Source organism: Muntiacus reevesi, chromosome 2 (assembly GCF_963930625.1).
Source record: "Muntiacus reevesi chromosome 2, mMunRee1.1, whole genome shotgun sequence".
NCBI lineage: Eukaryota > Metazoa > Chordata > Mammalia > Artiodactyla > Cervidae > Muntiacus > Muntiacus reevesi.
The window spans coordinates 107234623-107306153 of NC_089250.1; the positions used below are offsets into that span (position 1 = coordinate 107234623).

Consider the following 71531-nt stretch of genomic DNA (forward strand, 5'->3'; position numbering starts at 1 on the left):
GGGAAGTCCATAGAGACACACACAGACATTTAAATATTAATGTAGAAAGCAAGAAATCTTGTTACTTGCAACTACATGGATGCATCTAGAGGGTATTATGCTTCATGAAGTAACCTGACAGAGAAAGATAAAAACACTCTGATTTTACTCATGTGTGGAATTTTTTTAAAAAGTGAACATAACAAAATGGAAAAAAGGCTCAGTGATACAGAGAGAAACTAGTGGTGGTCTGACAGGGGCAATGAGGGGAATACATTAAGTGAGACTAAAAAATATAAACTTCCACTTATAATTATGTCACAGAATGTCATGTACAACACAGAAAATATATTCAAAACATTGTAATGACTTTGAGTGGTGACAGAGGGCAAAGAGTCTTATCCTGGTGATTGCATTGCAATATATGAAATCACTGAATTATACATCTGAAAACTCATATAAAGTAGATTGCACTTCATTTTTAAAAAAAGAATTACAATTCAACGCTTTGTTTTTTTTAATCGACTTTTATGAAGCCGGGATTCCACAGGGGAACCTTAGCCAGATGCCCAGTGTGGAGAAGCCTGCCCTCTGCCCTCTGGTGGCCAATTCTAGCATAGCACTCAAGAGTCAAGGAAACCGACACTTGCTCTCCTGGAAATGACCGCCAGGCGGCAGCACACGGCAGCTTTTACTGCACTCAAGCCCGGGAAACGTCCCAGCGTTCTGAAGCCCCACGTCCTGACAGATTCACAGGGGCTGGAACAGGTGATGACGGAGAGCTTTATACAACCGCCCACAGAAATGATGTCCAAACCGCCCTCATTAACAGCCTAACCATCTCCTCTGGCTTCCACTGAAGCCCTAGGAAGGGCACCCCAGAGCCCCAAAACTCACATAGAGCTGAGGACGAGGCAGAATTGGGCACCAGTAACTCAAGTTACTGGATCACCACTGCACCTGCCTCTCAGAGAATGTAATGCATATAAACTTCTCCTTCCTGCGTGCGTGCTAAGTTGCTTCAGTTGCGTCCGACTCTTTGCGACCCCATGGACTGTAGCCCAGCAGGCTCCTCTGTCCATGGGATTCTCTAGACAAGAATACTGGCGTGGGTTGCCACTTCCTTCTCCAGCGGATCTTCCCAACCCAGGGATCGAACCCACATCTCATGTCTCCTGCATTGGCAGGTGGGTTATTTATCACTAGCGCCACCTGGAAGGCCCCTTTCCTTCCTAGTCATTCCTAAATAAAATAAAACAAAAGACACTAAAAATTGTATATACTGGACTTAAAATATCTCAAGTATTTTTTTTAATATCAGACACCTAAGATTGGACAAAAGCAAAATAACCCAGCATTATAATTTTCAATTCTGTTTCTTACCAAGATAATGTGTGAATAAGTGACAGTCAGCTGGTGGCGCCGATGTGACCATCAGCTGCTGTAGGGCTGGGTAACAGAGGCCACCCTGGGGGCAGGCCCTCTGGCACAGACTCGGGGCAAAGGAGTGGCTTCCTGGCAGCCTATGGGGCTGCAAAGCTACGTGCAGAAGGGATCGTGGCCCTTCCACCAGTGTCCTGAGAGGCCACGACTGTTGTTGCCCCAGTTCTCCAAGGGGGAGATCCCACCCCTCACCTCCTGCCTTCGACCATAGATTATTTTTATCCGTCCCAATTACCAGTTAGCCTGGCAGCCCTGTCATTTGGGAGCCTGGCCACCTCTGTACTATAATTTCCCAGAAGACAACTTAGACCTTAAAATGGCCCCTCGACACACACTCTGGTGATGCTCTGTGACCAGAGCCTCTTCTGCAAATTAGGGTCGGGACTTGGTGCTGTGGTGTCAACACTGGGGCAGGAGGAGGTTGGGCCTCTGGGGTTTCTGCATCCGCCTCTTCTCTACCCTTAATCTGGGCTTGGCCATCTTGAGTGTGACATCTCTTCTCATAGGGGAAGGACTGGTGCTGAGTGAGGGGCTGGCAGAAGCAGCCCCATACCCAGTCCAGATGTAGGGTAACCTCTGACTCCCCACTGACCTGGCCTGGCATTCGTGACGTGGCTGCTCTTCTGCCTCAAAGATGATGCCAGGAACCCTTGGTGCGCTTGTCACGTTATTTCACCACAACTCAACTTCCACCGTGCGCCTCCTCTAACTGCTCATAAGGAGGAATCCAGATGCTACTGAGGACTTACAGAGCGCCTAAAATGGTTGAGGTTGCTTCATTTGGTGTTTTTCAGGGGCAGATTTCCATTTATTTAATGAATATTAATACATCAACATACACAGAAACCTTAATGAATAAGAAAGAAAGGAAATAAAATCAGAAAATGGATGAATTCATTTGCTAGTGACACTGTCTTTCCCTGACACATGTCACTGGAAGTGAGTCTTTGGCTTAAAAATGCACTATTTTTTTTTTTTCTGGCATCATTTACTCTGGATGGCAAAGGTTTTTGTGATGATATTTGACCCTCGGGAGGTGGGCATGCTTCATTCCAGGCCACAGATGAGGAAACGGAGGCTCAGATTTGGGCCAGGAGCTTTACCAGGGCCAGAGCTCCTTCTCTGAGCACATTACCTGAAGTAACCTCCCCTGGGAGAATCCTTCTCTTGTGCTTTGCCCTGAGTTATATTTCTTCATAGCACTCACCTCTAGTGGCACATCACACCACACTCTACTTTGTCCCATTACATTGTTTGATTGTTTGTGGCCGGCATACTGTAAGCCTCTTGATAACAGGGATCTGGGTAGCTTTGATCACAGCTGAATCCCCGAACCTAGAACAGGAAGGGCCCACTCGGGAAAATCAACAAGCTTTGTTGAATAAACTCTAGGGTGAAGTCTACATTCAGACCCAGATCTGCCTGATTCCAAAACAGGTGCTTTTTGCATCCTGCCAGCCTGCCAAAGAAACAGGCTCAGCGAGGTTACGTGACAGATGAAGCCAGCTAGAGGCTGAGCTCAGGACCTGCACCCAGGTCCTCCAGTCCCGGGATTCCCAGGTGACACAGTGGTAAAGAATCTGCCTGCCAATGCGGGACGGCAAAGACGCAGGTTCGATCCCTGGATCAGGAAAATCCCCTGGAGGAGGAAGTGGCAAATTGCTCCAGTATTCTTGCCTGAAAAACCCCATGGACAGAGGAGACTGGTGGGCTACAGTCCATGGGCTACAGACAATGAGGTCGCAGAGTCAGACATGATAGAGAGATGGAGCATGTCTCCAGTCCCAGGCTTCCCTGGCAGAGTCCCTAGAAGGAGGGGCTACCAAAGAGTCTGCCAGCCGCCCCTGCTCCTCCCTCTCACCTCCTACCTGGGAAGTTTCAAGCAAAGGGATCTGAGTGGATGGCGGGAAACCAGTATTTCTGAATATGGCAGCAGAGCCCATTCAAAATGCTCCCGCAGGGTGGGAGTTACTAAGCTGGCCGATCCTTGTATAAACCCTCCTCCCACCACAGCTAAGGAGGCATACACTTGGCCAGCCTGGACCCAAGGTGGGTATCCCACCGCCAGGCCTATAATAAGAGTCACACAGTCCTTTGGGCTCTTCAACTGACTCCCCACCCCATGGGCATTCTCATCACCAGGGAAACTGGCCTCTTGGCTTCCCTTCTGAAGGCATCTCTGAACAGCATCCCACCGGCCCACAAGCCCTCACTGCCTAAGCCAGCCCTGGAGAGAGACTCCAAGGTGGTTGAGGCCTCCAGGGCTTCAGGGCTGATCTGCTGACCTAGCTTCTGATCAAGATCACAAAAAAGAGAGAATGCCAGGCATCAGATTGTTTGCAAGGGCGGTCGGGTAGCTGGAACACTGTGCTCAAGGCTGGGAAAAGGAGGATACGGGAGCTGCTGATCTGGAACACAAGGGGCCTGACGATAAAGGGATGTTCCCTCAGCATCTCCCACATAATGACGGCAGTAACAAGCACTACCACACTCTGTGTCAGCCACCATGCTAAGCACCTATGCTGCAGAGTTTGCTACTGGCCCATTTTAAAGATGAGGAAACTGAGGCTCAAAAAGGTCTCATGGCCAGCAGGTAGCAGAACTGATTTCCTTGCTGTGGAATGCTTAATGCATGTCTGTCTGATCACCAGTATGCAAGCTCCCCAGCAGAGAGTGTATTGGTTTTACCTCTGCCTCCCCAGCATTGAGCATAGGGCTGGACATGTAATGGTAAATACCTGCTAAATAAACTAGTGGTTAATTATAAACTGCAAAGCTATTTTCCAATATATGATTATATTTCTTTGCTCATCTTTTCCCCTTACTCTTGACTTCTCATTTTTTTTTAATTAAAAAAATTTTTTTGACCATGTAGTGCAGCTTGTAGGATTTTAGTTCCCTGAGCAGGGTTTGAACCCAGGCCCTCGGCAGTAAGAGCATGGAGTCCTAACCACTGGATCCCTAGAAAATTCCCCCCAATCACTTTAACATTTTTTTTCTTCTGGTTTTATTGAGATGTAGTTGACACACAACACTATATAAATTTAGTGTGTACAGCATAATGATTTGATTTACCAGCATCATGAAGTGATTACCACAAGTTTGGTGAACATCCATCACCTCACATAGATACAAAATTAAAGAAAAAAATGTTTTCTTATGCTGGAACTCAGGATTTACTCTTTTAACAATGTTCATATATCATATCCAGCAGTGTTAATTATATTTATCACATTACAGCCCTTCTTCCCCAATAATTAAGTCTATCTTAGTGGCTCTGTTTCCCTTCACATCCCCAGAAGGCTTTGGAATCCATAGGCCCACTAAAACTGGAGGTGTGGGGCCACTGCCTCTGAGATTCAGCTTAGTATAATGGATAAGAATGCAATCTTTAGGGACTTCCCCGGTGGTCCAGTGGTTAAGAATCCGCCTTGCAATGCAGAGGACTCGGGTTTGATGGATCCCTGGTCAGGGAACTAACATCTCACGTGCCTCAGAGCAACTAAGCCCCCACACGACAACTACTGAAGCCCACACACTCTGGAGCCCGTGTGACCCAACTGCTGAGCTTGCACACTACAACTGTGAGCCATAAAGAAAAGATCTTACGCAATGCAGGGACGCTTCCTCATGCCACAGCTGAGACCTGACACAGAGCGCCCCGCCCCCCCAAAAAGGCGTGCAATCTTTAGAGCCGAACCATGGGCGCTGAATCCTGGCTGTGCTATTGACTAGTTGGGTGACCTCAGTGAGCATCAGTTTTCTCACCTTTAAAATGGGGACAATGATGGTGTGTGCTGTGAATGATGATGGGGAGACAGCTGGGAGGCTCCCGGCCTCTATTGTTACTCCAACCACTGAGGTGGCAATGAGCTCTGCACGCACTGTGACCAGCTTCGCCGGGGTGGAATCTGACGGTGCCTGGCCTCATGACCATGCTGCATGCCTCTGGCCTCTTGTCCTGGGGCTTCTCTGAGGCCATCAAAGCGTGGGATGCCTATGGCTCTGCGTGTGTGTGTGTGTGTGTGTGTGTGTGTGTGTGTGTCTCAGCTTTGTGCTATGTGGGGGCATATGTGTGTGTGTGTGTGTGTGTGTGTACAGCCCTTTGAGGTGGACACTGACCAATAAGAAACATGAGCTGGTGGATAAATTCTTCCTCCTATGCCTCCTGGTCCAACTGTCCTGAGTTGCCTTTTATATGCCGTCTCAAAGGATACCCCCGGGGGACAGAGCAATCATTCGGGTGCACCCAGAGGCAGCCAGGTGGATCACACACCTTGGCTTCAACTCTGCCTCCTTCCCTGCTTCACTTCCATCCCTTCCTCCCTCCTGCTCCCTGGGGTCACTCTTCCTAACACAGCAAGGGGCATCAGCTCTTGGCCTCAGGCTTTGCTTTCTACGAACCCAGACATGACAACAATCATCTTCCTCAAAGGGTGTTGGAGGATAGAGGGAACAGAAATGGCCACTGAACTGAGAAGGAAGGCGTCTTGAGACAGAAAAACGAGGCAGGCAGCTCCATCTCATCACTGGATCCATCATCACAGGGTAACTTACTCCAAGGGTGGGGTCGGGCAGACAATGGCCTGGGAGCAGGCACAGCTGTACTCTGCACCGCCACGGGGCCATTCAGACAGTTTCACGGTTAACCGAGGGTGTGAGGGAAAATGTTTGGAAACAGGACATGCATTCCTACGTCAAGATTCACGAATGGGTAACTTGTCTCGTGGGGGCAGGGAATCCAGCAGCAAAGGGGACTTTATCACTGTTTGGGGACTAAGAGGGCAGGGCGGTCACCTGGTCCTGATGACCATTAAACAGCCTTCATTAACTACCAAGCCCTTGCCGGCAGAGAAGTGATTTCCCGCGCAGTACAGGCTCGGGTAGGGTCAGTGGAAGGACAGGAGGAACTGAACAGGCCCAAGACGGCGTCAGTTATGCTAACAGCCTTAAAAGCGGCCTGTGTGAAGGTGAAATGAGCTGATTAAAGTTGGGTGCTTAGACCAGGGTCCGGCACCAGTGGGCTTCTGTCTCATCACCACCCTCCTTCTCCCTCTTCCTCCACATCCGATCAGGCAGGAGGCCCTCTCACTCCATCTCCTCATCCCCCAGCCCCAGCCCCAGCCCCACTGCCACTAGCGGTCCAGGCCACTGCCTGCTCCGTGCCTGGATGCCGAGTGGCTCTCCCCTGCCTAACTCTTGTTACTGCAGCCATGGGACCTTCCCAAGGAACAAATCTGGTTGTGCCCCTGTTCTACTTGCCATTTCCCCCCATTACTCCTTAAAGAAGACGCAAGCTCCAAACTCTGATTCAAAAGGAGAACGTGCACTCCTCCGCTCACAGCAGCACCATTCACGACAGCCAAGACACAGGAACAACCTAAATGTCCATCAACAGGGGGATGGGTAAAGAAGGTGTGGTCATATACTGGAGAAGGAAATGGCAACCCACTCCAGTGTTCTCGCCTGGAGAATCCCGGGACGGGGGAGCCTGGTGGGCTGCCGACTGTGGGGTCGCACAGAGTCGGACACAACTGAAGCGACTTCGCAGCAGAACATATATACAATGCGATACTATTCGGCCATACAAAACAATGAAATAATGCCATTCACAGCAACACGGATGGACCTAGAGATGCTCATACTAAGGAGTAAATCAGACAGAGAAAGACAAATACCACGTGATGTCACTTCTCTGTAGAATCCAAGATATGATACAAGTGAACTTATTTACAAAGCAGAAACAGACTCACAGACATAGAAAACAAACTTATGGTTTCCAAAGGGGAAAGCAAGGGTTGGCGGGAGGGATAAGATAATAGGTCTGGAATAAACAGATACTACTATAAACAAAACAGATAAGTTCTAAGGATTTACTGGCAGAGGGAACTATATTCAATATCTTGTAGTGAACTATAATGGAAAAGGATATGAAAAAGAATATGTGTGTGTATATATGTGTATATATATATATATATATCACCGAATCACTTGGCCGTACACCAGACTCTAACACAACATTGTAAATCAACTATACTTCAATTAAAAAAAAAAGAAGGTGCAAACCCCGTAGTGTGGGGAGACTCGAGACTCTCCAGGCTCCCCCACTGACCATGCCCACGCCATCTGGACTCCTGGCCACTCTCCCTTCCCCTCTCAGCTCTTCCCTCGCTTGGTCTCTTTGCCTGGAAGACTGTGTGTCCCGTTCCCCTCCTCATCTGCCTGATATCAAGTACCAGCAGACACAGGGAGACTTCTGTTGAACTTTTTATTGAAGAAATTTCAAACACATATAAAATAAAGCGACTATTGTAAGGAAGCAGCTTCAACAGTTATCAATACATGGCCAATTATGTTTCATCTCTGCTCCCGCCCACTCCTTCCTCCTCTTCAGGTATTTGGGAGGAAGGAAATGGCACCCCACTCCAGTACTCTTGCCTGGAAAATCCCATGGACGGAGGAGCCTGGTAAGCTACAGTCCACGAGGTCGCAAGAGACAGTCATGACTAAATGACTTCACTTTCACTTTCACTATTTCACTATGTAACTCTATAAGAGCTCTTTTTTTACAAAAATAGTACCACAATACTACTACCCCACCTTAATAATAGTTCCTCAAACCATCAAAGATGCCATCAGATTTTACATTTCACCAATTATTTTATACATTTCTTAGGAAGACTGTTTGAATCAGGATCTAAATGAATTCCATATACCATGTTTGATTCATATGGATTTAGGTTGCTTTTTTTCCTTCAATTTATTTTAATTTATAAGTTTCCTATCCATCTCTTATTTTTCTCTTTGCAATTTCCACTTAGTTGTTCGAAAACTAATGTCTTTTATCTGCAGAATATTCCACCGTCTGGATTGTGTCAGTCTTGAGGGTATCATTTTAACCCTGTTCCTCTGTCACTGTATTTCCTTAAATTGGTAGTTAGATTATAGACTTGATCAGATCCAAGTTCATTTCTCCTTCCCCTCCCTCTCCTCTTGCTCCCTCTTCTGCTTCTTTTTCTGGACAATTCTATTTAATATTTGATATTTCATTCTTCCACCAGGGCAGGCACAATGTCTGATGATATGTCTTTTTGCGTCATTACCAGTCACAGATGATCAATGCCTGGATCCATTAACTCACTGAAAGTTGCTCAGACATGTCCGACTCTTTGCAACCCCATGGACTAGCCCGCCAGGCTCCTCTGTCCATGGGGATTCTCCAGGCAAGAATACTAGAGTGGGTAGCCATTCCCTTCTCCACGGGATCTTCCCAACCCAGGGACTGAACCCAGGTCTCCCACACTGCAGGCAGATTCTGTACGGTCTGAGCCACCAGGGAAGCCCAGGAATACTGGAGTGGGTGGCCCATCAATTCTCAAGGGGATCTTCCCGACCCAGGGATCAAAATGGGGTCTCCTGCATTGCAGACGACCAGGCGAGCAACCAAGGAAACCCATTAACTCATTAGGGATGCAAAATGGTGATATTTAACTCCATGTTTTCTTATTTGATTATTAACTGGCAAGACAATATCAATGATTCACCAGTATTTTTAGTTTTTTGAAGCCTGGATTATCCAGAAAGAACTCAAGGGAACAAAATTTTTTGGGTTCTTCCATGTTCATAACAGTTCAGCTTTTATACTGAAGGTCAATTTCACTCAGTATAAAAATCTTTTGTTCACATTTCCTGAAACACGTCATTATATTGCCCTGTAACATAAAGCATTGCTATTAAGAAGTCAGATGACAATTTGTTTTTCTTTCCTTTATAAATGATTTGGTCTTTTTGCTTGTATTCTATTTTTTTTTTCTCCTTTAAAGCCCTAGACATAAGTCTCAGGGTTGATTTGCCCAGGTATGTGGTATGCTTCTTCTGTATGAAATTTCGGGCCAGGCTCTCTGTAAGGAACATTTCCTTGAGTTATAGTTTTCTGTATTTGTTCTGTCCCATTGCTTTGCTTTATTTCAGGGTTCTTCATGAATTCCTATTACATGAATGCTGACTCTTCCTTTTCTGTATTCTCTCTGCTTTATCACTCTCAAATCTTTTTTTATCTCTTTATCTCTCTTTTAAAACGCCCTGCTTCTATCTTAGTTTTCTTTGAAAAATATTCTCTATTATGGTTATTTTCTCTTCTATTCCTTTTCTTTTCATCTTCATTTATGAAAGGGATTCTTGTTCTTTTATATTTTCTGACTTTATCATCATCCTTTTCAAAACATTTTCCCCTAATCACCTGACTTCTGAGCTCATCTGTTTTTATTTTATGTTTTAATTTCATAATTTTTATCATTTAAATTTTTTCTTTAATTTTTTGGAAATACTAAGTTTTCCCCTCCTTTGTGGACATATTTTTCTGACATGTGCCTTTACTATTTGTAGAATATGTTATTTTACAGCTCACTCTTTTTTTTCTCATAATTTTACACAGGATCCAACCTTGATGCCTTCCTGGTGTTTCTTTTTAAAGTAAAAGGAATTTTCTAGTACTTTTAGGAGACATCAGGGGAGTAAGGCTATTTTTCTAGCTTCATGGATCTTTAGCTCCTTTAACTCAACTCCTTCTGTTGAGTTTACAAAGTGACTGTTCTCATTACTACTGAGGCAAAACAAATCGCCCAAAATTTAGTGTATAAAACAACCACTTTACTGTGCTCGGGGCTTCTCTGATGGCTCAGAGGGTAAAGCACCTGCCTGCAATGCTGGAGACCTGGGTTCAATCCCTGGGTGGGGAAGATCCCCTGGAGAAGGAAATGGCAACCCACTCCAGTATTCTTGCCTGGAAAACCCCATGGACAGAGAAGCTTGGTAGGCTATAGTCCATGGGGTCACAAAGAGTCGGACACAACTGAGTGACTTCATTTTTTTATTACTGTTTTCATGGATTCTGTGGATCAGACATTCAGAAAGAGCACAGTGAAAATGGCATGTCTCCACATCATGATGCCTGGGGTCCGGCTGGAAGACCGGCTGGAGGTGACTTGAGAGCGCTGGGCCACCCGACATCTCTTCCATTCACCTACCTGGTGCTGGATGCCCGCTGTCTGCTAGAATACCTACCTGCGATCTCTTCATGTGGCTCATTGGGCTTCCTCACAGCATGGTGGCTGATTTCCAAGAGTGAACATTTTAAGAAAGAAGAGGACATGTGTAACATTTAAGTAGTCTTGGAAGCCACATGGCCTCTACTTTCTCAATACTCTACTGGTCAAGTCCGTCACAAAGTTCCAGTCAGGTACATGGGTCCCACCTTTTAAAGGGACAAAAGTCAAGGCCACGTTGTAAGAAGGGCATGTGGGATGAGGTGATGAGTTTTGCAGTCATCTTTGGAAAATAAAATCTGCCTCGGTAATTATATATATATATATGTGTGTGTGTGTATTATATAACACATATGAATGCACACACACGTACACACACATTTGTACTTCTTCAGATCCCCTGATCCTCCATCCTCCAACCCCACTTTTGTCTGGAGTTTTTCTTTCTTTGTCATTAGCGTTGCCGTCCTGATTAGTTTGGATTCTACTCTCCAAGTCCCAGTGCGGGACTTTATCATTAAAGAGGGCTTCAGCCTATTAGTTTTAAGAGTGTATAGGGGAAGCAAAAATGAGCTTATGGGACCCAGATGGTTCTCAGCATCATCAGACATCACTGCACAGCAGTCCCCTGGCACTCATATGCAAACTGGATCCCGCAGAAGTATTTTCTAGTTTCAGCTGCTTTTGAATTGGCCTGCGATTGAGTACAAGTTGGTGATGTAAGAATTCAACTGTTCTCAGAACCATCAGAAGCCCAGGTGTCTTTCTTCTGCTTTCTCCTTCACAGAAACCAGTATCACATAAGTGAAATAACAGTGGTTTGTCCCCACCCAATCAGTATTTTGGGCTTATGGGTTATGTCACCTAGCTTTGCTACAGAAGTTGTCTGTGACTCTTCTGATTTCTTTATTCTAGTGGTTTTTCTGGAGGTGGGGGACAGGAAGGGTGGCAGATGAGTCTGTTAGGTCTGTCATAACAAAATACCACAGGCTGGATGGTTCAAACAACAGAAATGTATTTTCTCAGTTTTGGAGGCTAGAAGTCCAAGATCCAGGTGCTGTCAGGGTTGGTTTCTGTGAGACCTTTCCTCCTGGCTTACAGACAGCCACCTTCTCTCTGTCTTCACATGGCCTCTCCTCTGTGGTCACATGGAGAGACAGAAAGTGATCTCTCGTGTCTCCTCCTCTTCTAAAGACACCAGTCCTGCTGGATTAGGCCCCTTATAAACTCATTGAACATTAATTATATACTTTAAGGCCCTATCTCCAAGTACAGTCGCTTTGGGGGTGAGAGCTTCAACATGTGCATTTCAGGGGGACAGGGTTCAGTTGGTGACAGGGAGAACGTGGGGAGAGGATAGCACCACATTCTGCTGTCTTCCCAGAATGAGAGAGGTTCTGGATTCAGTCTGTACAGGCCAGTGACCCAGGGCAGGGAGCGCAGCGGAGGAGGGTGGGGAGTGCTCTGGGGGTGAAGGGAAGATGCCATCAAGCACTTGACAAAGGCCCCCCATGGCTGGGCTCCTGCCTACCTCGAGCTGCTCCTTGGTTTCCTTACACACACCGACCTGCTCCTGGGTCTCTTTTGTGGGCCTTTGGACCCACAGTCGTGACTGCCTGCAATGCCTTTCCTTGCTTCCCTGTCACTTATCTCCACTTCAACCAAGAGCTCCTATTTTATTTTATCCTTTAGAATTTATCTTGAGCATCTCCTTCTCCAGAAAGTCTTCCCAGATGTCTAGCTGGCTGCAGGGACCCACCATCTCCATGCTCCCAGACTGTGCCTGCATGCACACACACACGTGCACACACACACACCCCTCCTCATTGCACTTCCCTCACTGCAGTGTAATTGTGTCTTTATGAGCACCTCCACCACTAGACTGTTAAGACTCCTGAGAGCAAGGCCTGTGTCTTGTCACCTGCAGCAGACTGGATCCCTGCTCTCAATTCATTCCCCTCATCACAGAATTCACTCTCTATGCCATCACCGTGGCTTCATGTTGGATAAACAGACTTCTCTACTTTTATACTTTTGGGTTGGGCATGTGATTTGTTCTGGCTAGTGATGTTGGCAGAAGCTTTAAATGTGCTCAGGCAGTTTGTCTCCTGTGTTCCTGTGATCCCCCTTGAGAAAAACGTGCCCCAGGCTATCCACTGGTCCATGTGGAATATGGGGATATGAAGAGTAGACCTGAACCCAACCCAGAGGATGGACCCAAGCCCAGCCAACCTGTGGTCTGAAACAGAAATCCCTGCTGACTCCCCCTACCCCAGCGCACCTAGGAAAGAGAAAGATAAATACCTGTTGTTGGGATCTGGAGGAGGTTTGTTCTGCAGCGTTACTGCAGCAATAGCTGATAAAAACAATATTCATCCTAGTGTTCCAAGCCTGGCACAATCCTGGACCAAAAAATGCTTGCTGAGTAAAGAAGTAAATACATCCTTTGACCCGGTACCTTTGTAGTACGAGTCAGTTCTAGTCACCTCCCCTGCTGAGACCTCTCTCTTCTTTGCAAAGAGGATAATGACAGTTTCCTTGTAGGATTGCTGTGAGGATTCAACAAAAGAACCTAGGTACAGCTCCTGGCACTTTTCTTCTTCTTCCTTCACTCCTTGACATCTTTAAATGAGCTCTTAAGGTAAAATGATGGGGGCCCAGGGAGCTGAATGGGGAAAGGGAAAAGCTTACTCTAGCCTCATGGGTCTTGGGCCCTTTAACTCCAGTGGGGGAAGCCTCTTCTTATCCTTCCCCTTCCTCTCTTCCTTTGCCTGCAGGGTTCTCCCCTGAGTCACTGCCAATCAGCTGCTCCTGGCCCACAGAAGAGGAGATGCCCCAGATCCCAAGAGTGGCTTGGCAATTCCTTGGCAGCATGCGGCTGGGCTCCCTTAAGAGCTTGGGAAGCTTACACTTCCTCTCTCCTGGACAGCAGCTGCTACCTAAGAGGCCTGACTACTCTGAAAGCACCATGCTGGGAGGATGCCAGGCCAGCCACGTGGGGACAGAAAGGCCACACCAAGGAGCACTAAGATGCCACATGTAGGACTGAAGCCTCTTGGACTTTCCAGCCAACCCGGCTCAACTGTCAGTTGAACACAGCAGAATGAGTGGCCTCGGCCGATGCCAGGTGAAGCAGAGGAGCCCAGCTTCCCACAAGATGGGGAGAACGTTTCTGTTGTTTTAAGTCATTAAGTTTTGAGGTGGTTTGTTACACAACAGATAAATTAATAAATAAATGAAACTCTCTATATATAATATATATGCTATATATAATTATATATAATGCACATTTTCATTATTATTCCTGAACCTTTGAGAGGAAGTGGCAGAATGACCTTAAATGTTTCTGTGTGTATCTCTAATGAATCAAGTATCATTTTACAAAACAGTACAGTTATCAAATATTGACACAATATTATTATTAATTCAGTCCCTATTCATATTGGGTCAATGATCAAAATAATGTCTTTCATGTTGATTTTTTTTTCAGTTCCAGAATCCAGTTCAGGATTAGACATTACATTTCGTATCTGTATTACCTGTAAGAAGGTGCATAACAAGTCACCCCAAAACTTAACATCTCACCATGTCTGTGGGTCAAGAATCTGGATGTGGCCTCACTGGGCTATTTAGGTCAAGGCTTCAACTGAAGTGTCATCCAAGGCTGCAGTGATGCTAAGATACAACTGGGACAGGATCTGCTTCCAGGCTCACTCAGGGATTGCTGGCAGGATTCAGTCTACTGGCCCAAGGGCCTCAGTTTCTTAAAACACTGGCCTCTCCATTGGGTAATCTCACAATTTGGCAATTTGTTTCATCAGACCAAGGAAGCTGAGAAGAATGAGAGAAAGAATCCTAGCAAGAGAGAAGCCACAGTCTTTTGTAATCTAAACACATTCTTCCGGATTCTCAGAAGTGACATTCCATCACCTTTGCTGTACTCTATTCATTAGAAGCAAGTCATCAACATGTAAGCAACCTAAGTGTCCATCACCAGATGAATGGATAGGATTTCCATGGTCCAGAGGTTAAGAATCCACCTGCCAATGCAGGGAAGATGGGTCCCACCCCTGGTCTGGGGAGATTCCACGTGCCATGGGGCAACCAAGCCTGTGTGCCACAACCACTGAGCCCCAACTATTGAAGCCCGTGCACCCTAGAGCCCATCCGCTACAAGAAGAAAAGCCACCGCAATGAGAAGCCTGCATACTAGAGTGTAGCTCCAGCCTGTCACAACTAGAGAAAGCCTGCATTCAGCAACAAAGACCCAGCACAGCCAAAAATAAATAATTAAAAAAAATAAAACAGATGAGCGGATAAAGACGACATGATGTATTTATACAAAATAATATTAGCCATAAAAAGAATGATATGTTGCCATTTGCAGTAACATGGATGAACCTAAAGAGTATCACACTAAGTGAAGTGAGTCAGAAAGACAAATATTATATGATATCATTTATATGTGGAATCTAAAAAAAGTACATCTAAAAAATGAAATTATTGACAAGCATGAAATGAAATTATTGAAACAAACTCACAGGCACAGAAAACAAATTTATGGTTACCAAAGGGGAAAGACAGTGGGGGGCCAAGGATGGATAACAGGAACATGGGATTAACAGATACACCCCACTATATATAAAAGAGATAAACAACACGGATTTACTGTATAGTTCAGGGAACTATATTCAGTGTCTTATAACAATCTATAATGGAAAAGAATCTGGGGGGGAAAAAAACGAATCCCTTTACTGTATAGCTGAAACTAACACAATATTGTAAATCAATTATATTTCAATAAAAAAAAGAAAAAAGCAAGTCACCAGACCCCAGCACATTTGAGATAAGGTGATGATACATGAGACACAAAAGAGGGGCTATAATCAGAGACCGTCTTAGAAGCCTGCCTGCTGCAGCGCTCACGCCTGTTTATCCTCTTCCAACCTGGAGAGGTTTCCCAGCCTTATCCTTTATCTTTCATGTCATTGACATTTTAAATATTACAGGCTAATTGTTTTGCAAATGTCTCTCAGTCTGGACTTGTTTGATGTTTCCTCACAAGGAGACTCAAGTGATGTGTGTGGTTCTTGGGGCAGGAACACTTTACACGCTGTGTCCTTCCCTCCTGTCCATCATATCAGGAGACACATGATGTTGGTGTGTCCCATTATTAGTGGCCTCAGCCCGTGTCAATGTTGATGAAAAAAATTAATCAGTAGTCAATCTAAGAAAGAAATGGAAAATTTTATTTGAGCCAACCTGAGAATTATAATCTGGGAGACAGTCTTTCTAAGAACTCTGAGAACTGTTTGCAACTCTTTGGGACTCTCTGGGGAGGCCAGTATATATGTGAGTTTGGCAAGGGGGTACAGAGCAACCAAGTACACGTTGTGGTAGAAGGTTACGATTATTCCGAGGAACTGAGATCTTAGTTAATGGCTTTAGTGCTTTTCTAAGTATGGGAAGATGCAAGAATCTGAGTTTATAAAATTTTTCCTGAATATATCCAGTTATCTGAGGACCAGTTCTATTAATTTCCCTAGAGGCACAAAGTGCCTCATCCAGATTCCTGAACCCATTTCAACACGTACTGTTGGTCAGCAACTGCAGTCAATAACAACTTGATTCCTGTAGAACTGGGTGGTGGATAACATTCTTTATAACATTCTTAGTCCCCTCTCTCAGTCTTAATTTCGACCAAAGTTTGGGAGGCATTTCATGACCAATGTGTCCCATAGCCTTAGGAATGCTCATTCTCAGGTCAGACTAAGAGTTCACTGATAAGCCACTCACTGTGCTATTACCCTGTTAAGAGTAACCAAAAGCCTCTGGACTGCCTTTCTTACTAGTCTGCCATGGTTCAGGAAACGGTTCCCTTTTATTGCTTCCTCCCATATCTAGAGTCAACACTATTACCATCATGATCTTACAGGACTATATATTTGGTCAACTGTTTCAAATTGCCTAGTCATCATTATCTTTATCAGAGGCTCAGTCACACATTTGGAAATGCAAGAAACAATAATCGTATAAAGAAATCTTGTAAAATAGGCAGAATATAAGTAATACAGCTAGTAATATTAATAAGGTCATAAGTAAGTATTTTAGCTAAGAACTTCCCTTAGATGTGGCTGGTATCCCCCCAGGTCATCTGACCAGTCTGTTCTGCACCAGTCAACATCTTTAAAGGAAATGATACACTGACATTTAAATAACAAGTTCACCAAAGATGTCTGCACAGTACAAAGCAAGTGGAGGGTCACGGTGACCCTTTACAGCGTTGAGAAAAGAAAGGAGTTACGTGACTGGTGTCACAAGGAGAAAAATGGATCTTTCTGGTTGAGCAGGTATTTCTGCCACTGTCAAGGTCTAGTTAACATGCAATGCAGTTGTACAAAGTGTGATAGAGAGAAGAGAGGAAGCCAAAGAGCAGAGAAAACTTTGTTTAAATTTTTCTTGTCTTGCTTTTAAAGCATGAACTTTTAGAATTTATTTTACTTGTTTTTCAAGTGTGAATTTTCATTTTACCCGTCAGATCGCTTGGTTAAAATGGTGCTCAGGCTCCCACAATCTTAACTACCCTGCAATTCTGCCTCTGGGCTGGAAAGTTCTTTCAATTTTTCAAACATCATTAAAAAGAGAGAGAGGGACTAACTCTCTTAGCAGAGCAACTGTGGGGAGACATTAAGCCTGGAAACTATTTTAGGATGAAAATTCTCAATGTCCTGGATCAGACCCTCATTCTCTACCTCTGCTTTTTTCATTCAAGATACCCTCACTGAAGGCCCAAGTGGTGGCTGGCGTGCTTGAGGAGTGAATACTCCTTCACACCTATATTTCTTTCAATTGCTGGTCCCTTTACCTAGGAAGCCCTAGCTCATGGCTACCTTCTTTCCGACCTGCAGAACTTGCGCTCATCTCTTAAGTCACTCTTGAGACTGCAGGGTCCCAGGGGCCAAAGGTCACATCACGTTCCATGGCAAGCCTGGTGCCCCCCTGGAGCTGTGCAAGCCGGCGCTCTTGTTCTGGAGACACCTATCCCCACCCCCACCTCGGCTCACACAGCACGCGGACTGACCAGTGCTTGTTCAGCTGTAGCTCTGTCTTCTCCAATCAGAAGGCGAGCCCAGGCTTGCTCACCTCTCAGGGCCCCACATCCAGTGTGTGCTCAACGGGAATTCCTCGGTGACCACTGGGGCGCACCCTCTTCCCCCCTGAGCAACATCAGCAGCACAGAATCTCACTCTTTATATTCTGGTGGGGACGAGGTCTCTGTTTCCTCCTTTGTATTCCTTGGGGGCATCACAAAGTTCCGGCAATAAAATTCCAGAGTCTGCAGGTCCCACAGGAAGGCCTTTCTTTATAAGAGCAGCAGGTGCAGTTAAACGTAGCTTTTTGACAGATTTGTGAGGTTGAAATGGAGGCTCTCACCTCTGAGAAAAGGGATAGGGTCTAGAAAAATCTATATGCCAAGATACCTACTCCGAAACAAGCTGGGGAGCCTACAGACTGACTTAGGGGCAGAGGCCCAGCCTGGGATGTGAGGCGAGCGCCACGGAGGGAGCTGCAGAGGGAGGGGTTCCAGGAGCTAAACCAGGAAGTGAGCTGGGGTCTGATCCCCTCTCCGCAGGTCACTGTTAATAACACAGGGCTTCCCGGGTGACTCAGTGGTAAAGAATCCACCTGCCAATGCAGGAGTTTTAATCCCTGGGTGGGGAAGAGCCCCTGGAGGAGGAAATAGCAGAGGAGCCCAGCAGCCTACAGTCCACAGGGTCACAAAGGGTCAGATAGAACCGAGCGACTGAGCACGCACGCAGGTTAACAACATAAGGGAAGCACCCAGTCGGATTTTTCTGCTGTAAGAGATACCCAGATCTCCTCCCACAGCCGGGAACACTGCCCAGGCCCCCTCCAGCTGCCAGCTGGTTGCAACTTTGGATGGTCTGGACCCAGGTAGAACAGGGACCTCTGACTTCCTGCACCTGTGAGGGCCTGTTCCCAGGTCATTCTCAATCCTCTTTGGGCTTCTCATCTACACATATTGAGAATGACAGATGCCAAGTGCAAATTGAGGTTTTCGTTTTTTTGTTTGTGTTCCAACTCCAAGCCCATTACCACACTAGCCTTGGACCCCAGCGGGCACTGCACCACGCTCAGGAGGTACCACACTTGGTTAAATAGGATTACAGATCACTATGAAATAATAATCATTTAACCAAAGCGACAATAAAAGATTTCAAAAGCAGATAAAAAAAATTTTAATAACTTAAAAGCTTGAAAAGAAACTTACAATCTGTTATCAACAGCAGCTGAGCAGTCAAAAAAAAAAAAACTGTTCTCTTAATAGAGAAACCAAACTCAGGCTTTGCACCATCTTACCTTTAATATTAAAATTCATTGACTCAATTAACCTAATTCTAATCTTAGTTAGTCTTGACTACACATAGAATTTCTTTTCAAGAACTTTTCCCTCTTGCAAAGCTTCCACAACTTTCTATACCCATATTAGTCTGTCCCTTATTTTCTTCCCCATTTTGAAATAACCAGCTTTAGGACTAAATTTCCTTCTTTCTCTTAAGAAAATGCATTTTCATTTCTTATTCCTTCTTTTCCTTGCATACAAAGATGTTTTCCTTAATAAATTTTAGTTTTAATTTCATATATTAGAATTTTCAACTCTTAAAAAACTTAATTTCTAGTGAAAACTAAAGAAATAAGCAATTATGAACTGTCTTTTACATTAGCACTCTGTAGACTGGTAAACTTGTAAATTAGTCAATAAACATGTTTAACTTAACAAAATTCTAAAGTTTCAAGGTACCAAATATCTGAAGAAACTGTTTTCAAGTAGAGAGCCATAAAACATAACTATTCCTAAAGAGTTGTCCTTAAAAAAAACTCATCTCATTTACATTTAATTTACTTTTTAAAAATTTCATCATATCAAGTTATTTTTCTTGCTGACAAATTTTGCAGATCTTATTTGACTTCCAGTAAGCCTAGGTACTATAAAAAATTTATGTCGATGGCTCCAAGGACATGTCTGATTAAACCAGCAAAAATTAACCTAAATGCCAAAGTTAATTTAATACTGAATATTTCCCAGCTCACATAAACCTGAAATTTCTTTGGTTTCTTTTCTATTTCTGAGAATTTATGTAATGCTTAATTCCTTTAAAGCCAATTAAATAGAGCTCATTAATTTTGTTAATAAGGTCTGTAAATAGAGATACATCATATGTATAAGGTACACACAAACATATAGACAGACACAACTAGAGATCTCATAGCTTCATTTTAACTTAGTTGTGAATCAGGTATTACAATATAAAACTCACTAGTTTATAACTAACAGTTTAGTTTATAGCTAACAGTCGGGAGTAAGTTAAGTTTAAAAAGGCCTCCCCCAACCCCATTTTTCCTGTCAGTTTCAGGAATTGGAGATGTCTAGATAAGACAGGAGTTTCTGAGGGCCCTGGTAGAATATTCACATCTCAAGGCACAGGGAGAGAAAAGCAAGCTCCTCCTAGAACTTGTTCCCTTAGGGTCAGAATTCCAAAAAGATGTTTTATCAAGCTGGCACAATTAGTTTTGAATTGTCAAATGAGCCCAACCTCGGACACTTTTCTCCAGAGTCTAAAGAATATTGTGGTCACACATTGTTACCAATTATAATAATAATTTTGGCTTTAGTCATGGAATCAGAACAAAAAGCTGGTCCAGTTTTGCAGGATGCATCCTAAAGGACAGTTTTTAAGTACTGAATTTATGTTCACCATGTCCATCAATTAAAATAGTGCACCTTCTCTAACACAAATACACACACACACACACACACACACACACACACACACACACGAAGATAAACAACAAACCAATTCCAAAAGGCTCAAAGCCCAATCAGTTCCAAAAGGCTCACTTTGATACAACAGCATAAAAGCCTATACACAAAGAAATTCAAGCCATTTTCCTTCCCTTTTACAAAACAGTTCCAGTTGGTGGTCCCTTCCTGGTGGTCAAAAACTGTTACTGAATCAAACTCAGGCCTGCTCACTCAACAAGCAGCAAGGCCAATATACCTATGCCAGGCTGTGGTGAAAGAAAGTGCAGGGTTTGTCTGCAGGGCACTCAGCAAGGGAGAGGCGGACAAGGTCAATTCCACTTAGTCTTTGAGGGGGGGCAAGGGGGTTATAAAGCAGAACAACAAAGAGGCTGGGATTAATCATCATCTTGGGACTTTTTTCTGTGACATTTTTTAACCTTTCTTTAAGTTGAAGTGTAGTCAATTTACAATGTGTTAGTTTCAGGTATAAAGATGATTCAGTTATACAAATATGTGTATATGTATGTGATACATACATACATATATATATATATATTCTTTTTCAGATTCTTTTCCATTATAGGTTATTACAAGATATTGAATATAGTTCCCTGTACTTTCCGTGACATTCAGGTTCTGAGAGTCAGGATGTCTCTGAGAGGCAGGACCACCTCTGGCCAGGTGGTCCAGGACTCAGGGGTCTGTTAACTTATCTTGCCCTGGAGAAACCACCCGAGTGTGTACATTAACGATATCAATAATAGCAATTCCAGTACATTAACAATGTTATTCACAACAGCAACCGCAGTACATTAACAATGTTCTCAACAGCAGCAATTTTAGTCATCTGATCCTGGCTGATGAGTGTTCGGTTAGCACTGGGCTGAATTCAGAGGGGAAAAGAAAGGGAATAAAGTTTGGGATAGACACATTAATCATAAACTCAGAAGGGAACTTAGGTTTAGAAAGCCTCTGATTCAATAGGATGGGAGGCCGGAAGGGCTTGAGGGGCTCTGGCAGGGTGAAGCCACGAGGAACTCCAGGCCCCCTCCCCCCCCCCTCCCCACCCCGAGGGGAGCTCTTCCCAGCCTCTCCGGGAGCGAGGAGGGCTCCCAGCGTCTTTGAAGAGTCCCAGGGGAGAGGCGGGCTGAGGCGCAGCACTGGGAACAAAGACCCACGGAAGGGTCCGGCGGAGCGCAGATCCCCGGGGGCTGGGGCGAGGGCCGCCCACCCCCTCAGCTCCTCCCTCTCCTCCCTCGCTTCCACCCAGAGGCCCGTCGCGTAGCCAGAGCTGCGCCAACTTCGCCAACGTTTCCCAAGTTGCTGGGGCGCAGGGGTGGGAGCTGGGTGGGGTGAGGAAGAAGAGGAGGAGGAGGAGGAGGAGGAGGGCTCCCCGGGCGCCTTGGACGCGGTTCAGGAATCTGCCGCCGCTGCCGGCCGCTCGCCGACTCCGGCCGAGCGGGGAGGGAGCCAGGCAGGACCGCTTGCTCGCTGCGCAGGACGGCGCCCGCCTGGCGCCGCTTTCCGCCGGGCGTGCGAACCGGCGGGGCCGCGCCTCCTTTCCTCCCCGCTGCTGTCCCCTCGGGGGCGGCGCGCCGAGCCGGGGCCACGAGGGCACTGGAGGCCCAGAGCCGCTTCTGCCTGGTCCTGCCGGGAGGAGGGCAAAGTTGCGGGCGGATGCTGCCGGCGCCGGACCCTAGCCTCGGAGAGTCGGATCCGCCCCCGCTGGAGGAGGCTCCGTGGTGGGGTAAGTAGGGCGACCGCCGGGGCTCGGGAGAGGTGCCCCAGTGGTGCACACCCCCACCATCCCTGGTCGGGCGCGCGCGCCAAACTTTGGAAGAAGAGGGGAAGAAAGCGAAGGTGGGAGAGGGAGTTCTTGGCTCGGGGCAAGTTCCACGCAGGCACCCACACCTCCAGACCCACTGCACCCAGATTCACAACTGCCCGATACGCACAGTTCATCACCCACCGAGTCACAGGCAACGCACGCACGCCACACCGACCGCTTCAGCCCGACTGTACAATTCTGGGAGTGTGAACGTTTGGATCTTTTATACCAAGCATGTCCTCCAGCCCTCAAGTAAATTCACTGTCTTTGTCTGCTGCCCCACAGTGAGGCGTCCCCAAAGCAAGACTGGCCAGGAGAGGGGCTGCCGTGGCTTTGAAAAGTCGTGGCCCGGACCTCAAGGCTGACTGCGGAGTGGGGAGGGGAAATCAGACAGTGCAGTCGGCTCTCCGGGTTCGTCAGGAGTGAGTTTGGTGTGGAAACTCGGTGTCTGGGTGATGTGTCTGGGTGTGCGCCGTCCTTCCGGAGGCGAGGCCGGGAGAAAGGAGGGAGTGATTCATAAACTCAGACCCGCCAGCGTTAGGGTCTGTGGGCAGAAAAGACTGGCAGGCGGTGATGCCCTCAACAGCTGGCTGGTGGCAGTGACAGGGCCTGAGAGGGAAGCACAGACCCTTCCCCCCAGCGGATGTGCTTCCTCATAGCGACTTCCAGGCGATGGGCTGAGGAGATTCCAGCCCTGTGTGTGTAAAACGTGGTAGGGGATGTTTAAGACTCAGTTCACGGAGAAAGCATGGCGCTCCTGAAGTCTTATGTATTTTCACGGCACCTGAAGTTGTATCTGATTTTGGATGCCCTGGTGTCCTGGGACTCCAGGATGTTTCAAAGGTTGTCCTGGATCTAGTACAGTGCCAAGCACATCACTTGTACTCAATAAACAGTTGTCTGTCGAACAATGACACCCATAATTTATATGTGTTAGGACATTCTATGAGCCAAACCAGGTGGCCTCAGCTGGGTTGGAAGTGGTTTTTCTGCAGAGGACGGGGCCCTGAGTGGTTCCAGGGAGCCCTGCTTGATCCGTTTAGCCCAAGCAGCCATTCCATTGTGCCTTGTGGGCTGGCACTAGGGACTTGAGTTTCAACACTGGCCTCTGCTTCCCTAAGAGGGGCAGTAAGAAAGGCTCCATGTCTGCATCTGGCTAAGCTGGGAGTGTCGTGGGATCTTCTTCCTGGCTCCTACTGGCCTAGAAGGAGATGAGTTCTCATGAAGGGTCCAGGAGCTGGATCCTGCAGCAATGGCCTGGTTCTGTGGTGGCAGCAGGTGGAGGGGTGTTCACGGTCCCTGTACTGGTGGGTTCCTCTGCACCAGCTGGCATGAGCTTCCCAGAGGAGTGGAAACATCTCATGTTCCCGGAACTGGAATTGCAAGCAGTCTTGGGACTGATTCCCTACTGGCATGGAATTGGGAACATGCAAGGATGTGGTGGCGACTTGGCCATGTAATCACAAGGAAATGTGTCATTCCCCACCCCCACCCTCACCCCTTTGCCCCTAGGTTTGGTGTACATTTCAAGCATCTAAATGGTCTTAATGCTGAAATTAGCAAAGTTTGTAGGCAGCACCCAGGAATGTGGTCCCAGACGAGCGAGTGATCTGGGCTTGGCCACCCCCAATTTCAGGTGGAACACTGCAGCCAGTCCCGTCCCAGTATCACCTTTCCACCTTAATTATGTCTTCTGTGAATCACAAGCTCTACATTACCTCAGTAAGATTTTACATCCCGATAAATAGCATTTTATCACCATTTTCAGATTACGAAACTGAGGTTCAGAAAAGTTAAGTAACATTTTGGGGGTCACACAGCTGGTGAGGGAACAAAGCCAGGATTTGAAACTGGACAGTCTGACTCAGGAACCCATGCTGTTTCCACCACGCCCAGCTGCCTCTAAGGTCCCTAACTGGTTCTCCATAGCAACAGGGAAGCAACACTGATGCACTTACTGGGTCCTGGGGCCCCTGACTAGAGTCTTCTTTTTATATACACTCTGCCCAACCTGGCTTATACCGTGGGTCATGGAAATCAAAGGCTAGGTGGCACCAGGCTGCCAGAGCCTTCCATATGCATCTGGAGTCAGGAAACAGTGGGGGCCTGGGAGTGATTGTGGGGGAGATATGGGGGTAATTCCAGTGAGAGATGATTCATTGCTTATCTGAGAAGTGGGGACAAAGCTACCACTGTGACCATACAAGTCACAAGTTTGGGAGAAATTGTCAGGTAAACATCATCCAATGGATTACTATGTTCTTTCCCCCTCTGGTCTTTTCCTATTACACAGGAAAATTGGCCCTCACCTGAATATCCAGGGGCAGGTCCTTCTCCCCTCCCCTACACACCCCCAAGAGAGCTACACTCCATGGCACTGTCTGGTCCTCAGGAGAGATGGATAGGCGGAGCTGAGACAGCCGGGGCTGTGATAACCACATGGCTCATCTGGTCCCCAGCTTATGCTTTCTCACACAAGCCCCACAGAGAGACAGTAGTTATCGTTCCACTTTGCAGATGAGGCTCAGAGAGGTGCAGTGGCTGCCCAAGGTTACAAAGCTAAGAAGGAAGTGCAAGTTGAGAGTCCCTTGGACAGCAAGGAAATCAAACCAACCCATCTTAAAGGAAATCAGTCCTGAATCTGAAGCTCCAATACTTTGGCCACCTGATGCGAAGAACCAACGCATTGGAAAAGACCCTACTGCCGGGAAAGATTGAAGGCAAAAGGAGAAGAGGGCAGCAGGGGATGAGGTGGTTAGATAGCATCACCAACTCAATGAACATGAATCTGAACAAACTCCAGGAGATAGTGAAGGACAGGCAAGCCTGGCATGCTGCAGTTCATGGGGTCACAAAGAGTTGGACATGACTTAGTGACTAAACAACAACAGATGTGAGTTATGCTGCCTTCAGGACTCCCTTCCAGGCACTTAGCGACAGTTGTGTTCTCTGCCTGGTTGGTACTCTATCTCCCTAGCCCCAGGGCTGAGAGGGGGGTACTCCTGCTGGAGCAGAGTCGCCACAGCTCTGCCCACCCCCATCTCTACCCCCAGTGCCTCTGATAACAGGTGTTCATGGTATGGGGAAAGCTGGCAACCTTAAACAAGAAGCAGAGGATAAGCACAGCCCAGCCGGCCTTGCCCACCTTCCACAGTAAACCCACCTGGGTGAGTGCCAGAGCCTTTGCACTGCTGAGCTGCATAGATATTGGAGCCTTCTCCCTTTCACTGCGGCGTGGTCTCACTGTCCAGGATGGAAGCTGGGAGACTGGGCGTGGGGAGACGCTGCCCCATCCAAAGGGTGGGGCTATTCATCTTTGTCCCCTGGCTCCATCCCAGTGTGTGACACACGGAGGTACTTAGGAACTTTGTCAGAGGATGGGTGAAGACCAGGGAGCGGCTGTGAGCGCCTCTGCTGGAAAGTGATAAAGCAGGGAGCCAAGGTATCAGTTGTGGGGAAATGCTCAGACGGGCCTCTGCCTTTCACACAGGAGGTCACGCAGAAGGAAAGGAAAACAGCTCTCCTTTTCATTCTTCAAACAGAAATACCTGTCCCCTTTTCTTGTCTGATGCTTAAACAGGTGGTAGTACGCTTCCTGCCCTGCTGCTCTGAGCTTGCAGACTCCATGGCTTGTGGCCCCTGGCAGGCTGGACAGTCCGTTCTGTGCTTGAAGGTCTCCACCTTCGTCTTCATCGACCTAAATACGGCAGTTGCTCCTGCACACCCCAGCACATCTCTGCTTCTGCAAGCTCAGAAGGAGGGGCATGCGGGCCATGGGAGCCCCTGAGCACCAGGAACTTCAGGTCTCTACGGTCCATCGCTCCTTCTCTGTGCCTCTCCCCACCTCCGTGCCTCCCCTTAGCCTCCTGCCCCACAAAGATGGCTGTGTGCTGAGGGACCGTGGTTGTTTGCACTCTGGGAAATTTATCAGTGGAATTCCAGAAGGCTCTCTGAAAAGGATTTGAAGGGAAAAGTGTAGAAAATAAATAAGCCAGTTAGTCCCCAGCTCAGCCTCTCCTGAACGCTGCAAGTAAACAGCTGGCCTGGGAAGCTCTGTCTTGGCCTCTGTGCTTACACCTGGCTCCCTGGCTGCCTCACCAGGTCCCTCCTTCCTGCCTCTGCCCTGTCCAGCCCCTCCTCCTTGCCTTTGGAAGCCTCAAAAGTCAGGGAACACCCCCACCTCTGCCTGTCCTTGTGCTGCGAGACACTGGGACGCTGGTGGCTGGGGACAACAGGAGCTTGTGGGAGAGGAGACCGCCCGAGGCTCCGGCACAGCCCTGCTCCGTCTGAGCAAGTCCCCCGGCCTCCGCCCTGCTCAGGGAGGCAGGATGGTCTCTCTTGGTGAGTTTGACTTTGATGATGAAGAATGGTGGGGCTTTTTCCAATTTTGTGGCATCTAAGGAAGCTTTGCATCTTAATCGTCAGCTGAGAGTGGATGGAGCAAAGCTGATTTTCTCCAAGGTGGGCTCACATGTGAAGAAACCCTCAAAACCCCGTTTACATTGTGGGGCTTCCTGGACTAACCAGCATGTCAGAGGTCTTTGCTTGTGAGCAGAGTTCTATCAGCTTAGGCCCTGTTTAGGGTGCTGGTGGTGTGAGTTCACAACAGTGTTTTCAAGAGGCTCAAGCGCTCTTGTAAGTTTCTCTGTCTAGGGGGTAGGAAGTAAACTCGTGATACGTTAATACTTTCCTTTGATCCAGCTGACCTACTCTAAACCCAGCGCCCAGTAAGAAGGGAAGAACCAGGGTGCTAGGATGGGGGTAGCTCCCTGGTGGGACTGCCAGTTCAGGGCTCCACTTCAGTCACAGGGAGTAGCCGGAGGAGGGGGTGCTTCCCACTGTTGTTGCTGTGCCTGCCAGGTCAGCAAACTGAACGCCCTGGGATCTGGGGAATGGGTACCACCCCTAGACTCTGGTCCTGTCCCTACACCGGAGCCCTTTGTCCTGTTGTTGCCAGGCTTCTGAGAGGGAAGTTAAGGGGTAAGCCCTGTGGCTTGCAGTCTTGGAAAAGAGACTGCACACCCACATACTCACAGATTAACACAGATCACCATGGGCCAGAGTACACTCACACATACAGAGAGAGAGAGAGAGAGATGAGCACAGGGATGCACTCATCCCAAAAGACAAATTATGAGATAGTGAAGAGTACATCTTCTAAAGCCAGAATGCCCTCTGTATGGCTTAGTAGCTGTGTGACCTTGGATAAGTTACTTAACCTCTCTGGGCCTTAGTTTCCTAGAAAAGTGGGGATGGTAATAGGTGGTAAGTAATAGGGCTATAAATGAATTTGTATCTGTGAGGAGTTTAGAAATGTGCCCTAACTATTGCTCACCACATACTCTCTGCCCCAGACACTCAGGCCCAAGGGCACAAGAGGTGCTCACAAACTTGTCAGTGAATGGGATCAATCACTTTGCACTTTCTGAGTCCTGGTTCTCAGGATGCGTGGCATTCTCTGTGCTAGGCCTGAATTAGAATTTATTAGAAAGATCATTTCACTTTCCCTTAGGAAGATCTTTATTTTAGAACAATGTGGGCACTAACTCCCCCAGAGAAGGGTATGATTCCTTTCGCAGCATCACTTTTCAAACTGGGTTCCTTGGGGCCCCGGAGTTCAATAAGGACCCCTCAGAAGCCTGACGGAGGGGGGTTCCAGGCTCTCCCCCACTTATCTGTTCTATATATTGGGTTTCCTAGGAAAGTTCTGGTTCATAAGAAGGCTACACAGCTTAGACAGTTGAAAGCCCACCGCTATAGGCTGGCCCGATCCCATCCTGTGTGCGCCTGTCCGAGCATGCCGCGTGACACCCGTGCCCAGGCGGGCCCCTGCAGCTACCTGAGCTCTGGCCCGGGGCCTCTCCCACTCTCTTCCCTGCTTCCCTCCTCCCCTCCGCTCCAGCTGCCTTGCCAGCTGCAGGATTCTGCAAAGTGCTAACATGTCTAAGCCAAAATAGTGCTATCAGAAGAAATATTTTGAAAACAAACTGGGCCACTCCCATGACTGAGATTGCACCAATTTTCAGCGAAGAATTTCACAACTTCTGAGGTGGAGGCCAGAGCCCTGAATCTGCAGGGTTAGGATAGACAGGCCTGAAGAGGCCCAAGATTATTGCAAACCTAGAACCAGGAAGGGGGAGTTATCATCACAGGATGAAGAAATAAAAGCCTCTGTGACCACAGAGGTCAGGACCCTGTCCTCTTCTTCCTTTGACAGATACCACTTTCCTTTCACTTTTCCACCTCCTGCATCTGGTCCAGGTGCCTTGGGGCTGAGGACACAGGAGATAACTGGTGCTAACAGCTAACTGCACACCCTCTGCTTAATTAGTACTGTCTGGGCCCACACTCAGAGTTCTCACTGGAAGCTCTGGCGGTAGGTCCCATGTGATCACCGCTGTACAGACTGGCAGACGGAACCAGACAGAGCAGACGGAGCAGTTGCAGGGGCCCCGCTGCTGCCGAGTGTAGAGCTGGGTCTGAGCCCTGTTGCCTCGCTCCAGAGTCAGTGCTCCTGACCCCGGGTGCATCCGTCCTGCTGGGGCCTCGACTGGAGGGGCGGAAGGGCTCAGCAGGACAGTCCTCTCATTACTGTGCCCAGGGTACACGCTAGTCACAACGCTGTCTCCTTCCTTCTTTTCTCAAGGCCAGCTCCCTTCGCCCTCAGGCCTCGGCTTAGATGTCTCCTTCTAGAAGCCTCGGTCAGCGGCCCTCTCTGTGGCTGCCTGCACGTCCCCATCCTCACACTCTGCCTTGCTCTGTTGCCCCAGCTGCTTTCATGGTCTGTGGGCTCCACCGGGCAGTGAGCTCTGTGAGCAGGACAGAGTCTGCCTTGTTCTGTGTCTCCAGTGTTTAGTGCAGCCCCGGCAAGCACTGAGGACCCATGCCTGACTGGGGAACACAAATGGTGGGTGTGACACTGGGCCCCACGAGGAAGGAGGCATGGGGCAGTGCCCAGGCTCCCAGGAGAGGACGCTGCTGAGAGGGAGTGATCTGAGTCTAGCCAGAGGTGGTGGGAGTCATGGTGAGTGGGAGAGGGCAGCTAATGTGAACCAGAGGCCCTGTATGGGACCAAGAGGGGATGGGAGAGTGGGACCCTGGGTAGATGGCCTCTTGTGGTCACTACCCTGTGGGCACTGAGCTGGGATCCCAAGGATGGGCCTGAAACCCTCCAAGAGACCCTTTTGAGTTAGGCGGACTGTGCACTGTGGGCCCCACTACTCAACCCCACCAGCACGAGGTTCTCAGTCCTTTCCCTTCTCTGGACGGACATCCATTCATCCTCTTCTGGGTCTCAAACCCAACCCTCCCGGCAGCAGAGGCCCCCATGAGTGAGCCCTTTTCCCTGAGCAGAGTGACAGAAGCCCAGCTGGCAGGCTGCCTCCTGGGGGTGGTTCCAGTTGCAGCCTTTGAGCTGTCCTTGCAGAAGAAGTAGGGCTCTTAGTGCTGGGCTCCCCTCCACGCCACCCAGGGAGCACACGTGTGGTGCCCTGGCCAGGGCATCACCTGTCTTGGGTGCCTGCTCATGCCTGACACCATGACGGGTGGAAGGAGCCTCCAGGCTAGAAGAGGACAGGACGCCTGGGCATAAATAACCACCTTGGAGTCCAACAGCAATGAGCCCACAAAGGTGGACATGAGGGAGGACTTGGGGATGGCTTCATGGAACAGGTGGGCTCCCAGCGCCAAGAAGGGAACCTGGACAAAAAGCACAGGTATGGGAACGTTCAGATCGAGTGCAGAGGTGAGTGAGGAACCTAGCTGGGCTGAACTGCAACTTGTAGGGTGGACGAAGAAGAGAGAGAGAGAGCAAGAGAGAGAAAAGAGGCAGGGAGGAGCTGGTTACACGTGCAAGGTCTGGAGCCGGGCTGTCTGCATGAGGAACCTCAATCCCCACTTACTGCTGTGTGACCATGGCCAAGCTGCTTAGCCTCTCTGTGCCTCACTTTTCTCATCTGTAAAATGGAGATACTAAAAGTATCCACTACATGGGGGTGATAGGAGAATAAAATGAAGAGTGATCTATTATCCTTTTTTTTTTTTAAGCAACTAGCAAAGTAAATTGAGGTCAGATCATAGAGGCCTTTGGAGGTCAAGCTTTCTGTTTGCTAAACACCTGCTGTATGCCAATCACTTTACAAACCTTCTTACTAAGCAACCTACAACTAATACAATCTAGCAAAATTATTAGCACTGCCTCCATTTTATAGATGAGGCAACTAAGACTCAGGTAGGGTAACCTGCCCAAGGTCACTTGGCCAGGTAGAAGCAGAGGCAGTAATGAAATGCAGGTCTGTCTGGCACTTAGGTCTTTCTTCAACATGGAGATTAGAGAGACATGACTGAGGCAGCATGGGGACATCCCCTGGGCTGGGGGGGTCACAGCCAGAAGCAGAGCATGGGTGGTATAGCCATGGGTCCCTACGCTGGGAGAGGGTGGTAACAGGGAAGGAAAGATTCAGGCAAGCCTGGAAGGCAAGGAGATGAGGATGCCCCGAGGCCACAGCACAGAGCTCACCATTCAGAGACCAGGGACAAGTTGTTGAGTCATTCTGGGAAAATATGACATCACAGTTTTGCTGTCTGCTGCCCACCTGCCCATTCTTGTCCCCAGAGCCCTGCAAGGGGACCCTCACACCCAGGTAGCAGGGCCAGGTCAGCTCCCCGGCTTCCTGCCCTGAGTTCTCCCCAACCTCTGTCTCCCATCTTCCCACCGCCCCCCTCCCACCCCACCCCCACTCATAAACCTGGATGAGGCAGGAGCTTCTGGAAGTGATGATGGGCATGAAGAGCTTCGAAAAGGGCCTCCATGCCAAGCCTCCGACTGGAATCTTGGGTGGGAAGAGACTGCTGGGTTGAAGTTTTAGAGCTGCTTTTCCCTTAAGAATGGTGCCTGCTATTCCACTGGAATCACTTTTTAAAAGTAAAGCCTGGTTGAGCTGTGTGCCCAGCACTATGCCAGGTGCCAGCAGCCTCTGCCTTCTTGGAAGGTACAGCTGAGTATCTGAGAGCTCTTTATGTACTAGGCATCCTCAGGTTAAGTGATTTATTTGTGTCAATCTGATTGCATGAAGCAGCCCCATTTTATAGATGCCATCCCTGAGACCCAGAAGGCTAGGTGACTTGTCCAAGGTCACACAGCCAGACTTCAAACCCTTGGTTCTCCTATTTCAGATGTACTTAGCCACTCCAGACTCAAGTAAAGCCACTGGAGAATCATAGAAGGTGGGGTGTACCGAACCTATGTCTGCCAAATGATGCAGTACAGACAGGAAATTCCAGGAGAATTTTCATCTCAAGAGTGTGGGTCACTCCCCAGAGCTTGTTGGAGGTTGTGGATATATTTAAGAGGTAACAGAGAGCTCCCAGGTTCCTTGGCCAAGCAAACCCTGCTGACGTGGCCATTTGGGGTGAGACTCTCCCCACTGGAAGGGGCTCGGGGCGGGGGGGTGGGTGTCTGTCCTGGTTTTGGTGGGCCTGACCTGGAAAAGGAGTATGAGTCAGGCGAGGGGCGAGTGCCAGCTTCCTGAACCCAGTCCACGGTGCAGGATGCCAGGCCGCCACAGCAGCTGCTGCCACTCCCCACACCCTCCCGGCCAGCAGGAGGGACTGGTGGCCGGCCCTGTGTTGAGTGGCACCCTCTCACCCACACCACGACCTAGCTAGGGGGGCACAGTTCTCCCCACTTCACAGGTTAGGACGCTGAGGCTTAGAGAAGTTTTCTGGTGCACTGGAACTCCTTTGGCCGGAAAAGGGAGGAACTGAGACTCGTAAGTCTCCCTTTTGCTAAGAAACGGACGGGAGGAGGGAGGGGCTAGCCTGCCCTCTGACACTAAGCCGCACAGGCTGGCTGTTCTCAGACTAGTATTTCTGATTCATCTGTCATCACCAGATCCCGGTGTTGTAGGACAAATTACCTCTAGAGTGAGAAAAGCTCTGATTTCCCTTGGGCCGTGAGTCACTATTTCTCTGGGAGCACTGTTGAAGCCATAGAGCTTCTCCCCAGGCTTTGGAGGGGAGCAGGTTCCTTCTCTGCTTGAGTGCCAGCCCCACCCTGGCCCTGACACTGCCTGCTTGTGGAAGGGCCAGGCAACAAGAGACCGCCCCAGAGGCCTGGCCTCGGTGATTTCCCAGCATGTGACCCCCTGCCTTGCTCTCAGCAGACAGGTGCCACATTCCCAGAGGTCTACGGGGTCTGCAAACTTGAGGGGTTGCAATCTAAAGGGGTTGTCCCCTTTAATGCCCGAGGCCCACGTGGTGAGCACAAGTCTACTTGCCCTCCCCAGGGTGTCTGGGAATCCCCCAGGACTCCACCTCTGCAGGGCGGCTCCTCCTGACACTCCCTCCCCGCTCAGGAGGGAGGGGACCCGAGCCAGTCCCTCCCATCTTGTCAGTCTTGGGCCCAGTCACTACAGTAATAACTACTGGAAAGTTGTCACTTTTCTCACAGAGAAAGCAGACTGTTAAGTTCGGCTGTAGGGGTAGTTCTGCTTCTCACCGCCCCCAAGTTTTCCTTCTGGGATGGGATTTTGGCTTTGCCTCTGCTTAAATTCAAAAGCCTGTTCAGATGACTCTTCCAAAATGAGAGTCTCACCTCAAAGGAACTTTGCCTCTCCCTCAACAGGTAGAAAACTGGCACCTGCTTTTATTTTTAGTTTTATTAAATTTTATCAAAATATGTAATCCAGGCCCATGGTATAAAATTGGAAAGGTACAAAAGGATACGTTGTGGTGAAATCTCTTTCCCGGGCCTGACTCAGACGCCCAGGTCTTTCCACGAAAGCAACCAGCATTATCAGTTTCTTGTGTATAAGCTGCTTTTAAATTGTCCAGTTTTAGAACTTATGGTTTGCCTGGGCGGGGGAAGAGATAGTTGGGGAGCTTGCGATCGACGTGTACACACTGCTGTATTTAAACTGGTAAACCACAGGGAGCTCGGCCTAGTGCTCTGTGATGACCTGTCGGGGTGGCACGGGGGAGGGGATACACGTATATTTATGGCTGATTCATGTCGTCGTATGGCAGAAACCAACACAGCACTGTAACCAACACGGAGCTCCGTATAGCACAGGGGTCTCTGCTCAATATTATGTGGCCGCGCAGATGGGAGAGGAGTTTGAGAGAGAGTGGATACATGTGTGTATATATGGCTGAGTCCCTTTGCGGTCCACCTGAAACTTATCACGACACTGTTAATCAGCTACACACCAATATAAAACAAGCTGTCCCTTACAAGCTGCGCTGGCTGCCCACATCCTAGCCCCTCCTCCTCAGCGGTCACCCTGGATTCACCCACGCGGCACAGACGGAGGCCCTCACATCCCTCATCCCCGGCAGTCGCAGGGAGCCAGCCCGAGGTCGTCCCTGTCTTCCATGAGTGGCTCCTCCAGGCTCCAGGTTAACTCTCTGCTCTTGGCTGCCCCTTGTCCGTTCTCCCCTCTGGTCTGGCTGGGCAGGGGCCTGCAGCTGGGGCCTGTGGGGTCAGGGCTTGGCGATGGGGATCTGACCAGACCATGCTGCCTCTTGGCCAGACTGAGTGCTCTGAGTGCCCTAGGCGCTCACACAGATAGGGCGCATCTGTCACTCCCATCCTGAGTGTGACCAGAGACCCGGTGCTCCTCTCCCCGCCCCCCTTTCCTCTGCCCGACTCTACTCCTTCCCTTCCTCCCTGCTCCTCCCCTCCTTTCTTCTTTCCCTACGCATTCAGTCCCTGCTATACCGCAAACTGTAAAATGAATCTGAAAGCGCTAAGAATGGCGCAGGGCAGAGATGAGTGCTTCCAGGAGAGCCTAGCCCTTGAGAATGGCCTTCAGCAGCCTTGCCCTTCACATCCCTTCACAGCCTTGTACCTCCTGCTGGGTGACCTCGGGCAAGTCACTTGGCTTCTTGGAACCTCCTTTTCTCAGATGATTAAGGAAAGAGAGGGCGGCAACCTGGGTCCAAAGGGCTTCGGGGAGAACCTGGAGCTGCCAAAGGGCCTTCTAAGAGGGTGACAGGCTTGAAACGTGGGAGACGGACAGTGCTCCTCTTCTAAGAGAATGGTTGTGTGGGGCAGGGCGCTGGGCACCTGTGAGGTCTGGGCTCAGCCCTAGGGCATGGATGGGCGAGGGGTGGCCCTCTGGGCAGCACCATCCTGCCTTGGGCAGTGGCTTTCCTTTTCTGTATTTCCACACAGAGATGGACTCTTGGCTTTATATTTTTTAAGTAATAGCTTAATTTTTGTAATAATGAAAGATGTTCAACTTGCAGAATTCAAGTAAAATGGGCAAATACTGAGAAGAAAGCAACAAATCACCCCTCAATCTACTACCCAGATGTAACTGATTACCTATGGTCCACATATGTCTCTAGGCATACATACATATATATACATATAAAGAAAGGGGAGCAGTGGGGGGAGAGAAAGTTTTATAAACATGGGGGAAACACGCAGTTTAACTTAGCTTTAGGCCAGTGTTGTAAAGAGGCTGCCTGCCCCCAAAGCAGCCCCTCTCATCTGTTCAGTAATCTACTTGAGGGTCTGGTGTGGGGCAAGGGAACTCTCATGCCAGAATCTTTAAAACCTCCCAGTTCATACAAATTAGACAAAAAAGGGAGTCGGCTGAATTACAGATCCTCCTTGATTTATGGTGAGGTTGCATCCTGATAAATCCATCATAAATTGAAAATGCATTTAATACACCTAATCTACCAAACATCATAGCTTAACTTAGCCTACCTTAAACATGCTCAGAACACTGACATTAGTATGGTTCTAATGGCTACAATTGGGCAACATCATCTAGCACAAAGCCTATTTTATAATAAAGCGTTGAACCTCTCATGTAATTTACTGAACTCTACTGAAAGTTTAAAACAGAATGGTTGTGTGGGTGTAAATGGTTGTTAAGTGTATCGGTTGTTTACCCTCCTGACCATGTGGCTGACTGGAAGCCCCAGCTGACTGTACAGCCTAGCCCCAGTTCAATTATGGTTTCTACTGAATGTGTATCACTTTCACACCATCTTAAAAGTCAACCATCTTTAGTCCGGGACTATCTGTAGTACATTCTGGCTTGAGAACAATAGCTTTCGATCTTTTTGGACCAAAACCTCAGACAGAGACACATACACATCACTGAAACAAAAGTCTTATGAAACCCATGCATATCCTTATTACAGATCCTTAATACACTCCGATATTTTCTGTCTCTATGGTTCTGTTCTTTAAAAAAAAAAAAACAACCTTGTCCAACCTACCAAACTGACTTCACAACCTGAACTTTGAAATGTATGGCTCTATAACTGTGATTTTCAAATTTGAGTGTGCATCAGAATCACCTGCAGAGCTTGTTTAAAAAGAGTGCCCTGCCCACCCCTGAGAGATTCTGATTGAGATGGTTTGGGCTGGGAATGGGGGTGGCAAGAATGTGCATTTCTGTCAAGTTCTCAGGTGCTGGTGCTGATCCAGGCCCCCTCTTTGAGATCCCACCTTCCTAGAATATGTTTTAAAGCAATGTACTCCCTAGGCAGAAACTATCAGAGAATTTGCTATATTCAGCAGATGAGAATTGCTGGAGCCTAGCCCAAGAACTGTAGGTCTCTGGCATTTTTGAGGATACTGATCAGGCACTATCTTGGGGATCTTAAACACCATCCTCCTGAAATCCACCCTCCTGAATATAGAAAAGGTCTGCTAAGCAAAAGGACGTTTATACCCAACCCTGGTTGAATTGCCTACCTCTTAATCCCAAGCCCACAGAACATAAAACCCTCCCAGCCCTTTTGAAAACACTGTTCTATAGGCAATGAAAGGCACCATTTACCGTGTGGATTTCACTTTTCTGTTTTTGGAAAGGGAAAGAGGTAGGTCAAGTGTGACCACCCCACAGAGAAAGCTGTCCCCCGGCTCTCATTGGGGTCTGGTGGGTTTCATTGTCCCTGCACCCCCAGCTTTAATGGAAAACTCTTCCTGGCCTGAGTGGCTGCATCAGCGCCCAGACTTTCCAGCCTGCTGACTTACGAGGCTGGCCTGTGTTCCAAGCTGCCTCTGCTCCTCCAACCAGGGGGCTCAGCCCCCACCCAGAATCCTCCCCCATTCCCTTCGTAGCCTTGGGGCCCCTCCCCAGCCCCACAGTCCTCCAGAAGCCAGCCCTCAGCTGGGAGCAGCTTCGTGAGGGAGAGAAGTGTTAAATGGGCACAGAGCCCCCTCTGTTCCATTAACAATGGCCCGTTGATGACTGAATTCTGCCTGGTTGGGCCCCTTGACTGGACTTCGGAGAGGAGGAGAGACTCCAGCCCCCCAGGCAGCTACTTCTGGGTGTGAGGTTGATTCAGAGGCCTCGGCCTCTGTCTGCCCACAGAACCTCATTCTTCAGGCCCTGTGGTGCAGCAGTGAGAAACCCTCTCACCCCTCCCATGCCATCCCAGGGATAGCTCGGGGCCCCGGGAGTGATTCACTTCAGTCTAATTCAACAAACGTCTATTGAACAGCTCCTGGGCACTGAGGCTCGGAGCTAAGTAGCTGTGGGAATAAGAATAACTGCTGACATGAATTCAGTGCTTACTATAATCAGCCCCACTCCGGCTGCCCAACAGAATGACTAGGAGCTTATAAAAATTCCAATGCATAGACACTTCCCCCAACCCCAAGTTTTCAGGAGTGAACCCCGGCACTACTTTGTGAAAGCTAAGTGCTTCTCGTGCCCAGCTGACATTAAACATCACCAGTCTTCTATTGGCTAATCACCGTGCTGAGCATTTACCTTGGCACGTCCTGTTTCACGTAGCACATGCTTGTGGGAAGCTGAATAATGTGCCCCCCACTCAAGATCGCCACATATGAATCCCCACATCTGTGGACATGTTATTCCACGTAGTAAAAGGAACTTTACAGTGTGATTAAGGATTTTGAGATAAGAAGATTATCCTGGATTATCCAAGTGGACCCAGTAGAATCAGCAGGGTCTTTATAAGAGGGAGATTTGACTATAGAAGAGGAGGCCTGAGTAATGCATTAAGAAAAGCTCAACCAGTCACTGCTGGCTTTGAAGATAGAAGAAGGGGCCCACAAGCCATAGAAAACAGGCAGCCACGAGAAGTGGGAAAAGGCAAGGAAGAAGGTCTCCCCAAGACTCCAGAAGAAACACAGGCCTATTGATTTTAGGCCAGTGAAACTGATCTTAGACTTGACATTCAGAACTGCAAGATAATAAATATGTGCTGTTTTAAGCTACGAAGTTTGTGATAAGGTGTTAATACAGGAATATTACTAACCATATTTTATAGACAAGGCACAGAAATGTGAGGCACTCACTTGGGGTCACCCAGGCAGAGCTAGAAGAACTCAGGTGCATCTGACCCCTTAATCCATGCTCTTTCCATCTCACCACACTGCCCCTACTTTGCAGCCAACCAGACTTGGATTCAGATCTCAGTTCTGCCACGTTCTGTCTCTGTGTCCTTTGCTGGTCGTGGGTACGTTTGGCCAGGGTGGAGGCTGCAGGGAGGCAGGTGTGGAGACCAACCGGAAAGCTAGCGTGGGCCAGATTATCTCCAGGTGGAACCGTGTGAAGAGCTTGAACTTGATTCTGAAGGAATGGTGCCCACAAGGTGCCATCCTCTTCTTCCTTCTGCATTGCATGATGCTGCCTCAGACTTTCAAGCCCACTCAGTCTCCGGAATCTGGCCCTCCTGTAGCAGCCCAGCTGCAGAACTACAGGGCTGGGGCCAGGAGCAGCAGTCTACTCATTGTCACCTGCAGCCAGTGACAGTTGCTTGTCTGGGGTGGCCACTAAGCTCCCATTTCATGGGAGGCCAACAATGGCCAAGTGCCTCCAAAGCACATTTCTTCCAAGACCCTCCAGCAGCCTTGTGTGGGCCTTGTGTTTAGGGCCATGCGCGTCTTAGAGAAGGAGTGTGAGACATAAAGAGGTCCAGGAGTTGTTCAGAGTTGCACAAGTTGGTATAGATCCTGGAAGACCAGTTCCTGGCCAGGACTCTGATCTGCCCACTGCCATACACCTCCTGCCTTTTGGCTAAATCTGCCCGCTCAGTGCTAAAGCACAGTGGTTGAGTCCATGGACTGTGGAGACAGACTTCCTGGGTTCAAATCCCAGCTTTACCTTACAACTGAGTGCAAGCTGAGTGCTTTAATGGAGGGGGCAGGGCTGTGACTGTTATCTATGAAGGCACTGGGGTACCTCCTTCACAGGATGGTTCTGAGGACTAAATTTATACATGTGTGTGAAGTGCTTGGGACGGGAGCTGGTTCATTAGCAGTATTAACTTCTGTTATGATTCAGCTCCCCTAGGGCAGAGACTGTCTTCCTCCCCTCTATTCCCAGTGCCTCTTGCCACTCTTAGCCCAAAGCAAGTACTCAGGAGATGAATTTACTGGTTGACTATCAGCATTTATCAGCCAGAGGCTCCCTAGGGACTTTCCAAATGTATTCACTTTTCAAACATTTCACCTTAGTTACTCAAACCCTTCTCCTCCTCCTTCTTGCTTTCGAGCTGCAGAATTGCCACGCTTCCTGAAGCTTGCCCTGCCCCGTGGTAGGCCCCCGTGAACAGTTCAGAGATAACCCAGGAGTTGCCAGGTATCACCAACCCTTGAGTGACAGTGTTGCACAGTTCACGTACTGCCTAGACCTTCTCACTTCAGGACGGTGCCTGACCCTCCTACTCAGGCCTCCCTGGGACCTCTGAGCCCTCAGCAGCCCTGTTTGAGCACCTCATCCACACCAGCTCTTCCAACTGATGGGGGCTCAGATGTCCTGTCCCCCTCTTTCTTTTTTCCCTACTTTGAGGATGGGCTTCCTCATTGTTTTACTGCCTCGAAGAGCCCCCAAGGTTGTCCCTGCACATGAACAGACCCCAGGAGAGTAGCCAGTTCCTGGTATTCAAAAAAGCCAAACTTGGAGTTTCAGATTGGACTCAACTCCTATGCTGCTGCTGCCCCAGGAAATGCATTTCTGCTCATTCTTATCTCTCACCTCTTGCTGCATTTTACAAACATCTCTTCAAAATCTGCTTACTGTCATGGAGGCTAGTTTTCTTTTTTTTCTATTTAATTACACTTTTGTTTCAAGATAGTTACAGACACTCATGCAGTTTTAAGAAATAATACAGAGATCCCTTGAACCCATTACCTGGTTTCCCCCAATGATGAAAAACTACTGCAATGTCACAACCAGGATATTGATACAGCCAAAGTTCAGAACATTTCCATCACCACAAGGACCCCTCATGTTGCTGTATTATAGTTATGCCCACTTCCTTTCCACCCCACCCCTTCTTTAACTCCTAACAATAGCAATCTGATCTTCTCTCTTATAATGTTGTCGTTTCAAGAATGTTATATAAATGAAATCATGCAGTATGTCACCTCTTAAAACTGGCTTTGTTCACTCAATACTCCCCAAATTCATTTAAGTTGTTGTGCCATTTTACAGCTGAGCAGTATGCCGTGGTACTGGGTGGCTGATTTTAAACAGAACACTCAAACACTAACCTAGAAGCTTCCCAAGCACTGTATCCTGAGTAAAACAAGAATACTGGCATGCTCACCCAGTGTCGAGCCCCGGGCAGCAACTCCCCTGCCAGTCTGGCCTTGCAGCTGAGCTAGTGTGCACACAGGCAGTGGCTCCGCTGAGATGCCCTGAGATGGTGCTCTCTAAGAGGAAGCTGGGTGCTCTAAGGCATGGCTCTCAATCTTCTACCACCTAGGGAGCTTTAAACAACTGATGCCCAGACGAATTCAATTGTAATCTCTAGAGGTGGGACCCAGGCCTCAGTAATTTCTGAAACTCCAGGTAACTCTCACTTGCTGTCAGGGCCAAAATGCAGTGCTCAAGCAGATTCAGCAAATGCATAGCAGCATGCTACCCCTTTAGACACGGCAGATATCACCAAGCAGTCACCGCACTCTCTTCCTGCAGAGATTGACCTTTTCAAACACGGCGCTCCAGGCAGTGACTTCCAGTTGATCAACTTGGCCCAGGAATTGCAACTGACTTGCCCTCCCAGCTGAGAAGCCTGAAACTGGCAACTGTCCTGTCCAGGTGTGTCTAGGCCTGGGGCCTGATGCATTAGGTAAGCGTCCCTCCAAATCATGCTGCAAAGGAGGGGCTTGGCCAGTAGTAACAGCAGCCACAAAGCCAGAGCTGGCTAGGGTTTTCTGGGCTGGTTCTGTAGGGAAAGGCGAAGCGAATCAGCCAGTGTCCATCCCCTGCAGCAGCCTACAGCCCAGCTGGGGGAGAGATGTACATGCAGAGGGTGAACCAGCAGTGCAGTCAGCACAGACAGGCTCAGGCTCACACTGGTGCAAGCCTGTAGTAACAACCAGCCTGTGTGCCGTCCTCTCTATTTTCAGAGCCTCACATCGGCTTAGCTGATGTTCATGACAACCCTGTGGGGATGGCCCAGGCTCAGAGTGATTAAATACCTTGCCTAAAATTACCAGAGAATAAATGGGAGAGCTTAAATAAATGGAGAAGGAAATGGCAACCCACTGCAATATTCTTGCCTGGAGAATCCCATGGACAGAGGAGCCTGGCAGGCTGCAGTCCATGGGGTCGCAAGAGTTGGATACGACGTAGCGAATAAATCATCGTCAAATGGGAGAGCTGGCACTCAACCCAAGTCTGATTGCAAGTATGGGGCCTGTGTTTAGTCCTAGGAGCAGTTGACTATCAATAGCCTGGACCTCTCTCCCCACCCTCAGACTCCGTCTCTCCTTTCCAAGAGGGGCTGGACACAGATGGGCTCCTTGGCAGCCATGGAGCAGCCCAGACAATAGCAGTAGTCAATGTGGGCTAAGACCCCAGGGCTGCCCTCTCTCCTGCCCCTTCCTCCCTAAAGAGCTGCTGCTGGGAGGCAGGCAGAACTCCCTGGTGAAAAAGAGAAGAGGCTGGGTTTCTGGGGTTTTTGTTGTTTTTGCTAGAAATAAAATCCCTTCCTGCTGTTAACACCAAGGGGCTTGGAGGAAACTGTGGGACTGAGGACTACCCTGGAGGATCCAAATTCTGTGTCCTCTGCATCAAAGACAGTAGGATTTGGGGGAAAAACCGGGGAGGAAAAGAAATTCTCCTCTCCACCTGTCCCTTCTCCAGGTGCAGAAAGGTTCGAAGTCTCCTTAGAGAGGTCAGTCAGTGGGAGAAAGCAGGAAGGGGATCCTGGGCCTAGGTACTGAGAGTTTCTTCTCTTCAAGTCATCTCAGAAATCCTGTCATGGTGGCTCGGCAGTACAAAAAAGCTAATTTTATACTTGCATCACTTCTGATGCAGGCAAGCAGCAGCTCAGGATCTGGGCTGCTTCCACCTTGCAGTAAGCCAGTTGGAACATGTGGCCTCCAGTCTTGCCATAGCAAGAGAAGACAGGACCCGGGGGGTGTCTGGGATCATTTTAAGGACCAGGACTTCAAGTGACTGACATCACTTTAACCTATCTGCATCCCCACAGGACAAAACCTGGTCACTGGCCCAACCTAAATGCAAGAGGGGCTGGGGAAGGTGAAGAGCATGTGGGTACCTGGTGAGTACCAAGTCTCTGCCAGTTGTTTGCCCAGAATTTCACCCACACAGAGTATTAAAGAACATTTTGTTCTTCTATCGAATATGGGGGGAAAACCGGGACCACGCCCCATTTTGCTTTGCCCTTATATGCTTTCTATAGGCAACTGGCCACAACCTTTTGCTGCTGTAATAGCCATGGCAGATTATGTTCACACTCAAGGCACACTCCAATGGACTTGCCCAAGTTTTCCCAAAACCCAAGAAACATTTTGTAGGAAAGCCCTAAGACTTTTAAAGTTTTGGCTCTTATTCATAAAAACATATAAAGGTATGTGAGTAAGAATATAAAATTAGCCGTGTGAAGATCTCTGCCAGCCGTGGTGTGGGATGGATTGGCAGCAGTTCTGTGCAGTGTCCTAGGCTCTCTGTAACTCTGCCTTCACTCTCCTTCATTTAAGCACAAGCCAAGCTAGGGAGGAAGGTGGAATTATAAGAACCTTGTATCCACTGCAGTTCTTTTCAAAAGTACTTCCCCCCCCTCCCCCAGATTTGATGTTTTAACTATTCTTAGTGACCTCACCATTAATTGTAATATGTGCTGTTTTGTTCGGTAAAGGGTTTTATTGTTACTGTTGTTTAGTTGCTGTGTCATCTCTCACTCTTTGCGACCCCATCGACTGTTGCCCACCAGGCTCCTCTGTCCATTGGATTTCCCAGGCAAGAATACTGCAGTGGGTTGCCACTTCCTTCTCCAGGGGATCTTCCCAACCCAGGGATCTAACCTGCGTCTCCTGCATTGGTGGGTGGATTCTTTACCACTGAGCCACCAGGGAAGCCCGAAAGGGTTTTATGTGCTAAATCAAAGGTTTGGAGGATAGATCTACAAGGCATGTTTAGATGGAGGAGACTTGCAATTTGGCTGGCATTGGGGGGAGTGATGCCAGATGGCAGAATGGCAAACCAGAGGGTGGTGAGGAACTGTGTTTGGTAGCCAGGAAGGATCCAATTAAGCTGGAAAGGCAAGCTGATTTTATCTCACATGCCAGCTCTAATGGATTGGCACTGCACTGAGAAGGCGTATGAGGCTGCATCTAGTTTCAGCTGAAAAGACGACAATGATTAATCAGTGATGTCTGCCCCAGGCATAGGACTGCTGAGTGGAATGTGCACTGTTTATTTGACAACCCTGTGCTGGAGGTTCTTGACGGGCTAAGCTATGAGAGTCAAGGTGATAAAGTTGGGCAGGGAGACAGGAGACTTTGTAGTGGTTCAAGTATCATCAGTATCCAGTTATGCCTTCGTGAAGCACTTCCCTTCTCTGAGCCTGAGTGGCTACAGATGAAAAATGAGGAAGGATAGATAAGGAAATCTCCAAGCCCTTTCCAGTTCTGACATTCTGCACTTTTAGGGCAAGAGCCATGTTTCTCATGATTGGTGGGGTAGTGTACAGGACAGATTTCCCTTGGACCTTTCCAAAAGAAATACCCCCTCAGACTTGCACGGCTGAAGGCAAGTACAACGAGAGCTGCAAAGCCAAGCTGCTTTGTATAAGGCTCTGGCCTGAGTCGCTGCGAACAGCATGATTTGTCCTGGGGGCAGAATCCACTGGCATTCACCTTGACCCCAGCCTAATGGCTCTGAGGCCTGCCGCCTCTGCTCACTGCAGCCAGAGTGGAGCCGGCTCCTCCCCGGGGGTCCCAGGGACCCCTGAGCCACACTCTCATCAGCACACTCAGAGTTTCCTGGCCAGGCGGGTGTGTGGAATTTGTGAGCAGCGCTGACCTACAGGGAAGCTGGGGAGGGAGCATCCTTCAGGGTTCTGCCTGCTGTCTTTCTGGGTCTCTTTCCAGCCTCTCTGCTGCCTCAGGGCTGACCACAATACCTGGGACAGGGAGAGTCAGCACGTTTATCCCCAGATGAGACTGGCAGTGAGGATAAGATGCCCAGGGCCAAATGCTGTCCATAGATGAGCGGATATTGGCTCTGCCTGAGGGACACTTCCAGCTGTGGTCAGGTCATCACTTTCCTTCACCCTGGTGTTTGTAGGGGACTGAGACGCCACCCCACTGCAACCAATCCAGTACTCATCACCAATCACAAGCCACAGAATCTGCTGCATCTGTAAAGACAGGGTGAGTGGTTCCTAAGTAGGACCATTTATCGTGACTTGGACTTGGGTTAGGCAGTGCACTAGCATCTTCTCATTGGATTCCTCATGACCACTGAGTGTACAATAGATGCTATAAGTGTCCCATTGACAAATAATGAAACCGTTCGAGTTTAAGTTCCTTTCCTAAGGTCACAGGGCATCAAGGTCAACAAGTAAAAGCAGAGATGTCAAAAGAAGCCACAGTTGTGGAGAGAGTCCCTGTATGATTTGTTCAGGCTTTTCCAGACTGTCTTGTCTGTTTGTGTCTCTCTTTCTATATATGTGCGTGTGTGTGTGTGTGTGCGCGCGTGCACACGCGCGCTAAATTGCTTCAGTCATGTCCAACTCTGTGCAACCCTATGGACTATAGCCCACCAGGCTACTCTGTCCATGGGATTCTCCAGGCAAGAATATTGGAGTGGGTTGCCATGCCCTCTTCCAGGGGATCTTCCCAACCCAGCAATCGAACTTGAGTCTTACATCTCCTGCATTGACATGTAGGTTCTTTACCACTAACGCCACCTGGGAAGCTGTGTGTGTGTGTGTATAAAATCAATAGCATATTAATCATCTCCTATGTATCCAATATTCCACTAGCATGGGGGAAGAAAAACCACAAGAAACCACAGCCAACTCTTAGAGACAGTTATGAATCCATTCATTCACCTCACGAACATTAATTGTGTCCTGCCACATGCCAGGTGCTGTGGGCACAGCAAAATACAGGACTGCTGTCCAAGGAATGAACAGGGGATCCTCCTGGAGTCCTCTGTTGCCCTCCTTCCCCTGCCTGTTGTACTCCCAGGGTCAGGCAACCACCTTTCTACCTTCTGTCTCTCTGATTTGGCTCCTCTAGGTACCTCAAGTGCATGCGTGCGTTGCTTCAGTTGTGTCTGACTCTTTGTGACCCTATGGACCATAGCCTGCCAGGCTCCTCTGTCCATGAGATTAGGCATAAATACTGGAGTGGGTTGCCATGCTCTTCTCCAGGGAATCTTCCCAATCCGGAGATCAAACCTGCGTCTCTTACATCTCCTTCATTGGCAGGTGGGTTCTTTACCACTAGAATCAAATGAGATGTGTCCTTTCATGGCTGGCTTATTTCTCCTCGTAAGCACACTGTCCTTAAGGCTCATGTATGCTGTGCATGTCACAGGCACCACACTGACTTCCTTAAGGTCCCATGTGTCTGTCCCTCCTCTCCTCCACACTCTCCCCACTTGCTCAGACCACCTCCTCTTTCCTGGACCAGCACAGAAGGGACAGCCTGGTCTCCCAGCCTCCAGTCCTTCCTTCTTCCAGTGTATTTCCCACACCATTTCCAAAGTAATTTTACATTTCTCTTTTTAAGCTCCAGATTAGATTTTTAAATTTTTTAATTAAAGTGGTATATGTATGGTTGTCAAAAAGTCAAATACAAAAAGATAGAAAATGAAAAGAATCATCATTCAATATTCCATCTCTGCAGCTGTGCATCAGCGTTTTTAACCCCTGCATGGCTTGCTTTCATTGGGCCAGTGCACTGCCTCAGCCAGCCCCGTCTGTTGAGACACTCAAGGCGCTTCTCACACGTTGGACTCCCAAGGCTGGGTGCACATTCTTGGCCATGAGTCTTGGCTCACGTCGAGGTCGGTTCCAAACAAACCAACTGACTCTTCACCTGGCTTCCCGGCTGCACAGCTGTGGGCATCCTGGACACCAGCCTCTGCTGCAGCCCCTGACTGGGTGAGGGCTAGAAAGCCCAGAGCAGTGGTTCGGTGCTGACCTGGCCCAGGGCCCAGTGTGAGAGGCATGGGAAGCACCTTGGCTGATAGGGGGGTGGGGACTATTCTCTGGGGCCCTGTATCCATGCAGCTGTCAGCATTTTGCACAAAATGTGTTTCTCACACAGCTGAGCAGGCCCTGATGAAGTGACCGTGTCAAATGAGGGTAGAGAGCACTCTCCCCCACATCCTCACACAGGAAAACAGGGCTGAGGGGCCACGGGGGTCTGTCCCTGCCAGAGATGGCTCCCTGGGAGTCTGTGGCAACCCCCACCCCCACACCACGCTGGCCCTCAGCTCTCTGGTCCATCCTGTGGCTCTGGTCCACAGCTTCTCATAAGCTCTTAGATGCCCACTGCTACTCAGATGATATACACCTCCAACTTGGGAGCATCTACTCTGGCTCTGCCTTGGCTGAGGCTGGACATGTGCCCATACGGAAGTTTTAGATGGTTTATTTTTAGGAGAGGAAGCTAGAGTCCCAGAACATGAGGGATTTGAGGAGGAATGACAGCCCCGGGCTGTGCAGGGTGCCTCCCTCAGCCAGGCCCCCATCTACTTCCTCGTTCTCTCATGCCTTCTCTTCTTCCTTCCATCCCTGGTTCACGTAATGGCACTTGGGCATTTACTCTCCTGTCAGACACTAAGCTGGACAGCCCAGGCCATCTCTGGACATCCCGACATGAAACAGAACTTGGTCTGGGACAGGCCACTGGATGGACTCCTGCATCCTCCAAGCAGAGCTCGCCCCTGAGCATGCGTGCTCCTCCTCCTGGTCCTGCCCCCTGCCTCCACCCAAGTGGATCTAGAGGCCACTCACGGAAACCCTCCCAGGTGTCTGGGGACCTGGCATGGTCAGGGTACCCCCTGGCCCCCAGGGCCGCAGCTCATGAGCAGGTTCAGAGTTTCCCCACAATGGGCTTCACTGCTCCTGTCTCTGCCCAGGAGCCTCCTCCATCTCAGCCCCCGGCCTTCCTCGGCCCAGGCAACTCCTCCTGCTGCTGGTGGAAAGGCCGTAAAGCTTCGCCTGCCACAGCGGAGGCCCTGATCCCCACTGTGCTCTTGGCCCGGAGCGAGCCAAGCGAGGGGAGTGGAGCTTTGCTGCCTGATGCAATGTCTGGCAGGGCCCATCCCTTATCAGAGCACCATTCACAGCAGAGTCTGGGACCCCACCTCCTCCACGGGAGGCAGCCATCCAAGTACAAAACTGTTCTCTCGAGAGGGCCCTTTGCCAGGTCACGAGGGAGGCCTGAGCAGGAAGGCCCCCGAGGGGAGAGCAGGGTAGGGAAGCCAGTGCCTAGAGTGTAGGGCCTGCTTTCTTTCCAGGGCTCCCTCACTGAGGTTGCCTGGGCTGCCTCTGCTGTTTTCTGCCCTCCCCGCCCCCACCCCTCCGCTGTTACCACGTAGGCTGGGGAAACTTGGAACTGAAAGCCACAGGCTGAGGTTCTTTATCCTCAAAAAGGTATCCCAGATTGTCATGACAGTTCGAGACTGATACATGGGAAGCCCCAAGCCCAAAGGTTTGCCCACAGTACACACCTGTAGCACACTCCCGTAGTATACACATGTAGTAGCCACTCAGTCCCTGTTTGGGGGGCATATACGCTGTGCACAGCCCACTCCAGTATCCTTGCCTGGGAAATCCCCTGCAAAGGGGAGCTCGGCAGCCTACCGTCAGTAGGACACGACTGAGCGGCTAAACGTCAACAGTACTCACCGCGCACCTGCAGCACAGGTCACAGCATGCAGACATGCTTCACTCAGACAGGGAACAATGGCTTTTTCTTCTTTCTCTTTGTATTTTCCACCAACTCAGAATGATTGAGCATCTCACAGTGGGCCAAATGCTTTGGAAACAGCATTCATCAATTCCTTCTACAAGCAAGAGGCACCCACTGTGCCTGGTGCACACGGAGCAGGGCAGTGGGGATACAAAGAGGGAGCTTACATGACAGTGGCTGAAACAGGTGGTACCCAAGTACATTTCCATCCAGGAAGGACGTAAAGCAAGGTGCTAAAAGGGATAGGGAGAAGGGAGACAGTCCACATTAGGCCAGTGGTCAGGGAAGGACTCCAGGGGAGGGGACATCTAGGCTGAGTCCTGAGTTTAACTGGGCCCAGGACAGCTGCCCCGCTCCCCTGCATTCAGGCAAGGCTGAGCTGGCATGTGGCCTTGGCCTTCGTCACCACTGGCCCTGCTGCCCTGGCAACGTGACCTCTGCTGACATCCCAGCAGGGGGATACCATCTTTTCCTTTGGCTATTGTGTTACTGCTGGGTGTTGGGGGGAAGAAAGGTATCGAGTACTCCCCCAGAGATGGCAGCTGCCAAGAAAAGGAAGAGATTTTTCATTGTTCCCATGAGCTAAGCAAGGCGGGCACCACAGCTCTAGGGAGGGTTTGTCCAGTGTCACAGATAGCACAGACACACTTCTTGCAAAGGGCCTCCTGCAGGCTACATTCTACTCGCATGACCCCCATCTCGGCCATTCCCCATGACCCTGTGTCCTGGCATCTGTGACCCTCTGCCACCTCCTGGGTCTGGGGATCTCCAAACTACCCTCCCCTGACTGCCCATCTGCCTGCTGGCCTTCCAAAGCTAACCCTAGGGGCAGCCTGCCTGGACCAGGGCTGAGGAGCCAACAGCCTGCCTGGGATTTCACTTGGAGGGAGTTTTCACCCTTGTGTCTTCCTTTTAGGGCAGTGTCAGCAAGGTTCTCAGGAACTCTGTATTATTCAGGGGCTAAAGGGGCTGGGATAGCAAGTCAGAAATAGAAACACTTCCTGGAAGGGAAGGGAGGAGAAGGTTCAGGATCTTTGTCATCAACACAGTCAACTTTGTAAATTGTACCAAAGATGTTAGACCCAGAAGAGAGGACAACCAGCACAAGTCCCTGTGCCCCATGCCTGCCTTCTCTCCATCTCCATGCACCAGACACTGCTCCTCAGAGCAACATTATATAGCAGGAACCACCCTTTTCATGCTACTAGTAAAGAAACTGAGGTCCAGAGAGGTTAAGTCACTTATGCAATGCCACACAGCATGTTAGACAAGCAGGAAGAACAAGAACCCAGGACTTCTGGTCCTAGCTCCTTTGCTTCCCTCACATGATCAGATCCGGGCCCTTTCCGCTGAGAGCCTAGAGGGAAGAAAGCCAACATTTCAATCCTTTGTGCTTGGCAGACTCAGTATCGGGTCTCACCCTCCTAGCAGGACAGGCGGCCTCACAGCCCGCCACAGGCTAAACTGGGTGAGTGAGGAACACAGCCCTGCCCAGCATTCTGCAAACACATGCTGACTGCCTGCCAGTCAGCAGCTTCAATGAGCTGACTTACCAGTAACTTGCTGGGCAGTGGGTACATGGCAGGAGCTGTTCTAGATGCTGGTCTGGACTTCAGAGAACTTGTAGTCTAGGAATGAGAGACAGACACACCATCAACTGCAAAGTCCAATCACACATGCTGTGGAGCAGGGGGTGTCACTGTGGAACATCAAGAGGCTGGAATGACTTAGACTTGGGAGGGGCAATCAGGCTGTTGCTTGAGGAAACTTGGGCAAATTATTTAATCTCTCTCAACCTGTTTCCTCATCTGTAAAATGGGTCACTACCTAACAGGGCCTTTGTGGGATGAGGAACTACAAATCAAGTCCTTGGCATGCTACTAGGCACAGAGTAGTAACTTTATAAATTTCAACACATTTCATCACCTCATATCCTTCTAGCTGGCTCTTTCAACCAGAGTGTAAGTCGCATGAGGGCATGGGTGGGGTCTGCTTGCTCCCTGCTGTGAGATACAGTGCCTAGACTGGCACATAGTAGGTGCTCAGGAGAAATTTGTTTAATAAGTGCATGGGAAATGGCCCAAAAGAATTAAGAAGAGGCAAGAATATTCAGTTACCCTTGAACTGGCCTTGCAGCCCTCTTCCCTCCTGGCTTATGTCCACCTACCTATACTCACAGAGCACCCTGGCCTTGCCCACTGCCCCCCCCCCCCACCATCCTGCCCTGCTCAGCTGAGGCCCTCCACTCTGGCTGCCAGGGTACACATCTGTCTTCTCAGAAGCAGAACCCCAGTCTCACTGCTTTCCCCAGAGGGTAGATTTTCTGGTTGTCCCTAAAATCACTTCCATTGTATGATGAAGGTGCAGCCTGGGGACCCTCCTTTCAGCCCTCCCACTCCTCAGCGTCAATATCAGCTTGGAAAAAATTCATCTTTCCCAGAAAGAAGGATGCTCCCAGATGCCCTGCACAAGGTCACGATAACACTTTTCCAAACTTGTAGCTGAACGTCTCCCATGGATGAGAGTCCTTGTGAAGAATGGAGAGACTTTTGGAAGAGGGGGCTGTGCTGGAATCTGGGGGCTCGGGGTACAGCTATGTTTGATGGTGAGGATAAATGAAAGCAATGGTGATTCAGGCTGCACTGGGCAATGGTGTATTTGCTCTGGTTTTTAAAAATATATACAGTTTCAGTTAGGAATCATTTATTCCTTTAACCATTCTGTCATTTAGCAGCCATGCATGAGTGTCTCCTGTGTGCCTGGCCCAGTGCTAAGGGATAATGAGGGGCCCAGACACACTGCCCGCCCTCCACAAAGGGATGGTCAGCACTGAACACGTCATTTCAAGTGGGTGTGCTTTATGACAAAGTCTCAGGTCATAATGTGGTGGGGCCGAGGTGGCCCTAACCTATCCAGGAAGAAGCTGCCCCACGAAGCTGAGACCTGAAGGCCGAGACCATATGAAGGATTTTGCTAGAATTCACATGGTATGGTGGAAAACCTTTAGTTAATTTTAAAACATTTATACATCCACATGGTAAAATTTCTAATAGTGCACAATGTTACACAGTAAATGTTAAGACTCACCTCACCCTTCTCTCCTGACCTACCCATTCCTTTGTTACTGGCCTTGTGTCTCCCTGCGGTCACAGTCCACTTGTATCTAGCATTTATATTTTTCTCTCCCTTAATTTTTTTTAATACTGCATCAAAGGTTCTCAACCTGGGATGATTTTGCACCACCCTACCCCTCCCCACCCCCCACCCCTCCACCCAGAGGACATCTGTCAATGTCTGGAGACATTTCTGATTATCACAGCTAAGCAGAGGAGACTCTACTGGTACCTAATGCATAGAGGCCAGGGATGCTGCTAAACATCCTACAATGTATAGGACAGCCCCCACAACAAAGAATTATCTGATCCAAAATGTCAGCAGTGCTGACGTACAAAAGAACAAAATAATGCCATTGGCAGCAACATGGATGGACCTGGAGATTAGCATACTGAGTGAGGTCAGAGAGAATGACAAATATCATCTGATACAGCTTATATGTGCAACCTAAAAAAATGGTACAAATGAACTTACAAAACACAGAGTCACAGATGGAGAAAACAAACTTTTCGTTACCAAGGGTGAGAGGGGGAGGGATAAATTCGCAGATTGTGATTAACATATACACACTACTATCTATAAAACAGATAATAAGGAGATTATATGTAAAAAGAATCTTAAAAAAAAAGTGGATACATGTATAACTGATTCACTTTGCTGCACAGCAGAAATTAACATTGTAAGTCAACTGTACCCCAATAAAAGCTAATTTCGAAAAATGTCAGTAGTGCTAAGAAACCCTATCCTATATGCAGACCATGTCTGCAGCTTGCTTATCTATAACATCTACACATTATATATAACTATATATAGTGGATTATTCATATCAGCATTAGTAGATCTACCTCATTCTTTGTGGCTGCATAATAATCCATTGTTTGCTTCATCATTTTTTTATTTAGATGCTTGTACTCTTTTTGCTATTGCAAATACGTATACTGCAAAGAGTATTCTTTTCGTACTTTTGCCTTTGACTCGTGAGGTCAAAGCATAAATTGATGGAAGTGACATGGATGAATCAGAAGGTTCGTTAACATTTTAAATGACCTGATTTCAAGTTTCCGGGGCACAGTCCATTGGGAGAGTGGGTCTGGAGTTCTGGCTTCTAAACAGGGCTGGGGTCCCCAAAAATCTGGTGGAAAAGCTCCTATTTGTTCTCATCTACAGACAAGGGTGTCCTGACTGCCCATCTCTCCACAGGACCAGGTGTCCCCCACCTGAACGACGAGCCAGGTCCTGAGTGATGCCCCTGAGCTGAGTGCCCACGGCCCCACCCTTCCCCATGGAGAAAGGACTCTCTTTGCCCCAGGACTGCCGACATTTTCTGCACAGTCTGAGAATGAGGAGCAAATATGCCCTTTTCCTGGCTTTTGTGGTGGTGGTTTTTGTCTTCATTGAAAAGGAAAATAAAATCATATCAAGGTGAGGAATGCAAGCACAAGTCTTCCTTATCCAGGTGGGATGGGGTGGGGGAAGCAGAGAGGTGGCTGTAGGGCTCTCTCTGTGGACCAATAAAGGCAGTCCTTCAGCCAGTCATCACCAAGCCCCTCCTGTGCCCAGGCAGGTCATGCGCACGTCCTCATGACCGCACAGCAGTGAGACTTGGGCTCTGGACTCAGGCATCCTGAGTTGGAATCCTGATTCTGGCCGCCTCTTTTTTTTTTTTTTGGCCACAACATGCAGCTTTCAGGATCTTAGTTCCCTGACCAGGGATGGAACGCATGCCCCCTGCAGTCGAAGCACAGAGTCCTAACTGCTGGATCACCAGGGAATTCCCATGATTCTAGCCCTTTCTAATTGTGACAGCTTAGATAAATTATTTCACTTTTCTGCCTTAAGTTCCTCTTCTAAAATGCGGCTAACGATGGGGCCGGCTTTGTTGTAAAGATTAAGAAAATGTAAAAGCATTTAGCCCAGTGTCTAACACATAGTTGGTATCCTGTGCTTACTGGCCGTTGCTATTACTATTAGTTAACTTCCTGGCCTAGGATGATACCTCACACGAACAGCGTATTTCCTATACTTCCAATATTCCTATATTTCCAAAGTCATGGATGAGGGATTTCCTGGGTGGTCCAGTGATTAAGACTTTGTACTCCCAGTCCAGGGGCTCTGGGGTTCCACTCCTGGTCAGGGAACTAGATCCGTCATGCTGCAACTAAAGATCCACATGCCTCAGCTAAGACCTGGCATAACCAAATAAAGTCATGGATGACTGTGAGGCAGGGTTCTGGAAAAGATACTCTGGTCAGCAGGGCTGCCATGTTCAGCTGCCCAGGTTGTGTACTGCTCAACTCCAGGGGTGTGCACTCTCATAGGCTACACGGAGTATGCATAGAGTTGGAAGTGTACCACTGTGTGCAGTGGCCCTGTTAGTGAGCCTGCTATACACAGAAAGATTTATAGACCTTCTCTCCCAGGCACAACCCTTGCACAAAAGCATCAACCAAGATAGGCAGATTAGGAATTCAGCTGTATAGTAGGCATTATGCTGGCGCTCTACCTGGGTTCCTCAGCATGGACTATTCCAGTCTGTGCCTACTGGGTCCTGTTGCAAGCCCCTGCAACTCTCCACCTGCACACCGGCAAGCCATAAGTCCTGAGGAGTAAATACCTCTGGGAGAATCCCTCAGCCAAGGCCACCTGGGAGTTTCACATCCCCTGGGTGAGGGAATCCTGAGGTGTGTTCTGTCTACACTGCCTCCTGGGGTTCCCCTGGCAGAGCAATTTGGGCCATAGTGATTTTCCTCCTTGTCTCAAGTCCCTACCCATTCCCCCTGTGATCATGTCCCAAATAAACTACTTACACTCAAACCCTTGCCTCAAAGTCAGCTTCTGGGTGGTCATCCTGGGACGTGCCTTAGGGTGCACAGGGGATAGAGTCCCCAGTCCGTCACTGATCATGGTATCCCTTTGCTCTCATAGGGTCTCAGACAAGCTGAAGCAGATCCCCCAATCCCTGGTAGATGCCAATAGCACCGACCCAGCCCTGGTCTTGGCCGAGAACGCATCCCTCCTGTCCCTGAGTGAGCTGGATTCGGCCTTCCTGCAGCTGCAGAGGCGCCTGCGAAACCTCAGTCTGCAGCTGGGCATGGAGCCACCAGAGGAGGCCGAGGAGGAGCAGAGGCTGGAGGCGGAAGAGGAGTGGGAGCAGCTGGAACCCCGCCCAGCCGCCGAGGCCCCGCCCCGGCGCCACGTGCTCCTCATGGCCACAACTCGCACGGGTTCCTCGTTTGTGGGTGAGTTCTTCAATCAGCAGGGCAATATCTTCTACCTCTTCGAGCCGCTGTGGCACATCGAGCGCACTGTGTCCTTCGAGCAGGGCGGTGCCAACGCCGCGGGCTCGGCCCTGGTCTACCGCGACGTGCTCAAGCAGCTCTTCCTGTGCGACCTCTACATCCTGGAGCACTTCATCATCCCGGCGCCCGAGGACCACCTGACCCAGTTCGTGTTCCGCCGGGGCTCCAGCCGCTCCCTCTGCGAGGACCCCGTCTGCACACCCCTCGTCAAGAAGGTCTTCGAGAAGTATCCCTGCAAGAACCGCCGCTGTGGCCCTCTCAACATGACGCTGGCCGCTGAAGCCTGCCACCGCAAGGAGCACATGGCCATCAAGGCCGTCCGCATCAGGCAACTGGAGTTCCTGCAGCCGCTGGCCGAGGACCCCCGTCTCGACCTGCGCGTCATCCAGCTGGTGCGCGACCCCCGTGCTGTGCTGGCCTCCCGCATGGTGGCCTTCGCGGACAAGTACGAGACCTGGAAGAAGTGGCTGGCCAAGGGACAGGACCAGTTGAGGGAGGAGGAGGTGCTGCGGCTGAAGGGCAACTGTGAGAGCATCCGCCTATCCGCTGAGTTGGGCCTGAGGCAGCCAGCTTGGCTGCGGGGTCGCTACATGCTGGTGCGCTACGAGGACGTGGCCCTCCGGCCGCTGCAGAAGGCCCAGGAGATGTATCGCTTTGCAGGCATCCCCCTAACCCCACAGGTGGAGGACTGGATCCAGAAGAACACCCAGGCGGCGCACGACGGCATCTACTCCACGCAGAAGAACTCCTCGGAACAGTTTGAGAAATGGCGCTTCAGCATGCCCTTCAAGCTGGCGCAGGTGGTGCAGGCCGCCTGCGGCCCGGCCATGCGCCTCTTCGGCTACAAGCCGGTGCAGGATGCCGCCTCGCTCTCCAACCGCTCCGTCAGCCTGCTGGAGGAGCGCGGCACCTTCTGGGTTACGTAGGGGGCCTGGGGTGCCAGCACCCTTGCTGCTGAAAGTCCCGCTCTGCCTGCCTCACCCAGGCCCGCGGGGAGTCTGCGGCACCGCCGCAGGGCGTGGGCTGGAAGACGCACCGGGCGTAAGCCGCGCCTGCGCTGTAGAAGTAGGCCCCCAGCCAGCTCGCTTCCCCCGCAGCTGTGGGCCCGGGGCTTCCCGCTGAGAACAGGACGGTGGCCGGCCCTTTTGAGGGCTGTCAAACCCAGACCTAAGGGACTGTCGTCTCCTGAGCAGACCCAGGCAGGCCCGGGCCTGTTCACAATCCTTTCTCTCCCTCTCTCTCCGTCTTTCTCTGTCTCTCTCACATACACACACACACACACACACACACATGAAACACACATAGATGGCCTGTAGACCTAGTGGGCAAGGGTCTACAAATATTTAACAACCGGAAGGGGTTCCGGCATGAACTAATCACAGTCAGACCCCCTGCTTTACTCAGTGTGAACCTTTCAGTTTCTGAATTTCTTCATAATCCAGTATAGCATCTGAGTGGGTCACCAGGGAGAGGTGAAATCAGCTCTATATAGAGCTACAAAATATACATATAAAGACACATACCTACATTCACACCCCACACACAGAAAAACAGAAATACATACACATATACATACAGAAAAACAGCTTTTCAGAGTTATTGGAGGATGAGGGAGGGACTTCCCCCGTGGCACTAGTGGTAAAGAACGAAACAGCTTTTCAGAGTTATTGGAGGATGAGGGAGGGACTTCCCCCGTGGCACTAGTGGTAAAGAACCCACCTGCCTTCCCTGTTAGCGCAGTCCATAAAGAATCTGCCTGCAATGCAGGAGACCTGGGTTCGAGTCCTGGGTCGGAAAGATCCTCTGGAGAAGGAAATGGCGATCCACTCCAGTATCCTTGCCTGGAAAATCCCATGGACAGAGGAGCCTGGCGGGCTACAGTCCACAGGGTCGCAAGAGTCAGACACGACTTAGCGACTAAACTGCCACCACCGCCAATGCAGGAGAGATAAGAGATTTTGGTTGGATCCCTTGGTCTGGAAGATTCCCCTGGAGGAGGTCATGACAACTCACTCCAGTATTCTTGCCTGGAGAATCCCATAGACAAAGGGGCCTGGCGAGCGAAAGTCCATGGGTTGCAAAGAGTCGAACAGGACAAGTGAATTAGCTTGCAGCATGCAGGAGGATGGGGGAGTGGTATATGGTCATGAATCATGACCCTCTGCCCCATGTAAGTCTGAGGCTGGATGATGGGTACAGAACTGCTAAATGCATGGCCTCTGTTCACCTTAGATTCTCATGGCTACCTCGCTCCTGTCCTTGCTGCTAATAGGCAGCATGTTTTAAATTGGCGTGTCTGATCCCCGTGTGATGGCAGCCTGAAGGCCCCGTCCCAGCTCGGTTGACTCCCCAGGAGCGTGTCCGTGTTCGAAAGCTGCTTCAGGCCTGACTGGCAGGAACATTTGTGGTCCCTGGAGACAAAAAGCAGCTCAGGAGTCCTGTCATTTCCAGCCAGGCCTCTGTGGGGCAGGGCCCAAATGGAAGTATAGAGTGCTCTTCGGGGAGAAGTCACATCAGGATAGCCCCTCCCCTGAGAAGACAGTGGACCGAGGTCAGCCACACGGTCGGTTGTCATGGTTCTGTGGTTAGTGTCTGGAATTCCTCCTTTAGGGCTCTGGGAAGAGTGTTGCTCAACATGGGATGGTCTGAGTGGTTTAAGTTATTTATGGTTTGGTCTCTTGTGGCTATATTTTCAGGTTTGTTTCTGCAGGAGTGCTGCTTGGAAGCATTGTGGTCTTGAGGGGGGCTGGGAGGATCTGTGGGGAGCACTTTAGATCCTGCTGGAGAGAGAGGATTAGAAGGAAACTTCCTCCAGAAGGATCAGAGCCTTGATGGCCACATGGCAGCCCACAGTGCCCCACGGGCTTTTCTGTTTGAACCCATGTGGAACAGATCTCAGAAATCACCAGTGTTCTTTGCTGAGTGTCCAAAGCAGCATAAATTAGCAGTCCTCACCCCCTCCTCAAGAAAAGGCCAGATTTGAAAATCTCTCCCAAGCCCTAACATATTTCCTGGGGGGTCAGGGGCCTATGACCAAGCGCCAAATGTCCCCAAAGCGGAAGCCTTTCCCCACTCTCACCCCAAACCAGGGAGCAGAACTCAGTACCCCCTGAGAACTTTCAAGAAGCATCAGAAGTTCACTAAGGGCTGTTTCTGATTTCCTGAACAACCTCTGTATCAGATCCATCCCATTATCAAGCCTGGAGGGCTGTTTTGTTTTGAGTATTATGGACAGCAGGGAAATACAAGATCTGAGTCCAGCTGGGGTTGCTATAGGGAAGAGAGGGGTGCATCCTGGTGGAAAGCCAGCCTTTGAAAAGGTGAGGACAGTGGCTGTCTTGTGAGATCCGTTATAATCAGTGCCCTGGGTCTCCATCACCATAGATTCAGCCAATCAAGGAAATCTCTATGTTTTATAGTCCAAGCATAAACTGTGCAGGGAACTGGCTCTAATTTGGGGCCCAAAGGTACTCTAACTCTGAAAACTTGATCCTGGGGCAGAGTGGTGCCAGGATGGTTCTGGCAGGCCCAGAAGTGTTGGCCGTTCTTCCCCAGCCCCTGCCCTGCTCCCTCCACTATCCCTTACTTGGGGGTGGTGAGGGGCAGACACCTCTGTCCAGCACCCTTCCTGGGTCCTGGGGCTCTCCTAGTGTGTATAGCAGACTTCCTTCCTTCCTTCCTTCCTTCCTTCCTATGCCTTTGGGGCTAAGGCCTCTACCCCTGAATCGTGAGGACTGTGCGGAGAATGGACCTTTGGGACTTCTCAGGACATTGACAATTTGTACACTGCAGGTTGACTTAATTTATTTATTTTGTGAAAAAGAAGAGACAGAAAAATATTTTATTATTTGCAGGGACTCAAAGCTGTACCCAAATCAAGAAAGACAACAGTAATAGAAGCTATTCGCTTCATGTATACAAGGACACTCCAAGACAATTCAAAACACACCAGAGGACAAAGCTGAGAGCATGGGAGTCATGACAGCTGCAGGGTATTTTTTTAGCTTGGGTTTTTTCCTACAGTTGATTTGAAGATACGACAGGAAGACCCTTTCTGCATTATTACCTTTGCCCACGTGTCTGAAATAAGACACAACTCACCTGAGTGTTGCCTGGGGCTCAGCAATGCTCTGGGAACCCTTGGGGTTTTAGGGAGGGCAGGGTGGGATGATTACTGACTTTATACTCCTTGGGACCTGGTTGGAGACCCACATGAGGTGTTACCAGCAGGGAGCTGGGTTAGGGAGAGTGGTCCAGCTGAGAGGCAGTGCCTCATTTTCCAGCAAGGCCAGCCCTGGTTTGTTTTTCTGTTCCCGCTGTGCTCCCCCCTCACACCAGAACCTTCCCCTCTGCAACACCCACCTGCCTGGAGACAGGGAGCGTTGAGGCCTCACCTCTGCCAGCCGCCAGCTACCCCGGAACAAGAGGCTCATTCAGCAATGAGCGTTTACTCATTTTCTTCTTCTTCATGAAGACCTCTTTAGCCCATTCTATAAAAATAGCTCAGAACATTCCAGGCCTTGGTGAGACAGGGCCGTGTCCAGCACCCTCAAGGCGTCACCCCTGCTGCCCATTCCTGGCTTTTCCTCTGGACCTCATTTATAAATTTTGGAGTGGATGAGGACATTGGGAAAGGTCTATAGGAGCAGGATTTGGGAGGGGGCAGGATTCCTGAGTCCCATAGAGAGGGAAGATGTGCAGATGTGCAGGGCTCAGTAGCATAGCTCCTGCAAGTTATCACCAAGTTATCACTAAGGTGGAGAGACACGTGTAAATTCTAGCCCTTTGTCTGTTTATGTGATGCACTCACTTGAAAATAAAAACAGAAAAACAAAATGTTTGTCTGCCAGCACCCTCATCCTGGGAGCTGTGCCAGAGTCTGGTCTGATGGGACAGCTGCTGACCAAACCCTTAAGAGCAAAAGTCCCACCAAACCCATTACAATGACATCTTTCCACCTCTGCTGTCCAAATGAGCTCCAGGGAATCCGTGTCCCAGAAGATGTATGCTTAGCCAATCAGCAGACAGGAGGTATAAGCATCTAATGCTCTGGTCCTAACCCTGAAGGTCTCTTCCAGCCCTGGGCCTGTGTTAATTGACTGTGGGGCCTGTCCCTTAAGAGGCCCTGGATTATGAAGAACGGGGGCAGAAGACTGGATGGCTGTGTCCCTGAGGCAAGGAGGGGATGGGAGGAACAGATGCCGGCAGAGGATGCTCCTTTAAATTTGTGTGGACTGATGAGATCCTAGAAGTGGGTCTTGTCAGTCTGCTCACATTTAAAGAAGGCACATCCTCTGAGATCCAAAGTTGATGAGTTTGCCTTGGAAGATTCCTAGGACATGGTCCAGTTAGAAAGGGAGGGAGGAGGCCCAGGGTTTTCTGAATGCAGCCACGTGGCCTTTCAACTACCATGGTTTCAGGAAGAGTGGAAGCTGCTCTTTACCTCAAAAGGATGAAGCAGAATTAGCAACTGCAGATGTCTTAAGAACTTCAAGATCCTAGGGTCTTGTGACTTTTGTCATTCCATACTGTGCATGGGGGACTAATTAGTTATGTGTTTCCAAGATTACATGGTGCCGTCTTCAGGGCCTAGCCCATATTGTGGACCAGGTATTTTATTTGTATTTATTTGTCAAATAAAATGACCTATGTATCTTGCTTCTTCTAACATTGGGCTTGAACAGGGCACCCCCTAAAGTCTCCATTTCATCTGTACTTTCTAGACCAAATCTGCCTGATTCCCCTGCTCCCTCCTGGATCCTGCAAACTCCTTTTGCCGAGACCTTGGCCTTATGTCATATTTCATGGCCACGTAGTACAGGATACCCCTTTCCTGGCCATAGGTGGCCTGGTATGTACATATGTGTCCACACGTCTGTATGTGTAGCATGTAGCTCAGCCTGCTTGGCCATGTTGCTCCCAGCTCCCTTGCCATCAATGTCCTTGCCATCAATGTTCTTGCCGTGGCTACAATCTCCTGAAAATACAGGGGTTGCCTTCAGAAAGCTGGTGGCTACTGCCAGTCGGGATCTGCTTTGCAGAACAGAATGTGAATTATTTAATTAAAAATGAAAATACGCAACAAGCAGAATCTGAAGTGTGTCTCTGTCGTCTTTGTATTTATTCTCAGCAGCAATTAGGTTGTAAAAATTAACAGGAAAACTTATACGTCAGTTATATCTCAATAAAGTGGGGTTGGGGGAAATAAAAAAAAAAATTAGCAGCCGTAGGAAAGGGGTAGCTTCCAGCATGAAGCAAGTCACAGAAACTGCTCCCTGTTCCTGAGAGGGGAAAGGCACAAGGAAAGGAGGGATACGTGCAGGGGCTGTGGCGAATGTTCTTTATGTTACCAGAATAGCAGAGCTAGTAATAACAGTTTGGAGTTGGCTGCAAGGACAACATCTGAGAGAGAAACACCCAGGTATTCTCAAACAGGGACATTAGTTAGAGGCCAGGGGACCTGGTGACAAGTCCCAGCTTGGCCACTTTCTAGTCCTGTGATTTGGGGTAAGTCAGTTCCCTTAATCGGTACCCCAGTTGCCTTTACAATGAAAGGTGTAATTAGTAGTTGACAGCCATTGTTCCAAAAATACCCCTTTAGGGATGGACTCAAGTCAGCTGTAAGGGCAGGCAGTGCTTTCCACTCGCAGCAGCTGTGCATTCATTTGGCCTTCAAATAAATTTCAAGAATCACCTGAGATTGCTAGGAACCCTTGCAGCTAAGAAATGCAGTGCAATTACATGCTGTATCAGACATAGCAACTTAGTGCAAATTAAATTTCCACACTTTTGTTTCCTAACAGCCACCTGGAGGGAACGGTTGTTTCCCCAGGAAGAAGGGAGACGATTCACTTTAGAACTCGAGAAGACAGAGCCTGTGGAGCTTTGTGGGTTTGGGGACACAGGAAAAGCGGGAATAGCAGCAGCCATGAAGAGGCAGAGAACAGCTGAAAACTGGGGACAGTAGTCCCTGGAGTGAGGGGGTGACAGAGTAAAGCATGATATGAGAACAGGAGACCTCTTCCCCCCAAATTCAAACCTGTATCTGTCATTTCACCCAGGCCAAGCTTTGGAAGCCCAAACCACTCTCCTCCCAACCCTTAAAATACAGGAGGCAGCACAATGACACCCCGACCTGGGTAAAATCTTGGCCACCCGGCCCCCAGCCAGGTGCCACTGCTGTTTCCAATCTTCTGGCACTGGATATATTTAGTCTAATTTCTAGGCTATGTTTCCTACCACAAATGGCCCCCTGGAGAAACAAATTGCCCTAATCATAGAGCTGAGAAGCCTGGAGACCTCCCCAGCCTCCCACTCTCTCAGCCACCAGCCTAGGCCAAGCCTCTTTCCACTCCCAGACCTCTGAGGGCTCCTGTATGTTCCTGTACTACACCCCAAGTTATCCACCCTGGGAGGGAGCCGAACACCCCATGGGGTCGTTGAGACAGCCAGTCGGCTGGCTCCATCCTAGCAGGCAACTTGATCTCTCGCAGAGAGAGGACTTGGGCTATGCACTTGCACACAGAGCCTTGCCAGGTCCTGGAGTCCACCTAACCTCTTGTAAGGAGGTACAGTTCACATTAGTGTATTAAAGGCTCTGAGAAGCCCTGCTTTCCTCTGACTGATCCCATTTACCAGGATTCCCTCAAAACCAATTTTATGGGTGGAATTTTTATCATGTAAACTTTTTTTTTTTCCCCCTGAATAAGATTTTCAAGACTTTGGCATTCTACAGAACAGTTTGTACTTACCAGAAACCTGCAAGGGTAAGTGTTAGGACTAAAAGCCATGGTTAAGCAGACAGTAAGGTGATAGGTGATGTAGCTACCTACTTCAAGGGAGAAAAAGCCCAGGGTTTCAGGGCCCCTTCCCGCTTTCCCATTCTCCTCACTGAGCCGCAGGCCAGGAGCAAGAGTCGGCCTTGGGGTCACCGGGGGTCAGAGATCACAGCTCCAAGGCATCCATACTGCTGTCGTGAAACCTGCCGGTGGCTTGAAACCCTTGGTGTCCTCAAATCAACCCACTCCTACGGGGCCTCTGTGGCACTACCCAAAAGATGGAGTGACCCCCATGGAGAGTAGGGACGCTGGAGAGCCAGGCCAGGCATAAACATCACAGGACACTATTGATCTGAGAAACTCGAGCTTGGGGTAGTTCTTAAAGGAACCATTTCTTAAAACATCTGGACTAAGGTTACCAACAGTAAACAGGTTCCCTGGAGATGCAGTCCCCTAGTAGCTAGTAAACCCCTTGCTAAATGCTGCTGTGCAGTTTATTAGAAGAGCAAGCAAGCAGTAAAGACTCAGCTGGAGAGGCTTGCCCAAGAAAATCAGAATGAGGGAGAGAAGGGAGGGAGGGAGGAAGGAAAGGAGAGTGATAACAAGGAAGAGACATTCTCAGAGATGCAGGGAAGGAAGACAGCCACGTTGCTGGAGAGGACACCCATGAGAATAGCCACAGCCACGATGCCCAAGCATTTAAGGGATGCCAGGGTCAGGCCAGGCCCAGTGCACACCTTACCCCACACACCACTGGCCATGGACCAAATCTACCCTGTGGATGCATGGTCCATGCATGGTCTGCTTTTGTTTGTAACAACTGACCAACACTTAAAAATTAAGGGATTTTATATAAAAACCAGATTTCTGCTTCATCTTGAACATCAGGCCCCTTTTTTGAGTCACACCAGAAGCTGATGCTGAGACAAAGGTTTGAGAGCAAATGGTTTATGTGGGAGCTGCAGATAGCCCAGCAGGGGAAGAGGGGAGGAGACAGGCAGCAAAGGGTGCAGTGCTGAGCCAGCAGCCACCTTGGACAACTGGAGCCGAATGCTTCCAGGAAATGCATAAAGCTCGACCTTGGGATGACCCGAGCTGAGGGGTGAGGTGAAGACGCTGAGAGTATACCTACATCAAAGACCCGTCAGTCTTTGGCTGAAGGCCATTCCTGGGATGTATTAATTCGCTTAGCACTTGCCCGGCTGGCAGAACAACATTCTGGAATTCTGGAAAAAGCTGTCAGGCCCAGAAGGGAAGGAAGATACAAGTGGTTGGAAGTTTCCAGAGCACAGTGCAAGTTTCCAAAGTAAGGTGTGAGAGAGGGGAGAGGCCTGACAGCACCTGCTCCCTGGGGTGGTCAGTCACCCAGGGCTCTCATCCCAGCAGAACAGCGGGCTGCAACTGGGGAGAAGGGCGGGGTCCAGGCTCCTTCTGGTCTCTCCAATACAAGGCAGCACTGATCACGGCATCAGCATTGACGCTTTACTTCTAACGGACACATCCTCTCTGTGAATCCATGTCCATCCAAAGGGAGAAAGCAACGGGCCAGGAAGGCCACAGTGCGACTCCATTCATTAGGTCAGCACCCCAGGCCCTGGAGCATTTGAGTTTTCAAACCCCGCTTGAAGTCCTGGTGGAATGTTGGGGTCTGTGTTGGCTTTCCCCAACAGGGCCCACTGAGGGACCCTTAATGCTTAGACCTTGGGCATAAAGTGGTTAGTTCTGGATACCATGGACTCTGCCTAGGTCTGCCTGGTCAGAACACCATGGAACTTAACCTTCCCCCTTCCCTTCACCATCTCTCCCCACACCCACCTGAACTTCACCTGCCCACCCTTACCCCAAAACTGCTGCTGCCCACCTGAGCAGGAAGACAGAATATACAGTGAGGTGGAGCACAGGGGCTTTTCCCACACAGAGGGTGGACAGGGCCACGCAGTATCTGGTTCGTACCAGTGCTGCCCTCCCTGGAAAGTTTTTCACCTCTTTCTGCTCTGATGCACATAGTAGGTGATACTCACTTGCAGGGCCTAACAGGCCCCTTGGGTGTGCTTTTGTGATGCTCAGTATGGCAATCCTCAATGCCTGGATTCAAATGCCATCCCATTCTTGCCCACCCAGGAAAGTTCAACAGAGTGACCAAGGAGACAGCGTGTAAAAAGGCTTGGAGGATGAAGAGGACTTGAAGGATTTGGGGACCAAGAAATAATTTACTCTGGTTGCGGTGGTAACAAGGCAGGAGGCTGGAGAGGAAAGCTAGGACCTGAGCATGAAGGGGCATCTAAGCCATGATAAGAAGAGATTGGACTTGATCCCAAGAACTATAAGGAGCTGCTGAATGATAGAGTGAAGCAACGTGGGCTGGCCTGACCAATAATGTCCCATTTTACAGATGAGAAGAGAGAGACAGAGAGCTGACATGACCAGCAGTGTCAGCATGTGAATCTACATCCCTACTCCTTGAAGACCCTTCTGTCCCATCTTTTGCCTCAAGTCTCCCACTTCCATCTGTTAGGACCCCACAGGCCATGAAAATGCTGTGGAGACCCAGAATCAAAGGGTTCCCTTTGGGATCATACAGAACAAGCCTAACCTCTTCCCTATGTGCCAGCTTTCCAAAGTCATCCTGAGTCTACTCTTCTCCAGCAAGCTGTCCAAGCTGTGTGACCTTGGACACACAAGGCTCTCTGAGCCTTGGGTTGCTCATGTATTAAAATAGGGATAGTATCAACATGAAGGATGCGTGTAGCGTGTCTAGTTCATGGTCAGCCCTGAATAAACGGTGGCTGCTATTACTTGAAGACAGAGGTCCTTCACCCTATGTTCACACTCTTTTGGATGCCTCAGTTAATCAATGAATCAACAAATATTTTGAAGGCTAATGTTTTTGTTTAGTTGCTAAGTCTTTTGGGGCCCCGTGGACTATCACCCTCTAGACTCCTCTGTCCATGGAATTCCCCAGGTAAGAATACTGATGTGGGTTGCTATTTCCTTCTCCAGGGGATCTTTCCAACCAGGGGGTTGAACCCAATCTCCTGCATTGGCAGGTGAATTCTTTACCATTGAATCATCAAGAAAGCCCTTTTAAGGTTATAGAGAATCCTAAATAGAGTTCACAGTGGAACCTGGAACCAAATAGAAAAGGTCCCTCAGTATCTGCCCCAGCAGGACAAATCATAAAAAGCAGAGCTGAGCTTCTAGGAATGACCCTCAGATGGCGCACAGAGCAACTTTCAGAGTTTGGTTGAGTGAGTAGGGACTAATCTTCCTTTTCCTTTTGGAAGCTTTCATTAATCCACTTCTGTGTTTCAGGAGTCTCTTTCCTCTGACTTGATGTTGATTTCTTTAAGCAGTTCCCTTTCCAGGAAAAAACTGCCCTCCACCTTCTGTCTGTATGAGTAGAAAGGCTGACCCTTGAGAACCGAGAAGATTTGGGTTTAAGTCAATTCATTCAAAACATTTTCCAACGGGCAGCACTTCTCCCTGATGACCTGGCCCCTGAGGGGTCTGGCTGGCCCAAATGGAAGTGTGTTCAGACTTGGTCTGAAACCTACCACTTCAAAGCAAGTCTTGCTTGGCTGGGAGCAGAGGAACAGCTGAGAAGACATGTGTTCAAACTTGCCCTTGGAAGTAGGAATCCAAGGAGCTCACAACAGGGAAATGCTCCTGACAACTTACTTCTTGATACCTGCCCTTCATACTCTCTTTCACGGGTGGTTAGGTCTCAGTGAAAGCCTTCACACTGTGTTTCCTGACACAGCACAAATGGTGGGTGGATGAATGAGTGAATGGAGAGGAAGTTTAAGAGGCAGTTGGAATAAACATTTTTTTTCCAATTGTAGTAATACACACATGATCTAAAATTTACTGTCAAAGGTCGTGAGGAAGCAGCGCTCGGATTGCGGCCACCATTTTTTCCGCCTTCAGTCGGAAGGCGGATATTTTGGATATTTTGTAGAGCTTCCAACAGCGCTGTGTTGGGACAGAGCATCCAGAGGTTCACAACCTCTGTGGTTCGTCGGAGCCTCTATGAGGAGGGTCCAGGGAAGAATATACCATTTTCAGTGGAAAACAAGTGGTGATTACCAGCTATGATGACTTTGTTCTTTGGGTCTGGATTTGCTGCACCTTTCTTTATAGTAAAACACATGAGACAAATAGGAAGAGGAACATATTAAGAGGTGCAATCTCTTAAAAGGATCAAACCCTTGAACTCAGCATCCTAGATATGTTTGTAAATAAACTTATGGCATAAATCCTTAACACCTCTACTCTGAAATATGGAACATGATAATTGAACATGTGCTTACATTTTATTTGGGTAATATTGCATTATTAGTTTCTTAATTAAATATGTATTTGATTTAGCTTGTTAAAATAATAAATAAATAAAATAAAATTTACTGTTCATGAAATTAGGACATTCATAATGTGTGACCTGGAGAAGGAATTGGCAATCCACTCCAGCATTCTTGCCTGGTGAATCCCATGGACTGAGGAGCCTGGTGGACTGGAGTCCACAGGGTCACAAAGAGTCAGACGTGACTGAAGCAACTGAGCATGCACAGTATGTAACCATCATCTAGAACATTTTCATCACCCTAAAAGGAAACCCCCATATGCCCTGCAACTGCAAATCTGCTTTCTGTCTCTACAGATGTGTCTATTCTGGACATTTCATATAAATGGAATCATATGATATGTGACCTGCTGTTTCTGGCTTCTTTCACTTAGCATAATGTTTCCAAAGTTCATCCATGTTGTAGGATGTATTAGAACTTCATTCCTTTTTAAGGCTAAATAATAGCCCATTGTGTGGATAAACCACATTTTGTTTATGAATTCATAAGTTGACGGATACTTGTGTTGTTTCCATCTTTTGGCACCACTTTCATTTAATGAACATTGCCTGAGCTCCTACAATGACCTAGCACTGTCCTGGGGCCTCAATCATTATCTATTATTGAATCCTCAGCACTACTCTCAACTGAAGTGGAAATTATTTCCCCATTTTAAAAATAAACGAATGGAGTGTAAGCAAGATTTAAGGAATTTGCTGAGATAAAAAGTAGCAGAAGTAGTTCAGCCCAACAAACACTGGCTACGTGCTGACAGTCTGCAGCCCCCACACCAGGCCACAGGGCACAGAGTGAAGAGCAGGGTCCCTGTCTGTGTGATAACAGACGTCCCATGTCAGACTTGCCAGGCAGACTCAGTATCACTTACTTCTATACTTTCCATTTCATTGGAAACTCAATAGCAATTCTGATACGGCTTAATTTGTAATGACCTGTCCCAATAAATTCCCAATAAGGGAAAAATAAAACCTACCATCAGAGCCAATGATTGTGTCAGTCCCTCCCTGCATATGACAGATGGCACCGTCCAATTTCAAGTGGTTTGGGCCTCACTGGTTCAAGTGTACGTCACCAGCTCCTTTCTGACCTTGGCAATGCAACGTCACTCAGTCTCTACCTGTGGCAACAGCTCCCTGAGCTTCATCAGTCTCCTCAGAGGCCTAGGACCTCCATTCACTCAAAATACCTCTCTCAAAACCCTCCAGATACTCACAACTGATCAGTGATCATAATGAGGAACTTCCCCATTGGTCCAGTGGTTAAGACTCCCTGTGTCCTCTGCAGGGGACATGGGTTTGAACCCTGGTTGGGGAACTAAGATCTCATATGCCATCCACCATAGCCAAAAAAAGAGAGAAGAAAATAGACTTGCAGTTGCTGTGGGGGGGGGGGGGGGGGCGCGGGGGGGGCGGGGGGGTGGTAAAGATGAATAATCTCATATATAAGGTCACAAAGAGCAATTTAAAAAATAATCATAATGATGATGATTTATTGAGTTTGGCACATGCCCAGTACCTTCCAAGCCTTATCTCCTTGGATGATCCTTCCATCCCTGTGAAATTGGCTCTTGATTTGATCATTTTACTCATTATTCCCTCATTTACTGGTAAGGAAACTAAGCCTTGGAGAGGTAGACCCTGGGTGGACCAGGTTGCAAACCCAGGTCTTTCTGCTCCAGACTGGACTTCAGGACAGCTGTGCCACATCACTGTGGGGACCTGTGCGTGCTCAGGCCTTTGGCACCCTCAATCCTGTTTTTGGTGACAGGGGTATTTAAAAGGCACTTGTCAGTCCAATTGTCGGATCTTAGGCAATCCCTGCAGATGTCATCTGCCTCTGTGAACAGCGCTCATAGGATCCTGGCCAAGAAAGAAGCAGTGGGACCAGAGATTCTCTTTAGGACTTGGCTTTCGGTGCCAGAAGAGTGGAGCTAAGACAGAAATATCACATGCAGAGCTGCTAGAGGAAATTCTCCTGTTGCCCTCCAGATACAGGCCCACAGTAAACACAGGCATAAAGCTCAAACTCAGCAGACAGCCAAGAAATGCAAACCAAAACAACAATGACCTCTTAAATTGGCAACAGTCTTAAAACACTAAAACCTAATGCTAGTGAAGGCATAGCGAAACACCCATTCATCTGCTGGGGAGGAAAGTTTGGTAATATGCATCAAATACCTTAACATTTTTTACATCCTTTCATCCAGCAAATCCAGTACAGGAGTTTATTCTAAAGAAATAACTGTGGCTGAATGCTAAGATTTAATGTTTAAATCATTAAACATTTCTAATAGTGAAAAGCAAACAGAAAAAACCCTCTTAACTATTGAATAATAAGGAATTGATTGGTCAAATAAATTATGGTTACACATATGATGGGATACTTTGCAACTATTAAAATAATCATGTAGAAGGCCTTTTATGACATTAAAGATATCTAGGATATATTAAACAAAAGTAGTCTATAAAATTCCATTTACATAAAATATTTTTTATAATGTGAAATATTTTGCACACAGAAATGATTGGAAAGACATAAACCAAACTGTTGACAGTAAATTACTTATCTGAATTTTAAACAACTTCTTTAACAAACATGGATTCCTTAGATTCATCACATAGTGTTTAAGAGCATAGTGTCTGGGGACTTCCCTGGTGGTCCAGTAGCTAAGATTCCATGCCCCCAATGCAGGCAACCTGGGTCTGATCCCTAGTCAGGAAATTAGATTTCACGTGCTGCAACTAAGAGATCGAATGCTGCAACTATAAGAACCTGCATGCCACAATGAAGATCAAAGATCCCTTGTGCTGCTACTAAGACCTGGCCCAGTCAAATAAATGATTTATATAAAAAAAGAAAAAAATGAGTGTAGCTTTTGGAATCAGACTGCCTCAGTTCAAATCTCAGTTCCATCCCTGATTCGTGGAAACCTCTCTGAGTTTCAAAGTACAAATGGAGGTAATAACAATTCTAAAGCGCCTGCTCAGGGGGTGTTGGAGGCTCTAAATGAGAAGGTGTGTGTGACATTCTCAGTACAGTGCCCCAGGGTGATTTACCATCACCATTGCTATGATTTCTATGACTATGTTTCTGATAATACAAGTCATGCAATTAGGAAGGAGAAGAGCCTGAGCATTTGCCTGCTTCCTCACCCACCTCGGAAAGCCATGTCTGCTAGCTGTCCCCACTCAGGGCTGACGTTTGCCCTCAACTTCCTGCAAGGCATTCAATTCACACTTGCCAGGATTCCTGTGTTCCATCCTCCTCGCCCTTGTCCACAGAGAGGAAGAAACAGCCCAGCAAACACTGGTGTGCTGGCCCCAGAGTGAGACATGGAAGTTTACAAAAACCATAAGCAAATGTTTGGTTTGGGAGGAGAAGGAGCAGAGGCTGCGCAGAGAAAGGAGACTTTTCAGAAGCCCCTGGAGGAGACTGCCCTTCACTGCTGGGCCTCCTTCTTTCCCCTGTTTGTTTCTTGACTTCGTCCTGACCACTTCATTTTCTCTGAAGCATCTGGCCCCAATATGGGGCTGATTTTCATAAATCCAAGACATCTCCCTTAGCCCAGCAGACTTGGAAGAAGCCAAGGAGAAACCCCATAGTGTTGCCAGCAGAAGCCTTGAAAGGCAGAGACAGGCAGGAAAGAGGAGAGTGGTTAATAACCAAATGAGGACCAAGGTGTGCCTGGGGTGCAAGGCATGTACAGGAAGCTGGTGTGTTCAGAATCCAGACAGATGAGCCAGGGAGAGAAAGAGATGCCCCTGGAACCCACAGAAGCCTCCAGCAGGTGTCCACTTACCCCCGATTTTGTTCCTCTCCTGTGGCCCCTCACTAGACAAGAGCTGGCTCATATGGGTTACAGATTTCTCCAGCTGTGGAAGAACCAGATCAGGGGACATGTTCTGTCCCCTACATAGACACACACAGGGGCACACACATGCACACACCTCCTTCCAGGCTGGGAAAGAAGAGGGTATGGAGTTCTAGCCAGACTTCATCCCCCAGTTGCTTTAACCCAGATGCATACTTTAGTCCCTTCTGCCTGGAAATACTAATATGTGATCCCAAGACAAAGCAGAGTAACTGTTGCTGGGTGGAGTATCAGGAACAAGCAGTCAGGAACATTAAATTGAAAATGAAAGAAGTGAATGAAAAAAAAAAAAAGCTGTGATTCCTAGAAATTCCCACTCCACCCACTTCCCACAACTATTCTATTACTCCAAAATGAGAAATTAATTCCTCCAGGATTAGGATTGTGAAGAATGTGCCAAAACCCAAGAAAAAAGCTTTATGTTTTCAGGGTGTGAACTTGGCTTAGCTGGGACTCACTAAGCAGCTAAGGGAGCCTGGGCTCCACCTCTTTGCTTTTTTCAGCACTGTCTCAAAATACAGTTCGTCAAGGATGCCCTGAGCCTGTCAGCCTCCTTTGTTACGGGTGTTGGTGAAGCAGCAGTGCTCACGGTGCTGCCTTGTCCTCACTTACTTATGCAGAAGATATTCAAAGAATGTGAAGGTCATTGTCCCCTTCCACATTACAGGGAGTAGAGGCCAGCTCCTCTCATCCTGAACCCTGAACCTCAGCAGGGAAGAAATAAGCCACCACTGGTAGAGGCCACTAAACTCAATCCTCACTCACTCACTTATTTTAAAAACACAAAGGTCGTAAACTAACCCAGTAGTTTTCAACTCTGGACACACATTAAAACCACCAACTGGGCTTCCCTGATGGCTCAGTGGTAAAGAGTCTACCCGAAGATGCAGGAGACATGGGTTCGACCCCTGATCCGGGAGGATCCCACACGCCATGGACCAACTGAGCCAGTGTACCATGACTTTCGAGCCTGTGCTCTAGAGCCCGTGCTCTGCAATAAGAGAAGCCACCGCAATGAGAAGCCGGTACATCACAACTAGAGAGTGGCCCCTGCTTGCTGCAACTAGACAGCCCACATGCAGCAACAGAGATACAACACAGCCAAAAATAAAAAAGAAAATAAATAAAATCATATACAAAAATCTACTGTTTCTCAAACTTTTCTTGTGCATAGGAATCTCCTGGAGGACTTGTTAAAATGCAGATTTGGGGACCCCACCCCAGAGATTCATATTCAATTGGTCCGGGATGAGGCTGGGGAACTTGCATTTTAACCAGTGCCCTGGTGTTGCTGGTCCCTGGTCCACTGCCTCCTGCTGTCCTCAGAGACTGACTCAAGTGATCTGGAGTGGGATATGGACAACTGCTATTTAAAGGGGCTGAAGCCAACAGGACTCCATGGGGTTACTGGACACAAAAGGCTTTTTGTGTCCCCCATTTCTTGATTACAGGAAATAGGCTTCATTCAGCCTCCATGTCCTTCCCTGAGTTCCTAGCAGCAGATTCAGTCACTAATTAGGGAAGGGAATGGATTTGGAGACAGGGTGGAACAGTCAAGAAACAATAGTGCAGTGTGGTGCAGGGTCCTGGTTCCCCTCAGGGAATATACATAACAATACTTCTGAGCTGTTTTGCAGATGCTGAAATCCTGGGGAGGGGGGGGGGGGGTGAGTTAACTATGTGCTGCTCACAAGCTCCAGAGACCCCAGAACGCTGAAACCAGAAAGTTGATGATGCTGATGCCCACTGACCTCACATCAACCAATCAGAAGAATATCCATGAGCTGATCACGCCCTCCTCC

General features: G+C 48.8%; 1 protein-coding gene across 4 annotated transcripts; it reads left to right on the plus strand.

Moving 5' to 3' along the window:
* The first annotated feature begins 21663 nt into the window (after window positions 1-21663).
* Window positions 21664-59800, plus strand: CHST3 (carbohydrate sulfotransferase 3). Of its 4 annotated transcripts, none has more exons than XM_065922528.1 (5): window positions 21664-22039; window positions 40042-40195; window positions 41564-41635; window positions 51624-51845; window positions 53349-59800. In XM_065922528.1, exons 4-5 carry the CDS (start codon window positions 51706-51708, stop codon window positions 54646-54648), a joined length of 1440 nt encoding a protein of 479 aa, XP_065778600.1. In that variant the 5' UTR covers window positions 21664-22039; window positions 40042-40195; window positions 41564-41635; window positions 51624-51705; the 3' UTR covers window positions 54649-59800. The 4 variants fall into 4 exon arrangements, with proteins under 4 accessions (XP_065778600.1, XP_065778602.1, XP_065778603.1 ...); XM_065922530.1 differs by having other exon boundaries at window positions 40042-40164; XM_065922531.1 differs by lacking the exons at window positions 40042-40195; window positions 41564-41635.
* Window positions 59801-71531: the final 11731 nt, after the last annotated feature.

Excerpts from the sequence above, each read along its gene's own strand:
- CHST3 (XM_065922528.1), top strand. The coding sequence starts at position 51,706 with ATGGAGAAAGGACTCTCTTTGCCCCAGGACTGCCGACATTTTCTGCAC. Across the intron at positions 51,846-53,348 it reads GAAAATAAAATCATATCAAG|GGTCTCAGACAAGCTGAAGC; the intron begins GTGAGGAATGCA and ends TTGCTCTCATAG.